Source organism: Garra rufa, chromosome 9 (genome assembly GCF_049309525.1).
Source record: "Garra rufa chromosome 9, GarRuf1.0, whole genome shotgun sequence".
Lineage (NCBI taxonomy): Eukaryota > Metazoa > Chordata > Actinopteri > Cypriniformes > Cyprinidae > Garra > Garra rufa.
The window spans coordinates 33,470,799-33,542,887 of NC_133369.1; the positions used below are offsets into that span (position 1 = coordinate 33,470,799).

Genomic DNA, 72,089 nt, shown 5'->3' on the forward strand with positions numbered 1-72,089 from the left:
AAATCAGTTAATTCTCAGCACATAGAGACCCTTTCACCTAGATATCATACTATAGAGACTGTGTCTGTTCCCCGAGCAAGAAAATACAAAAAACACCTGAATCAAATCAAGACTAACAATTTAATTGATGTTCAACAAATAAAACATATATATAATACAGAGAAACAATTGATAAAGCTTGGCTTATTGAATATCAGGTCCCTTTCTACGAAAGCACTTTTTGTAAATGATATGATCACTGATCATAAGCTAGATGTGCTCTGTTTGACAGAAACCTGGCTAAAACCAGACGATTACATTATTTTAAACGAGTCCACCCCCCAAGATTACTGTTATAAACATGAACCGCGTCTAAAAGGTAAAGGGGGAGGTTTCTCTACTATTTATAGCAATATTCTCAATGTCTCTCAGAGAAAGGGCTTCAAATATAACTCGTTTGAAGTAATGGTGCTTCATATAGCATTATCCAGAGAAACAAGTGCTAATGATAAATCCGCCGTGACGTTTGTACTAGCTACTGTTTACAGGCCACCAGGGCACCATACAGACTTTATTAAAGAATTTGCTGATTTTCTATCCAAGTTGGTGTTGGCTGCAGATAAAGTCTTAATAGTGGGTGATTTTAACATCCATGTTGATAATGAAAAAGATGCATTAGGAACAGCATTTATAGATATTTTGAACTCTATTGGGGTTAGACAACACGTGTCAGGTCCTACTCATTGCCGAAATCATACTCTAGATTTAATACTGTCACATGGAATTGATGTTAATGGTGTTGAAATTCTGCAGCAAAGCGATGATATCTCAGATCATTATCTAGTCTCTTATACTCCAGATAGCTAAAACTGTAAATTCAACTCCTTGCTACAAGTACGGTAGAACCATCACTTCTACTACAAAAGACTGCTTTGTAAGTAATCTTCCTGACTTATCTGAATTCCTCAGCATATCCAATAGCTCAGAAAAACTTGATGATGTAACAGAAACTATGGAATCTCTCTTTTATAGCACTTTAGATACAGTTGCTCCAGTGCGCTTAAAAAAGATTAAGAAAAACAAACATAACCCTAGGTATTTTTTCAATACTGTGGTTAAATTAACGAAAAATATAGCAGAAACAGGTGCAGACATTTCCCAACAGCACAGCAGTAATGACTTTATGAAGTACTTTACCTCCAAGATAGACACTATTAAAGATAAAATTGTAACCATACAGTCGCCCGCTACAGTATCACATCAGATAATGCGTTGTAGATCTCCTGAGGAACAATTCCACTCATTCTCTATTATAGGAGAGGAAGAATTGTATAAAATTGTTAAATCATCTAAAGCTACAACATGCATGTTAGACCCTATTCCATCTAAGCTACTAAAAGAGGTACTTCCAGAAGTCATAGATCCTCTTCTGAATATTATTAATTCGTCACTATCATTAGGATATGTCCCCAAAACCTTCAAACTGGCTGTTATTAAGCCACGAGGATCATTCCAGCGGCTCTCACTCAGCCCGTTATGGTCAAGGAGGCCGTCTCAGAGTTGTCAGCTGTTCCTGTAGTGACCCCAGATGCTGTTCCTGAGCGGCCTGCTCTTAATATATTGGCCATGGAGGCCATTCCAGAGGCTATCAGTCAGCCCGTTATGGCCACGGAGGCCATCTCCGAGCACCCCGCTCTCCCAGTCACAGCCATGGAGGTCTTACCCAAGCAGCCTGTTGATTTAGCTGCTGAAGCCTTTTCTGACACTCTGACCAGCTTGCTCCGTTCCGCAAAGGAGATTCTTGCCACCCTTGCAGTGGCCATCAAGCATGAAGTTCCCGAGTCCGCTCCAGAGAGTAGGGGCCCCGAATTCGCTCCAGAGAGCGCAGTTCTCGAGTCCACCCTGGAGGGCGCAGTACCTGAATCCGCTCCAGAGAGCGCAGTTCTCGAGTCCGCCCCGGAGGGCGCAGTGCCTGAATCCGCTCCAGAGAGCGCAGTTTCCGAGTCTGCTCCAGAGAGTAGGGTCCCCGAATCCGCTCCAGAGAGTAGGGTCCCCGAATCCGCTCCAGAGAGCGCAGTTCCCGAGTCCGCCCCGGAGGGCGCAGTTCCCGAATCCGCCCCGGAGGGCGCTGATCCCGAGTCCGCCCCGGAGGGCGCAGTGCCTGAATCTGTTCCAGAAAGAGCAGTTCCCGAGTCCGCTCCTGAGAGCGCAGTTCCCGAGTCCGCTCCAGAGAGCATGGTCCGCGAATCCGCTCCAGAGAGCGCAGTTCCCGAGTCCGCCCCGGAGGGTGCAGTTCCCGAGTCCGCCCCGGAGGGCGCAGTTCCCGAGTCGGCCCCTGAGAGGGCAGTTCCCGAGTCCGCCCCGGAGGGCGCAGTTCCCGAGTCCGCCCCTGAGAGGGCAGTTCCCGAGTCCGCCCCGGAGGGCGCAGTTCCCGAGTCTGCCCCGGAGAGGGTAGTCCCCGAGTCCGCTCCAAAAGGCTTGGTTCTCGAGTCCGCCCTGGAGGGCGCAGTCCCTGAGACCGCCCCTGAGAGGGCAGTCCCCGAATCCGCCCCTGAGGGCGCAGTTCCCGAGTCAGCCCCAGAAGGCGTAGTTATCCAGTCCGCTCCAGAGGACGCTGTTCCCAAGCCTACCCCAGAGAAAACTATTCCCTGGAAGTCAAGTCAAATCACGGCTATTCCCTCGAAGTCAAGACTAGTCACTGTTGTTCCTTTAATGTCAAGTCAAGTTACGTCAGTCCCATCGAAACCAAGTCACGTCTCGCCCGAGCTAAGTCACGTCAAGCCTGAGCCGAGTCACGTCTCGCCCGAGCATCCAGAGTCTACACCCAAGATGGCGGTCAAGCCTAAATCCCCGGCCAAGATGGCCGCCGTTCCTGAACTCCAGGCCAGGATTGCCACCAAGCCTGAGTTCTTGGATTCAGCCCCTAAGCCAGTTCCAGTAGTCCTGGAGGGAGTCTCCATTTCTGGCCCTATGCCAGTTGCTGTAGCCCCGGAGGGTGTCTCGGATCCAGCCCTTAAACCAGTGCTTGTTGCCCTGGAGGGCGTCCCCGCTCCAGCCCCTGAGTCCGCTCCTGTGTCAGCTCCAGCCCCTGAGTCCACTCCAGTGTCGGCTCCAGCCCCTGAGTCCACTCCAGTGTCGGCTCAAGCCCCTGAGCCCGCTCCTATGTCCGTTCCTACCCCTGTCACCCAGTCTAGTTGGAGGTCCAGACCAGTCAGGCCAGTTCCCACCCCTCCCTTCCCACCCTCTGTGTCTCCTATTATAGGTTCCCCTAGGCCAGGACCTCCCTGGTCAGCCATGAACATTTTGCCTGGTCCTGTCCCCACCCACCCCTTCCCTCCCTCTATGTTTTCTGGCCAGTTTGGGACTCCATTATCCGCTACCCTCCCACCCCCCCAGTTGGTGCCTCCTGTGATGTTGCCGGGTTTGGACACCTGGAGGCGTCCTTTGGAGAGGGGGTACTGTCAGGGATCTCCTCTGACAGTCTTGTCTGTCCTGTCTTTGTTTAGTGTTTCACTGTCTGTGTTGTGTTTGAGCACATGGCTTTGTCTTTGTTTGTATTTGCCATGTGCTCCCCTCGTCCTGCCTCCTTGTTACCTGTTGCCACGCCCCCTTGTTTAGCTGAGTGTTGTCACCTGTCTGTCTTGTTTATGTCCTCGTTTTCTTATTGTCTGCACCTGGTCCTCATGTATCCTGTCCCCTTTATAAGCATGCACCTTCCCTCTTGTCTTCGCCAGTTCATTGTGTGTGTATTCTACCTCTGTGTTCAACGATCTAGTTTACTGCTTGTCTGCTATTATATTTTCTGTTAAATACCCTGTCAAGTTGTTTGTTTTCTTTTGTCCTGTCCTGTCCTGTCCTGCTGACGGTGCTCCTGGTCCGCCCTCTCTGCTAGATGTGAGCTTTACCTGTGGGATCTCTACAGTGGAGTCACTTCCACTCAGCTTCCTGTCTGGCCCAGCTGCTAACTTCCAGCTTCTTGCCAGTTCTGCTCACTACTGGATTGTAGCCCGGACTCAGTTGTCATCCTCACCGTCAGCCTGTCTTCAAGTGTTTTCCCTGCCTATTGTTTGGACTGTGTTCACCCCCCTTCCTCACCATCTCTAGTCTTTGATGTCTGTTCAATAAATTACCATCACTGACATTCTGCATTTGAGTCCTCTCTTCGAAATCATGACAGCAATAAATGAAGAGGTATCATTTAAATCGCAAGTGCAGTATGGAGTACCTCAAGGCTCAGTACTAGGGCCATTACTTTTTTAAAACCTCTACAAGTAATAACCTAAAACACAGACTAATACTAGATGGCTGCTCTGTAAATTCGTCGTCATCAGTTAGGAACCTAGGCGTCCTATTCGATAGCAATCTCTCCTTTGAAAGCCACATTTCTAGCATTTACAAAACCGCATTTTTCCATCTTAAAATATATATCGAAATTACGACCTATGCTATCAATGTCAAATGCTGAAACATTAATTCATGCGTTCATGACCTCAAGGGTAGATTATTGTAATGCTTTATTGGGTGGTTGTTCTGCACGCTTAATAAATAAACTCCAGCTGGTCCAAAAAGCAGCAGCTAGAGTTCTTACTAGAACTAGAAAGTATGACCATATTAGCCCGGTTCTGTCAGCACTGCATTGGCTCCCTATAAAACATCGTATAGATTTTAAAATCTTGCTAATTACTTATAAAGCCCTCAATGGTAAAATTTAGCTCCTCAGTACTTGAGCGAGCTTCTATCGCATTATAGTCCCTCACGTCCGCTGCATTCTCAAAATTCTGGCAATTTGATAATACCTAGAATATCAAAATCAACTGCCGGCGGCAGATCATTTTCTTATCTAGCGCCTAAACTCTGGAACAATCTACCCAACACTGTTTGGGAGGCAGACACACTCTGTCAGTTTAAATCTAGATTAAAGACACATCTCTTTAACCTGGCTTACACATAAAACATTAACACATTCCTATAATTCAAATCTGTTAAAGGATTGTTAGGCTGCATTAATTAGGTCAACCGGAACCGAAAACACTTCCCATAACATCTGATGCACTCGTTGCATCATAAAAAGAATGGCATCTACGCTAATATTAGTCTGTTTCATTCTTATTCCGAGGTCACCGTAGCCACCAGACCCAGCCTGTATCCGGATCAGATGGTCACTGCAGTCCCCCGGATCCAGTCCGTACCAGCTTAGATCATGGATCAACACCTGGAGATGACTTCAATAACCGTGGATGTCAACCAGATGAGCTCCAGAGACCGATCATCAATGAAGACCTCGCCAACCTAGACCGCCATCGGTGCTACACCACAGGAACCTGATGAGTTCTCAACAATCGGACATTGGTACAAACTGCTGGTTTCGTCTGGCCAGAGGAGAACTGGTCCCCCGACTGAGCCTGGTTTTTCCCAAGGTTTTTTTCTCCATTTCTGTCACCTGTGAAGTTTTGGTTCCTTGCCGCTGTCGCCTCTGGCTTGCTTAGTTGGGGACATTTTCCAGCGATATCGTATACTATTTGAACTGAACTGACGATGATATCACTGAATTCATTGATGAACTGCCTTTAACTGAAAATTGATTATCTACAATAATGCGTTACTTACACACTATTGTTCTGTTTAAATACTGTGCAGTTGCTTTGACACAATCTGTTTTGTTACAAGCGCTATATAAATAAAGGTGACTTGACTTGACATACCATTCAATATACCAAGTGCTACTCCAATCATGCGCTCCCACACTCCACCCATGTGTGAAGAGTGGGGAGGATTAAAGATCCAAGTGCACTTCTGGTCTTGTAAGAACTTCTGCACACTGTCAATGATGGGATTTAGCTTAATGAGTGAGCTTTGTTTGGAAATGTTGCGTTTTGCTTGGATACACTTCAATTCCTCCGAATATACTTTCTGCTGCACACTTCTAATAATTTCTCTTTCTGCTCTTTCCAGAGAATCCACAGAAATACCGTTTTTGCAGATGTGCCGACCAGCACATTCTCCAACTTCTGTTGGGTGGGCGAAACAGGAAGCAATATGACTGAGACAAGCTACAGCCTTGACTGCAATCTTCCATCTGGAAAAACGTTCCCATCGGTTTGAGCTCAGGTTATCAGCTTATCAGTTGTTACAATATTTTATATAGAGATATTTTTAATCATTTTGAGCTGCTGTTGTTGCAGAAATAGAGGCTTTTAACTGCAAATTTCAGTTGTGTACTTTCTATTAAACTTTTATCCCAATTTTCGAATTTTAATGCTAGTCCCCAAATTTTACTCCCATACAGTAAAATTGGTTTAATGATTGCATGATATAATTTTATCCATGTTTTAATTGGCCAAATTGTGATTTTATGGCATAAAATGCCCTCCAGGTCCTCTCATTCAAAGCCTTCACAGCTAGACTAAAGGCCTCTGATGCTGAGATCTCAAAGCCCAGGTAAGTGTATGGTGCTTTCCTCTAGGACTCTAGGATCCTCCGTAAATGAACTGGTATCTCTTTTCCTGAGACCTGGCCTTCTTCTGGAAAACCATTACTCTTGTTTTGTGCAGGTTTACTGTCAATTTACTTCCTTTTTTTATATATAGGTGTGTTCAGACCAGGTCTCAGGGAAGTGATCAGATGCTAAGATCAAATTAAATAATTTTGCTAGAGCTTGAATTATGTAAGGGCTGCTCGAGTTTTATCATTTCATTACTGATGTTGTCTTGTCCACATGCCTTCTTTCATTTGAGATTTTTGTTGTTTTCTTTAAATCTTCTAGCTTTTTGGTTGAGATTTGGTTCAAGTTTTTGATAAAGTGTTTTAAAGTAAGACCCCTCAGACTGTGCCACACTGTGTTTGATTTGGGGCTTTATTATTATTATTTTTTTAAAGAACATCCAGAAATTGATTTGGTCTTTTGCTTCATTTTGTGCAAATGAGCTTTTTGTAATTTTCCAAACAGTTGGAGTAGGCAAGTTGTTGTGTCTGATTGGCCGGTTCTTTATGCTTTTTTAGAAAGTCGTTGAAGGTCTTTTCTAAGACATTTGCAAGTGTTTACAAACGACATGTTTTTTCTTATTTTTTGGATCCACATTTATGTTAATTACATTGTCACAGCTGGTTCTCAGAGTAATGACTGGCTGTCGACTGAGACACGTTGTCCCCAAATATGTGACCATTATCTGTTCATAATCAATCATAATCAATTTATCTTCTAGTCCTTGCATTTCGGTCATCACATATGATAATATTTTCTTTGGAAGTGTAGGATGTCTTCTTGTAGGTGGAAAAAGCACTTTTCTTGAGAGTATAATAAATATACTACGGCACAGAGGTAAAGATTACTCTGTGGAAGGATAGATTTTACTTTACATTATCTTTAGATTAGATTATCTTTGTGCCATATAAGTAGGCCACCTGAATCACTGTAACATGGGATTGGGTTTTCAGGTTCATGTTTTCATGTCTTTTATTTTGAAGTTTAGCCATGGTCCTTGTGTAGTCTTGCTTCCCTTGCTCTCATGTATTCCTGCCATTGGTTCCTTAGTTCAATGTGTCATGTTCTCATTGGTTGCTGTAGTCATTTGTCTTGTTTCTCATTGGTTGGTTCTTGTCATGTGTCCCTCATTGTTTGGTATAAGTAGCCCTAATGTTGCCATTGTTCCTTGTCGTGTACCTAAATGTGTAACATTCTGTGAGTTTGTGTATCTGTTCCATGCCAAGTCTGTTCATGCCATGCCAAGTCAAGTCTTTGTTTGTTTGCATTTGGATTCACTGTGGATTATAATAAAACTGCACTTGGGTTCAACACAACTTCCCATCAGTGGACTCCATTGTCACGGTTAGTGTGCGGATGGAGAGGTGATGGAATCCAGGGAAACTAAGTATAAACAAAAACACACTTTATTAAATAAAACAAACAGAAATCCAGGCATAAAGGGGAAACTGGTGTAACAATCATCGACGGACAAAAGGGAGTGAGCAAACACATCTTAAATACACTGAGACAAGGGCGTGGTAACAAATGAGATAACAAGATAACGAGGGGGAAGTACAAATAAGGGCATAGACTAAACCAACTGAACATGAACCAAAAGGGGGAGACAAGGACTAAACCAAAATGACTATGAAACATAAGGGGAGAAAACACTGGGAGAACAGAACAGAACAAGACAAGACATAATCCTGACATCCATTACAATCACAAACATTTTATTTGTTTTTTAGTGAGTGATTTCCCTGTATTCTCTTGGACAGTGCAAGGACTCATTACACTGACACCATGTCTCATGAAATATAGCAATGTCTGTGTCTTGTATATTACTAAGTAAGTCTTGGTCTGCAGTCTTGTTCCTGAAAGTTGAAGAATGCAAACCTTGTATATTCCAACAGCTAATTCTAAACAATTTCATAGATAATAAGACGATGTACAAGAGGCATCATTGTGGAAAAAAAATATTACTCATCTTTTATTTGCATTTGAACAAAATTGGCATGTCCAAAATTATTCATACCCTTCTCAATAATCAATAGAAAAGCCTTTATTGGCTATTACAGCAATCAACCGCTTCCAATAATTGCTGACTAGCTTTTTGCATATCTCCATTGGTATTTTTGCCCATTCATCTTTAGCGATGAGCTCCAACTCTTTCAGGTTGGAGGGTCTCCTTGCCATTACCCTGATGGTCCCTCCACAGATTCTGAATTGGATTTAAGTCAGGATTCTGGTTGGGCCACTGCAAAACATTAATGTTTTTGTCTGCTAAACATTTCTTCACCACTTTTGCTGTGTGTTTTGGGTCGTTGTCGTGCTGAAATGTCCGATGGTGCCAAGTTTCTCTGCAGGCTGCCTGATGTTGTTGTTGAGAATTTTGATGTATTGCTCCTTTTTCATGGTGCCATTTACTGTCATTAGGTTCCCTGGTCCACTGGCTGAAAAACACCCCCAAAACATTAGGTTCCCACCACCATGTTTGACAGTGGGGAGACCAGAAGTCTTCTTCTTTGTCCAGATGAGCATTTGCAAAGGACAAGCAGGGTTTTGTGTACCTTATCTGGAGAAGTCTGGAACTTCAAAACATTTAGATATGGTCTTAATGCCCTTTTCTGACTTGTGAGCAGCCACAATGTCCTCAGTGAGCTTCTTTGTCTTAGCCATGACTGTCCACAAACCAAGAGCAGAGAGCTTCTGTTTTTCACCTGTTGAGTTGATTAAAACAGCGGTTCCCTATGAATCAGGGTAATTAGGATGCTTTAAAATAGCTTGGACTATTTGGAATGGTATAGAACTTTGGATTTTCCCATAGACTGTGACAGTTTACAAAGGGTATGAATAATTTTGGACATGCCACTTTTTGTTCAAATGTAAATAAAAGCTGAGAAATATTTTTTTCCACAATGATGCCTCTTGTACATCATCTTATTATCTATGAATACTTTAGAAAGTATGAATACTTTCGGGCTTGACTGTATATGTTGAGGCTGCATGTCTTCATGGTAAGGTGAACATTTGGAATAAGTGCACAGGTTCTGAAAAGTTTAACATTGTTCCATGGATCGAGTGAAAAGGCCCATCGCTCCATGGCAGTAACGTGGAACGTAAGTTATTTTAGCTTCTGGGAATTATTCTGAGGCTCTGACGGACACATCTCTGAGCATAAGAGCCACGTTGCACTTCGTTGTTCATAAGTTATTTGTCCTTGTGTGTACTATGATGTTGCTTGTATTTGGGCAGCACATGCTTTCATTTTTGGAAATAACAGTTTGTCATTTACATATTTTCCATCGAGTCGATAGGAATAAGAGCTTCTGTTTCGGTGGGGTTTTTTGGAGCAGTGCTGTGGACTTTGGTCTTTGGATCGGATGAAGAGTGAGGCTCATCCATTGCAAGTGATTGGCGATTGTCAGTGGGGATCTCTAGACAGGTCAAGTGTTCAGTGTGAGATTCTTTGGAAGATAAAGCATGAAGAAGTTGTTCTTTCATATTTTTTCTTTCTGTCAAAGTTCTGATTTCAAGATGGACAGTTCTATCTGCGTTTCTCGTTTAACTTATGTTATTTGCCTTCTGAAAGTTTCAATTCTTCCAGCTCTTCTCTAGCTTGCTGAAGTTTCTTGTTTCTCTGCAGGTGTTCAGACATTTTTAATTCTTTTAGTTCACAATATTTATCTCCAGGAGTGAAGATCACTATTTCATTTTTGACATGAAATATTAAATTAAGGATGTTGCAGTTGTTGTCTCCTTTCGGATTTCCTTTATAGGAGAAGACTTTGTATTGTTACGTTCCCAATTCCCAGTCTAGGGTTGGGGCGGGAGTAACAAATAAAATAAAGCGTAATAAAAAAAAGAATGAAAACTTAAGCGTGGAGGAACCACTCCAGTCCTCTGCCCCAGAAATGCAATACAACACTTAACTTAACTTGAGCAGATTTATTTAGTAATTCACAAAAATTAACAGGGAAGCAACAGTCTTCAGGAGAGAGCCAGGCCAAAACAACAAACAAAACAGCAGCTAACTAACAGGAGGAGTACTAAATAACCTACCTTGATAAAAGAAAAGAAATAAACAACAGAGGCTTTCCTCAACTCCCTCACTAACCAAAAACAGGGATAAACGTTTAGTACAAAATAAAATGGCACCCTCTCCCTACAGCTTCCAATTTAAGTTTAGTATAAATGTTCAAACAAAATTACAATACCTTCTAATACCTTAACAAATCAATTTTAAATTAAAGTAAAGTTATACACACCGTGTGCAGTCTACTCAACACTGCTTGTCAACCAGATTTCAATTCAGACTTTAAAGTTAGAGTTCAACAATTAACTCTTCAAGAGAGTGCACTACAATTAACAGACAACGTCTGAAGTCAACACAAGTCTGGAGCAGGGGAGAAGTGAACCTCACTCCACATTGCTTCGGTGCTCTTTTGTGCAGTTTGCCTCTCTGCAGCACACCCTCTGATGAGCACCACCTGTGGCCAATCTGCAACTGCGAAGCAAGCAGAGGGAGTGAGAGAGAGAGAGAAGGGAAGACAGAGCACACACAGGGAAACACAACCACACCCAAAATGGGCAGAGAAAACACACCTTTCATTAATATTAAATATATACATCCTCAGGATGTAACACCCCCACCACAAAGAATACAAACCAAGGTTTGTAAGCAACTCTTACCATATACACTAGGCAAGCAAATATAAGAGACAAAGAGAGAATATCACTTATATACTCTTGAGAGAGCATCCGCCATAACATTTTCAGCGCCCTTCTTGTGCCGGATATCCAGGTTATACTCCTGGACAGCGAGGGCCCACCGCAACAAGCGTTGATTAGAACCTGACATGCGGGAAATGAATACCAAAGGGTTATGATCAGTGTACACAATGATAGGTTGAGGGCTATTTCCCAAATAAACTTCAAAATGTTGAAGTGCCAATAAGAGTGCCAGAGCTTCTTTTTCAATCACACTATAGTTTTGTTGGGTCTTGGAGAACTTTCTAGAGAAAAAGCAAACTGGATGTTCAACATGGGTCTCATCCTCCTGCAGCAGAACTGCCCCAGCTCCAGTAGCACTTGCATCCACTTGCAATCTGAAAGGGGTCTTGAAATTTGGAGCAGAAAGAACAGGGGCATGGCAGAGGAGGTCTTTAACAGCACTGAAGGCAAGTTCACAATCACTGGTCCACTCAAATCTTTTATTTGTGCTAAGCAGGTCTGTAAGGGAAGAGACTATGTAGGGATGTTGCTTTATAGGGGCAGCATCTCTAACATCAATGTCATGTACACATACTGTAGTCCTACTGGGCACATCACTTAACAGAAAAGGAGGGGCATGCAGCAAGATGGTTAGACTTTTGGACTGTTCATTGGACAGGTGAGAAAGAAAACTCTGAAGATCCTGTAATATAGCAGAGTTTTTCAACCGAGTGGAGGAAACTAGGACGTCTTTCCTCATCAAGCCATCCTCTTCCAAGGAATAACTTGATACTACCCCCACAGTGGCTACAGAGGAAGCTGGTGAGGAGACACTGTCACCTTGAGACATTCTAGAGGGATCCCTTTCAACATAGGCCTTAAGCCGGTTTACATGGCACACACGGCTCTTGCATTTTCGGTCAGGAGTAGCAACAAGAAAGTTGGTCTCACTTAACTTTCTTTCAACAAGATAGGGACCAGCAAATTTTGAATGCAAGATCGAACCGGGAGTTGGAAGAAGGACTAAGACAGAATCACCTGGGTTAAATTCTCTTTTCACAGAGTTTTTGTCAAAGTGATGCTTCATCTTTGACTGAGCAGCAGACAGTTGGAGTTTTGCAAGACTTTGAGCCGAATACAGCTTCTCACGGAGAGAGGTAACGTAGTCATCGACTGGCACAGGTTTGGAACTTTGATTCAACAACTGTTCACTTAACAGTTTTAGTGGGCCACGAACTGTATGGCCAAACACTAGCTCAGCGGGGCTAAAGCCGAGGGACTCCTGCACAGACTCTCGTACTGCAAACATCAAGAAAGGTAGACCCTCAACCCAGTCTTTTCCAGATTCCATACAGTATCGTCGCAGCATTGTTTTAAGGGTCTGGTGGAACCTCTCAAGAGCTCCTTGACTTTCCGGATGATATGCTGTGGACGTTTGGTGGTTTATGCCAAGACTTTCTAAAACCTGTTTAAAAACCTTAGAGGTGAAGTTTGACCCTTGGTCACTTTGAATCACCTTTGGCAGGCCAAAGGTTGTACAGAATTTAAGCAGTTCTTTTATCACAACCTTAGATTTCAGTGTGCGCAATGGGACAGCCTCTGGGAATCGAGTCGCAGCACACATAATGGTCAGAATGTACTGGTGGCCTGATTTAGCTTTGGGCAATGGCCCAACACAGTCAACAATTAAGTGCTCAAAGGGGTCACTTACAACAGGGATAGGGTAGAGAGGTGCAGGTGGGATTTTCTGATTTGGTTTTCCTGCCAACTGGCATGTATGGCAAGACCTGCAAAATCTAGATACTGCTGACTTAAGACCAGGCCAAAAGAAGTACTTGACAATGCGGTTGTAAGTTTTTGTAACACCAACATGGCCAGATAACACATTCTCATGGGCAAGTTTTAAGACCTGGTGTCGATAGCCAGAAGGCAAAACAATCTGCTGCACTTCTTGCCATCCCAACTCCTCTTGCTGGGGCTTCCACTTACGCATTAACAACCCTTTTTCCCAGAAGTAAACTACCCCTGAATCAGGAGCATGGGTAGCACATTCTGCAGCCATTACACACTTGGCTAGGGAGGGGTCTGCTTTTTGGGCAGCAGCTAGGTGTTCTCTACCTACTTTCAATGGGGTTTCAGAGATCAATTTCTCATAAGCTACATCAAGGTCAGGGTCAGGAGTTACAGACAGGACACACTCAATAGAGTCAGGTTCATTAACCAGAAAAGAGCTTGAGAGATCCACCACCTCCTCAAATTTCTTTGACTGGGCACGGGTAACTGCACAGGCGGGAAAGACAGAAGGGAAATTTTTAGCCAAATCAGGTTTGTGTGAAATACAGGGTTTATGGGATACAACTGGCCTAGGAAAGACTGTGCCACCTGCTAGGTCATTCCCTAGAATCAGATCAATCCCTTCAACAGGTAACTGTGGGCGCACTGCTAGACTGACTGGGCCGCTTACAATGTCAGACTTTAGGTACACAGTGTGGAGTGGCACATTCACACAGTGCATATCGATTCCCCGAATTAACACGTCATTTCCAGTAAATGAGGTAGCAGAAAAGGGCAATATGTTTGCTGATATGAAGGACTGGGCCGCACCAGTGTCACGCAAGATTGTTACTGATTTTGGAACGAAATCAGGAGATAGAGAGACTGTGCCTTCAAACAAGAAGGGTTGATAACTCTCTCCACTACAAGAACTCGCATTACACAGGGACTGTACAAAGGCCACATTTTTAGGCTTGGAAGCTGCTCTTTTCTGTTTCCAAGCTTTACAGTCTGAAATCATGTGGTTTGGGTCAAGGCAGAAAAAACAAACTCGCCTTTCACCACTGTTCGCAAACTTACGACCACTTTTAGACGGCGTTTCGCTTTTAGACGAGTGCACAACATGCGGGATAACGGAGCTTTCCACATTCATCAATGGGGGTTTGGCAGATGTGTGTGCTGAAAACACATTTTTGTGTGTCAGCACAAACTCATCAGCCAAAACTGCAGCACTAGCCGACGACGTCACTTTTTGTTCATTTAAGTGCACGACAATCTTCGACGGAATACAATTTTTAAAGTCTTCTAGCAAGATTAGTTCCTGCAAATCTTCCAGGGTAGTAATCTTGCTAGATAGACACCACTTTTCAAAAAGAACCCTCTTTTCTCTCACAAATTCAACATAAGTTTGGTTGACTGTTTTCGAATGAGTGCGGAATTTTTGTCTATAGGCCTCAGGGACAAGTTCATATGCTCGCAAGACTGCAGATTTTACAAGGTCATAATCAAGGGAGCTTTCTATAGGAAGGGAAGAACAGACTTCCTGAGCTTTCCCTGACAAGCTACACTGGAGTAACAAAGCCCACATATCTTTTGGCCACCTCAACTTACCAGCAACACGTTCAAATGCAACAAAGTATGAGTCGACTTCTGTCTCTCTAAACGGAGGCACAAGTTTTATATACTTACTGACATCAAAACTATCACTAGAAGGTGCATGAGAAAAATCATGTGTGACTGTACTACTGCCAGCAGATGTTAAGGGTGATGAGACTGATATGGGCCTAGTACGTGGTGATGGAACTGGCTTTTGAGCCAATCGCCTTGCTTCCAGGTCCAATTTGCGTAACTGGATATCTCGCTCAGCCTGTTTCTCTACAACTTTAAGCCTAATCATTTCTGCTTCACATTCTTGTTTTTTAATCAAAAGATCCATTTCCTTTAACTTTACAGCAATTCTAGGATCATAAGGTGCAAAAGAATCAGTAGTGAGATTCAGATCTTCAGCCGCAGTTTCCACTGCCACTTCAGACTGAACCTCAACACTATCCTCAGCCTCTTTAGGCAAAATGCCTGCATCTACCAATTTCTTAAACAGGTTACTCTTAAGCACCTGTTTTGTCACATCTTTTGGAATGTCAATATCAAAAAAGTCTGCTATCAAAATAAGATCTTTTTTCTTACAACGATTAAAGGCTTCAGTTGTGGGGCAAAGAGTAAACGCAGTAAAATCAAACTCCATTCTCTAAGCCTACAACACTTTCCTCTCCACCCACAGTCGAAAACAGTCAAACAATTTGAGAGAAAAAGGGTACTTACCAACAGCCAATTAAGAGGCGAACGGACGAGCCCCCACTTGTTACGTTCCCAATTCCCAGTCTAGGGTTGGGGCGGGAGTAACAAATAAAATAAAGCGTAATAAAAAAAAGAATGAAAACTTAAGCGTGGAGGAACCACTCCAGTCCTCTGCCCCAGAAATGCAATACAACACTTAACTTAACTTGAGCAGATTTATTTAGTAATTCACAAAAATTAACAGGGAAGCAACAGTCTTCAGGAGAGAGCCAGGCCAAAACAACAAACAAAACAGCAGCTAACTAACAGGAGGAGTACTAAATAACCTACCTTGATAAAAGAAAAGAAATAAACAACAGAGGCTTTCCTCAACTCCCTCACTAACCAAAAACAGGGATAAACGTTTAGTACAAAATAAAATGGCACCCTCTCCCTACAGCTTCCAATTTAAGTTTAGTATAAATGTTCAAACAAAATTACAATACCTTCTAATACCTTAACAAATCAATTTTAAATTAAAGTAAAGTTATACACACCGTGTGCAGTCTACTCAACACTGCTTGTCAACCAGATTTCAATTCAGACTTTAAAGTTAGAGTTCAACAATTAACTCTTCAAGAGAGTGCACTACAATTAACAGACAACGTCTGAAGTCAACACAAGTCTGGAGCAGGGGAGAAGTGAACCTCACTCCACATTGCTTCGGTGCTCTTTTGTGCAGTTTGCCTCTCTGCAGCACACCCTCTGATGAGCACCACCTGTGGCCAATCTGCAACTGCGAAGCAAGCAGAGGGAGTGAGAGAGAGAGAGAAGGGAAGACAGAGCACACACAGGGAAACACAACCACACCCAAAATGGGCAGAGAAAACACACCTTTCATTAATATTAAATATATACATCCTCAGGATGTAACAGTATTTATATCTGTATGGTCCTGTATGAGATATGTGTTAAGTTGTGCCTGCTGTTTAATTTGTATGAAGTCAACTGTAAATTTGTTTGAAGGCAGGCAACATCAGTCCTGAATGGTGACAGTGCTATTGTGGTAAATTCAGAGATAAAATTCTTGATTCCTCATTTTCTTCAGTATCTTCATATATATTTTTTTTTTTTTTTTTTTTTTTTTTTGTGGTGAAGGTGAGGTGTTGGCAGAAGCAGCATGCCATAAGGAGCTGTTTTTAAAAAAAAATACTATTTTGGAAGTCAGTGGTAACAAAGTGTAACGTGGGGTTTTGGATTTGGTTTTGTTTTGGTTCATGTTCATGTTTTCATGTCTTTTATTTTGTATTTGTTTCATGCTGTTGAGTCTTGCTTCCTTTGCCCTCATGTATTCCTGTCATTGGTTCCCTAGTTCCATGTGTCATGTTCTGATTGGTTGTCATTGGTTGCTATGGCCTTGTTCCTTGTTTTCCATTGGTTGGTTCTTGCCATGTGTCCCTCTTTGTTTAGTATAAGTAGGCCTTATGTTTCAGTTGTCCCCTGTCGTGTATTGATGTTGTATCTGCTGTTTGGTGAGTGTCTGTTTCAAAGTCAAGTCTGTTTCCAAGTCAAGTCAAGTCAAGTCAAGTCAAGTCAAGTCAAGTCTGTTTGGATTAGTTTGGATTATTGTTTGGAGTTCACATCACTGTAATAAAACTGCACTTGGGTTCACTACATCTCGCCGGTTCAGTGGATTAATCGTTACAGAATACACGACCAGCTACTATGAACCCAGCAGTTTCTCGCCTCCTCTGCCTACGTCAAGGAGACCGGGCTGTAGAGGAGTACGTTCAGGACTTTTGTGGACTTTGTGATTTAGTGGGTTTTAATGACGTGGCGCTCAAGGACATTTTTAGAGTGGGATTGAATGATCTCATTCGCTCATGGCTTCCTGGAGGTAAAATACACTGGACTCTTGAGAAATATATTGATCATGCTCTTTTACTGGCTGACTCACATTTTACTGTAGGGGTTGTGGATGAGGAACGCAACAACCCCCCAGTACCCACCAAACTGGAACATTTCAATACCCCCACTGTCATGTCTGGAATTATTCACATCATGTCAGAGTCACCACAGCCGGCTGCTCCAAAGCCTGCTCACATCATGCCTGCTCACGTCATGCCTGCTGCTTCAGGGCCTGCTCACGTCATGCCTGCCGCTTCAAAGCCTGCTCACGTCATGTCTGCCACTTCAGGGCCTGCTCACGCCATGCCTGCCGCTCCAGGGCCTGCTCACGCCATGCCTGCCGCTCCAGGGCCTGCTCACGCCAAGCCTGCCGCTCCAGGACCTGCTCACGCCAAGCCTGCCGCTCCAGGGTCTGCTCACGTCAAGCCTGCCGCTCCAGGGCCTGCTCACGCCAAGCCTACCATGCCAGAGTCTGCACCCAAGATGGCTGCCATCCCTAAGCCTGTTCACAAGATGGCCGCCGCTCCAGAGTCTGCTCGCAAGATGGCCGCCACGCCAGAGTCCCCGGCCAAGTTGGCCGCCACGCCAGAGTCCCCGGCCAAGATGGCCGCCACGCCAGAGTCCCCAGCCAAGATGGCCGCCACGCCAGAGTCCCCGGCCAAGATGGCCGCCACGCCAGAGCCAAGCCAATCCACGGTCCCTATACCAGAGCCACGCCATGCCTTGTCTGATCTGCCAGAGCCATGCCATGCCTCGTCTGATCTGCCAGAACCACGCCATGCCTCGTCTGATCTGCCAGAGCCACGCCATGCCTCACCTTATCCTTCAGAGCCTCGTCATGTCATGATTGCAAGTGTGATGGACCCACCAATGATGTCAGTGAGAGCTGCTGGCATCCCAGTGGTCCCTACACCCACTAGCCCGGTGGGCCTCCCTCTATACACTGCGCTGGCTGTGATGGCCATCGCCATTTTGAGTGTGTGGGCTGCACATTGTTCTCCAGAGGCCTTGTCTGTCCAAGAGTCATCTCCAGAGGCCTCGTCTGTCCACGAGTCTACTCCAGAGGCCTCGTCTGTCCATGAGTCTGCTGTGCCAGTGCCTCCAGAAGTGGTAGCTCCAGCTGCAGAACCTCTCAAGGAGGCGGCGTTCACGGCAGAACCTCCCAAGAGGGTGACACCCTTTTATGAACTTCCTGCTCTGCCTGCTCCACCAAGGCTTCCTGCTCTGCCTGCACCGCCAAGCCTTCCTGCTCTGCCTGCACCGCCAAGGCTTCCTGCTCTGCCTGCACCGCCAAGGCTTCCTGCTCTGCCTGCACCGCCATGGCTTCCTGCTCTACCGGCTCCACCCTGGCTTCCACTGCTCCATAACCCAGGTCCTTCAGAACTGTCTGCCATTGCTTCACGGTCCAGGCCCACCTCTACTTCATGATCCAGGTCTGCCATTACTCCATGCCCCAGGCCCTCCACTGTTTCACAGTCTGCCACAGTTTCATGGCCCAGGTCCTCCACTGTTCCACAGTCTGCCACTGCTTCACAGCCCAGGACCTCCATTGAGCCACAGTCTGCCACTGCTCCACGGCCCAGGTCCTCCAGTGTTTCACCGTCTGCCACTGCTCCACGGCCCAGGTCCTCCAGTGTTTCACGATCTGTCACTGCTTCACAGCCTAGGCCCACCAATGCTCCATGGTCCAGGCCCACCTGTGCTCCATTGTTTAGACCTGCCCTTGCCCCAGGGTCCAGGTCCACCACCTTCCCATGATTCATGCCATTGCCCTGTCTTCCATGCTCCATGCAATGATCCCAGTCCTGTTCCCCTCCATGGACCTGGCCCTCCATCCCTCCCCCATATTCTGTCTCTGCTCCACCACCCTCCTGGACTTTTTGGGTTATTGTTTTGTTTTGGGTGGTGTGTTAGGGCGTCTGGAGCCGCCCTTGGGGGGGGGGGGGGTATGTAACGTGGGGTTTTGGATTTGGTTTTGTTTTGGTTCATGTTCATGTTTTCATGTCTTTTATTTTGTATTTGTTTCATGCTGTTGAGTCTTGCTTCCCTTGCCCTCATGTATTCCTGTCATTGGTTCCCTAGTTCCATGTGTCATGTTCTGATCATTCTGTCATTGGTTGCTATGGTCTTGTTCCTTGTTTTCCATTGGTTGGTTCTTGTCATGTGTCCCTCTTTGTTTAGTATAAGTAGGCCTTATGTTTCAGTTGTCCCCTGTCGTGTATTGAAGTTGTATCTGCTGTTTGGTGAGTGTCTGTTTCCAAGTCAAGTCTGTTTCCAAGTCAAGTCAAGTCTGTTTGGATTAGTTTGGATTATTGTTTGGAGTTCTTGTCACTGTAATAAAGCTGCACTTGGGTTCACTACATCTCGCTGCTTCAGTGGATTATTCATTACTCAATGGTTCCTTTTGGTTACCAACATACTTCAAAATAACTTTCTTGCTCCACAAATGACATAAAGCCAAACAGATAGAAACACTACAAACATGGGGATGAGTAAACAAAGACAGAATTTCAGTTTTGGGTGAACTATATATTTAAGTATCTTATTTGGTAATTATTGGCACTATGGCTTTTCTTCTTTCTACACAAATAGCAGATTTGTTAGTTCCCTCTTCAGTTTTGCTGATATAAACAAGATAGTGTAAGCAAATCACATTTCTCTCTGAGTTGTGAAACTAGCTTTGTTCCCCTTTTCCTTCCTTTTAATTTCATAAACCTATGTCTTAATGTTAATTTGTAAAATTAGATATTAGACAGATGTTTTTTATAGTATTTTTATTGTAATCAAAGACAATTACAATTCAAATCATTAGAACATCTGTGGTTGTAAGAACTTGTCTTCTCTTTACAGAGTTTATACACTTTGTGGAACCGTTGGTGAAACTGTTGCAAGATCCTTTCTTAATTTATACAGAGGAAGTATTGTCCAGTATATTGGCTTTACTGCAGATGTTTTCCCACTAAGTTCTACATTTCTTTGCCTTTGTTTTTGGATAAAAGTCATTTATCATGAACAGGACCCCTGCTCTCTGTCCATGGACAACAATGGTAACCAATGGTCCTCTTCACCTGCATCATCATACTTTATCCAGGTAATATACTTGTAACATTACAATTAAGTACGTACAGATTATGAGTAAATGTCAGAGGTGGAGTTCTGTTTTCTTTACAGTTTCTTTTTTGGTTCAATATATAGTACGAATGGAACATTGGATGATGAGCCAGATACTGATGTGCCATATGACTATTACGACTACTATACTGGAAGTGTTGATTCATCTGCATTTTCCTGTGTTTATGGAGATCATGGAGCTACCATTCTTCCTGTGTTGTACTCCCTGTTTTTTGTGGTGGGCTTTCTGGGTAACATACTGGTGATCTGGGTCTTGATGGGTGTGAAGTTGAGAAGCACGACTGACATCTGTCTTCTGAACCTGACTTTAGCTGACCTGCTCTTGGTCTCTTCTCTCCCTTTTCTGGCACACTATGCCAGAGACCAGTGGATCTTTGGAGATGTTATGTGCAATATGGTCCTCAGTGTCTACCACATTGGATTCTACAGTGGGATATTCTTCATTGTATTGATGAGTATTGATCGATACTTAGCTGTAGTTCATGCTGTGTTTGCCCTGAGAGTCAAAACAAGGACATATGGGATCTTAGCCAGTGTGGTCATGTGACGGGTCAACAGAGGAATCTTGAGACATCAAGTAACAGAGCCCCTCCCCTGCGACTGTCTCCTGGCACGAGGAGGCAACCGACGCCGAGGTCTACCTCTTCCTCGGGGACCTGGTCGATCTGGGTGGGTAGAATGGAAATCCGTGATGAGTGAGGGATCCAGGATGTCCACAGCGGGCACCCAGGACCGCTCCTCGGGTCCGTAGTCCTCCCAGTCGACCAGGTACTGTAGGCGACCGTTCCGGCGTCGGGAGTCCAGGATAGTACTGACTCTGTACGCCTCCTCGCCGTCGATGATCAGGGGAGCAGGGTTCTGGGATGCGGTCTCGTCTAGGACCTCCGTCCCCTCTGGCCGACCAGCGGGCTTTAACAGAGAAACATGGAAAGTGGGTGAGATTCGATATTCTGAGGGCAAATCAAGTCTGAATGACACAGGAGTGATTTGACGGGTAATTTGAAAAGGACCCACGTACCTGGGACTTAATTTCTTGCAAGGTAACCGGAAGCGTAGGTTCCGGGTTGAGAGCCAGACCCACTGTCCCGGTTCGTAGGGAGGATTGGGACGTCGTTGACGATCTGCCTGGACTGGGTACGACGAACCGTTCTTTGCAGGTGGACATGGGCCCGATTCCAGGTATCCTCACTCCGCTGGAACCATGAGTTGACTGCGGGTAGATCTGAGGGTTCTCCAGACCAGGGGAACAGAGGTGGTTGAAATCCTAGTGTGCACTGGAAAGGAGTCATGTTGGTAGAAGGTTTGTTGAGGGAGTTTTGGGCGTACTCTGCCCAGAGAAGGAAACGACTCCAATCCTCTTGATGATGTTGACAATAGGAACGTAAGAATCGAGTCAATTCCTGATTAAGGCGTTCAACTTGTCCGTTGGCCTCCGGGTGATATCCAGATGTGAGACTGACGTTCACGTTCAGGAGGCGGAAGAAACTGGACCATAGGCGGGAAGTGAATTGTGGTCCTCGGTCAGAGACAATATCCTCCGGTAACCCATAAAACCTGAAGACAGAATTACACAGAGCCTCGGCCGTCTCCATGGCAGTTGGTAGTTTGGGTAAAGGAATGAAGCGACAGCCCTTGGAGAAGCGGTCCACTACTGATAGGATGGTGGTATATCCCTGGGACGGAGGGAGGTCCGTTACAAAGTCAACAGCAATGTGAGACCATGGTCGCTCGGGAACAGGTAAAGGTTGGAGTAGGCCTGCAGGAAGCTGGTGAGAGGCTTTAGATGTATTGCAGATAACACAGTTCTTGACAAAAGCAATGGTATCAGCCCATAAAGTAGACCACCAGAACCTGTTACTAAGGAGTTGGATGGTAGCCTCAATTCCAGGATGACCGGAGCTGGGAGCATTGTGGACCTCAGAGAGCATGCGGGAACGAAGAGGTGTGTGGAACATACGTGAGGTTATCTGGACAGTCGTCGGGAGGTGGATCTTGAGCTTGAGCCTCAGTGATCTCCGTCATACAATCCCAGATGACGGGCGCCATGATAACTGAGGTGGGAAGGATCGACTCAGGAGGTTGGAGAACGGAATCAGGCTCATAGATGCGAGAGAGAGCATCGGCTTTCGTGTTCTGGGAACGTGGGCGATATTTGATTTCAAATTGGAATCTCGTGAAGAAGAGAGACCATCTTGCTTGTCGATGGTTGAGTACTTTAGCCACACGGAGATATTCCAAGTTCTTATGGTCAGTAAGAATGATGAAGGGATGTCTGGCTCCCTCTAACCAATGCCTCCACTCCTCTAAGGCGAGCTTTATGGCAAGCAACTCTCGATTCCCCACGTCATAGTTTCTCTCCGCCGGACTCAGTTTGTGGGAGAAGAAGGCGCACGGGAAGGTTTTGGGAGGTTGACCCTGACGTTGTGAGAGTACTGCACCGACCCCGGTGCTAGAGGCGTCCACTTCAACGAGGAACGGTAACTGAGGGTCCGGATGACGAAGAACAGGTGCCGTGGTGAAGCGCTGATGGAGGTCCTGAAAGGCGTGTACTGCGTCAGAAGGCCAGGTAAGACGTTTCTCTCCTTTCTTGATCATGGAGGTTAGTGGAGCAGCTATACTGCTGAAGTTACGAATGAAACGTCTATAAAAGTTCGAAAATCCCAAGAATCTCTGAAGTTCCTTGAGGGTCTTGGGACGGGGCCATTCTTGCACGGCAGTCACTTTGTCCTGATCCATTGCCACCCCCTCAGAGCTGATAACATACCCTAGAAAGCCGATCTTCTCCTGGTGGAACTGACACTTCTCTTCCTTGGCGTACAACTTGTGCTGGATGAGACGCTGGAGAACAGACCTGACATGTTGGATGTGCTCAGTGAGAGTGTTGGAGAAAATCAGAATATCATCAATGTATACTATCCCCCATCGGTTTAGCATGTCCCGGAAAACCTCATTGACGAAGGCCTGAAAATATGATGGACAGTTGGATAGGCCGAAGGGCATGACCCGGTATTCGTAGTGTCCTGATGTAGTAGAAAAGGCAGTCTTCCACTCGTCCCCTTTTCGAATGCGGATTAGGTTGTATGCTGAGCGTAGATCCAACTTGGTGTAGAATCTGGCTGATCTGAGCTGTTCAAGGGCTGGAAGAACGAGTGGTAGAGGGTATCGGCACTTTACGTCATTGAGTGCGCGATAGTCTATACAAGGTCGCAGACCTCCCTCCTTTTTCTTTACGAAGAAGAATCCCGCCGAGGCTGGGGATGTGGAGGGCTGGATAAATCCCTTAGCGAGCTCCTCCTGGATGTATTGCTCCATTGCTTCGGATTCGGGCTGTGAGAGTGGGAAGATCCGACCTCGTGGAATCACTGCTCCTGGTACAAGCTCGATGGCACAATCTCCAGGTCGATGGGGAGGTAAAACCGTGGCTTTAATGGCGCTGAAGGCCTCGAGCAGGTCTTGGTACTCCACAGGAATAGTGTTGCTTGGTGGCGCCGTGGTGGGACGAGGTGGAGACTGAATAGTGGAGAAGAGGCAGTGCTGATGACAGGATGGTGACCATTGTGTGATGATAACCTTTGTCCAGGAGATGGTTGGTTCATGGCGCTCCAGCCATGGGAAGCCCAAGATGAGAGGTGACTGAGGTGATGTGATGACGAAGAAGCGGATAGTTTCCTGATGACCAGGTTCTAGGTGGAGAGTTAGATCATCAGTCGTGTGGTTGACATGTCCGGAGCCTAGTGGTCTCCCGTCGAGGGCGGCCACTGCCACAGGGGAAGCACAAGACAAGAGAGGTAACTGATTAGTTCTCACAAAGTCCTCATCCATGAAGTTACCCGCTGCCCCAGAGTCAATGAACGCAGTAGTCCTTATAGCTTTCTCACCAGATATTAGTACTACAGGTATCACACAACGGTTTACACAAAGTCTGTTTGAACTCACCGAGGTAGGTGGACGTGGTGGTCGTGTGGGACAGGTGGCTCGAATGTGTCCCGTCAAACCACAGTAAAGACAGAGGTGATTACGCATCCTCCGTTCTCTCTCCTCGATGGTAATTCTAGTGCTGTCAAGCTGCATGGGTTCCGGAGCTGTGGAAGTTGAGGATTGGGCAGGCTGGAGAAAAGCCATGGGGGTGAAATTCCGACTCGGCTTGCGAGCCCGCATTACGCTGTCCACCCGGATGGAAAGATCGATGTACTGTGAGAATGTCAAACCCTCATCACGGCAAGCCAGTTCAACTTGAAGATTGGAATTTAATCCCTTACGGTAATGAAGCTTGAGGGGACCATCATTCCATCCGCTCTGAGCTGCCAGTGTACGGAAGTCCAGAGCATAGTCTGCTGCAGAGCGTCGGCCCTGACGTAATGCTAGAATCTGTTCCCCTGCCTCTCCGCTCTCTGGAGTAGGTTGGAAAACCTCCTTAAAGCTTTGGAGGAACGTAGTAAACGTGGGGTAGGTAGCCTGACCCAGATCCCAGACCGCTGTGGCCCACTCCAGCGCCCTTCCCGTGAGAAGTGAGCAAACAAATGCAATCTTGCTCTCATCTGTGATATACAAGTTCGGCTGTTGGTTAACAAAGAGAGTGCATTGTAGTAGAAATCCCTTACACTTTGCAGCTGTTCCATCGAACTTCTCAGGGAATTCGAGTCGGGGGCTGACGATGGCTGCTTGATTTCCAGCAGTAGGTGCAGGCGGTGCGATCGGCGCTGGAACTGGAGGGGGAACGGGTGTTGCAGCAGCCCGCAGGGACTGAATCGCCTGGACCAGTTGTGTAGTCAAAGTACTCAGGTGATCCAGCTGCTGCTGGTGGTGAAACAACATCGAAGCTTGTGTAGACATCTCCGATGCGATCTGGGAAACTGTCGCTGGATCCGTGGGTGGCGAAGTTTTCTGTGACGGGTCAACAGAGGAATCTTGAGACATCGGATCCATTTGCAACAAGTTTAATAAATCAGACAACTTATACAGGCGTTGGTCAACACTGGCAAACTGTTGTGGTGTAGGCAAATCCAATCGGGTAGTCAGAGTCCATGCAAAGGGGTCGAGGCTGGCGGCTGAACAAAGCAATAGTCCGTATGGAAAGCGTGGGTCAAAAGAGGGCCGGCAGCAGAGGTTCAAACACACCATAAACAGTCCAGTTGGCAACGGGTAAGCAGTCCGATATGAAACGCTCAGGATTGGGGACATAACCATCAAAACTTCGCGAGGAGTGAGCCAGCGTGGCACGCTGATAAAGGGGACAGAAAGGAAGTGACACGAGTTACCCGGAACCGGAAGTGCACAGTCCCAGGCACGGACTTGTGGGTAATGGAGTCAATATTCAGGTGAGGGTTCCCGCTGGCGGGGAACGGAGGGAGCCACAGAGACCGCGCTCGTAACAGGTCACATGGATTGTTGCTGTTTCTGCATCCTTTCCTGAGCTGATACACCTAAAAACTACAGATTACAATAAACAAAAACATTGCACATCTTATCCAACAAATGATCAAAATTCTAACCTTTCTTTAATGACCTTTGGTATCTTGAAAATGAATGTCATGGGTTTAATTCTCCCACTTATTGTGACTTGATTTTGTTACTCAATGATTTTAAAGAGACTTCTGACATTCTTCTAGGAGGCAGTCCATGCACCTTGTCATCACAGTGGTGGTGGTCTTTTTCTGCTGTTGGGTTCCATATAATGTCACAGCTTTTGTGAAAGCCTTAGAGCTGAATGAACTTATAACTCAATCTTGTGACAGCAGTAAGGCAATCAATCTAAGTCTGCAAAGCACAGAAGCTTTGGCTTATTTACACAGTTGCCTCAACCCTATTTTCTATATGTTTGTGAGAGAGAAACTTAGAAGGCAACTTTTCAAATTCCTAGATAAGACACCTTGCAGTAGACTGCAATTTGTGAAGAACTACCTTACACAGGCCACAGCTTCAGTTTACTCACATAGCACCAATGATGAGAGAACTTGTACAACAGTGTAAATTGGGAAAAGAGTCAAATGAAAATGGTAAATATTAAATAAATAGTTACTAATTTGTTTTTTATCAGTTATCACTTGTAACCACTATGGACTGCTTATAGGCCTATTCACACCAAACTTAACATGGGAAAAAAGCTAATTTGTCAAAACAGTGACATCTTGCGCATTTGTATTATATGTTCAGTCTGTAGTAGGGCTGGACAACTTCAGTCCTGGAGGGCCACTGTCTTGCAGAGTTTAGCTCCAACCTTAATCAAACACACCTGTAGCTTTCTACTGATCTTAAAGACATTGATAAACCTGTTCAGGTGTGTTTGATTAGGGTTGGAGCTAAACTCTTGCAGGACAATGGCACTCCAAGGCCCGTATCCCTAAAGAATTTTTGTGCAAAAAGTGGCTCCTAGCGGCCAAATTCTAAGAAAATTCTCAGAGTCATGACGTTTTCTTAGAATTTCCCCTAAAAGTGACATGAAAATCCCAGTTAATATAAAAGCTATTCCTCAAGATTCCTAGCGCTTAAAAGGGCTCCTAAGGCGAGATCTGCTAAGAGCAGGGAAGAGGACTTTTAGTGGCTTAAGCAGCTGCACAAAATGGCCAACAGAGGAGGCAGGAGAGATGTCCTGCAAACACTGGATGACAGGGAATTATTGAGACGCTACAGATTGGATCGTGCAGGAATCATGGGTAACACTTTACAATACGTGTGCACAAATAAGCATTAATTCATGCTTAATTAATGCACAGATAATCACGAGTTAATGTATAATTAATGAAGAACTAAACTATTTATTAATTATTACTACATCAGCAACTAATGAACATTCTATATGATTCATATATTAAGTAATCAATAAATTGTTATTAGTTAATTGTGCCATAATGTATTAATTCCATAATAACTTATTTTATTAACTAATAGTGTAAATTCATGTGTTAGTTACTACAGTGGTCAAAGCTGTATACTCCAGCTTCCAAGCTCCAAGCTTGTCTGCTGTAATTAATCATTAGCTAATGATTTCTAAAGATATCATTATGTTATGACTTTACTTATTGAGGCACAGAACTATGAACTAATTGTTAAGTAATATAGTTATAGCTAATTATTAATTAAAGCAGACAACTGCAAGTTGAAATACATGGCTTGAACACATTTTGGTAATTAATACATTAATTTACACAATTAGTTAATAAAAGGGGTTATTAGGGAATTAATACATTATGACACATTTAACTAATAACAATTTATTGATTACTTAATCTATGAATCATACAGAATGTTCATTAGTTGCTAATGTAGTAATCATTAATAAATAGTTTAGTTCTTCAAAAATTATACATCAACTTGTGATTATCTGTGCATTAATTAAACATGAATTAATGCACGTGTGTACACATATTGTAAAGTGTTACCGAATCATGTTTGTGGTGGATCTCCTTAGAGATGCAATTACTTCACCAACTGGGCCAGCAACAAACCTTGCTCCTCAGTCCAGTTCTGTCACAAGGACGGACTGAGACGAGCGGATCCATTCGCAGCATTTTATTAGGTACAGACAAAACACAAAGGGGCAGGCAGAAATCGTGGTCAAACACAGGCAGAAGGTCGGGGCTGGCAGCGAGAATCATACACAAGAGAGAGTCCAGGAATCGAAAACACGGGGAATCAAACACGGGAAGAAACGCTCAGAAATGCAGCCGGGGCAATACAAGACTTCGCCAAGAGCTAGGTGTGAGAGTGGCTTATATGCAGTGTGTGTAAATGAACTGCAGGTGTGTGAGTGTGTGAATGAGCTGCAGGTGTGAGCAGTGATGAGTGCAGTGGCTTGTGGGGGATGAAGTCCATAATGAGTGGTGTAAGAGTTACTGATAACGAAGGCTCAATCGTGACAGGTTCGGCTTGCGATTCCTTTTTTTCTCCATTTTCTGTGTTTGTAGGATATTTGTTAACAAGCCTTCATAAATAGACCAGCCAGCAATCACAGACATTGATAAAAGCTGAGCCGTGTTACCCTCGTTAAGACCACACTGAGTTGTAACGTTGCAATTTCTACTTCATTAAGGACAGCCCCTTGAGATAGGCCATCTTGTTTTCAATGGGGTCCATATGGGAGTGAAAGTACAAAATATGCCAGCTAGGATATTAATATGAGCAAATAAGACACGAATCATTATTTGAACAGGGTGTAATGAGCTTAAGTTTTCACATATTTTAGATTCTAATGTTAGGTTATAACCCCTACAGCTTACTATTCATTTTCCAGATATTTTCTTGAATGTGAAATATTATTTACAATTACAGTCTGCATAAGATTAGAGTGTATAATTATGTTTATTGATTTGAGGGTACATCCTTTGCTCATTATCACCAAAAGTTCATTTTCATCAAACTTGTAGGATCAACCAATCACGGCTTTTGAAATGATGACTCATACCTAGCAACGGGGTCAACCACACCTCCTCACTAAGATAGGATTTTCCATCCATTCCTTGCTCAAAGTTCACTGAAAATGTTCTGGGGCCATATGTATAAAGCTTCTCAGAGTCAAATTTTAGTCTTAAGTGTTTCAAAATTCTAAGAGTGACGTAATTTTACTCTTATTTCTGGACTTAAGATAAAGAGTGATTAATAAAAGTTCTTAAGTGTTAAGACTAGGTCTCAGCTCCTAAATTATTTAAGAGAGTTGGAGAGGTCTCCTAACCTAGTTAGGAGTAACACAATGGCAGCAAAAAGGAGGAAACACACACTTTACAATACACATATGACATATTGGAGTTATATGATGATATGGAGTTGATAAAATGATACAATCGTGACCATCAAGCGTTCTTTAATGTATTTATTTTTGTATTTTGTATTTTTGTATTTTGTTTTTGTAACTCCAATATGTCATATGTGTATTGTAAAGTGTGTGTTTCCTCCTTTTTGCTGCCATTGTGTTACTCCTAACTAGGTTAGGAGACCTCTCCAACTCTCTTAAATAACTTAGGAGCTGAGACCTAGTCTTAACACTTAAGAACTTTTATGAATCACTCTTTATCTTAAGTCCAGAAATAAGAGTAAAATTACGTCACTCTTAGAATTTTGAAACACTTAAGACTAAAATTTGACTCTGAGAAGCTTTATACATACGGCCCCAGGACTGTATTCTTAAAGATTCTAAGAATCCTCTCAGAAAGCTTTTAATTTAGCTTAAAAATTCCTACGTAGGAGTCTTAGTTTAAGAGTGATTCAGGATCAATCTAAGAGCAACTCTGAGTAAAGAAAAGACAAAAACTTTTATCTTAGTGTGGAGGCGGGGTTGACCCCGTTGCTAGCTATGACACAGCCTTTTGAAGACTGTGATTGGTTGGTTGTCCAAGAAGGAAATAAAAGAGCACTTTTAAGTGTAGGGTCTAGTTTAAGCCTTCACTTTGAAATTATAGGCATGATTTTTCCTGTTTTACCGCACTACCGCACACACATGTATTTAATCGACAGTTAATAGGAGCTCATCACGCATATTTGTGAGGGCTAAGTTAGGTGTTTTCCCTCGGTGTGGAAAAATGAGGCACCGTACAACATACAGGTGTCATAGTGCTAAGTGGACAAACTGCTCAGTTCGCAGAGCAGTGCCACAGTTAAACCAGCTTGTTAAATAAATGTTCATTATGAGTTTATATCAACAATGCACCTTTCCCTGTCTAATTGAAAATAACATGTTGATTTTATCTCATTAACATGTTATCTGTAGTTGATGTAATATCACATAAGCTTCATTGATATCTACTCAAATATTATCTTGTTTCAAATTAGCAAAGCCAGACAGGGCTAGGTGCATGTTGCTATTGCTTGTTGACAACGATAGTGTAATGACAGTATAACTAAAAAACAGCGCCATTGCACTGAGCGAAATCCAGAAATCGCGTTGTGAGAACTCCCGGAAGTGGTAAGTGTACCCCTCAGGCTCGATGGAACGTTCGAGGTGAATAAGGCGAATAGTGAGCCTGCTCATGTGAGTCACAGCAGCACAACAGCAATTATTTGATGGAACTACAATACAAACATTTAATTAAGACACTATTTAATATTTCAGTGTATTTAAACAAATGCTTTGCATTGTGGAAAATGATCACAAATTATTATTAGGGCCCGAGCCCAAAAGGGCAAAGGCCCTATTGTTTTTAGGGCCCGAGCCCAAAAGGGCGAAGGCCCTATTGTTCTTCTAAGGGTTATTATTAGGGCCCGAGCCCAAAAGGGCGAAGGCCCTATTGTTCTTCTAAGGATTCTTATTTTTAGGGCCCGAGCCCAAAAGGGCGAAGGCCCTATTGTTCTTCTAAGGATTCTTTTTTTTTTTTTTTTTTCAACCGTTGGGGCACTTTTGGGGGCCTTAACATACTCAAAAACTCTTGACAATTTGCACACACATTGGAATCTGCCGTCGTCCGGACGCACAGAGGCTGGGACCCGGGCGTGGTTCAGGGCCTCTACAGCGCCCCCTGGAACACAGTTTGAAAACTTGATGTACTGCGCACACATACTTGCACGTATTGATATGAAACTCGGTACACATATAGAACTCATCGAGCTGAACAACTTTTGTACTCTATGTCATAGGCTCCACGCAACAGGAAGTGAGATATTTAGGGCTGTTTAAAAAGCGCATGCTCTGGAATTTAACGTACTCCTCCCAGGGTTTCCATAGGATTGTCACCAAACTCGGTCAGCATGATCTCAAGACATTGGGGATGCTAAATTGCGAAGGGATTTTTGATATCTCGAACGGTTTGGCCGTGGCAAGGCGACAAAGTTATGGCGAGAAATGAGAAACAGGAAGTGTCTAATAACTGTTGCACACATTGACTGATTCTGATGAAACTTCACCAGTTTGTTCGTTGTATGATGCCGATTCCATAAATGTGACTATTATGAGTCAAAGTTATAGCGCCACCAACTGGCAGCAGGAAGCGTGTCATTTTCAAAATGCTTTGAAATCAGCCTCTTAATTTTACTTGATTTTCTTTAAACTTCATCAAAATCATGTCAAAACACGGCCGATAAGAATATGTAAAGGGGTCGATGATAAATCAAATGCTGTTGCCATGGCAACGTGTCAAACTTTAAAATTAGATTCCTGTCTTTTCGAGGCAGATAACATGCTAAGAATTTCATGAAACTCAACACACACATCAATATTAATGATAGTTAGACACTGGCAAAAGGTCATAAATGGGCGTGGAGCAGGCACTCTATAGCGCCATCTTTTGACAAAAGTTGGGGGGTTAGGTTTTCCTACAGTCACCAAACTCTGTACATATATTGTTCTCATCAATCTGGACAACTTTCTTAATTAAACTCATTAGCTAAGACCAACAGGAAGCCGGCTATTTTGATTTGAATGTGGATTTTTTGAAAAATCAGGCTGTAAACAAATTCACACTCCTTCTAAGAACAACAAGCTTTTCACACCAAACTTTTTTAACATGAAGAGAAGATTCTGAAGATGTTAAATTGCGGGATATCTTGAACGGTGTTGACGTGGTGATTTTTTAAAGATATAGTAAAAAAGATGAGCGTAGTTTTTTTATATCTTTAAAGTGCAGCATCCAAACTCTTTAAAACTTTTTTCACACAGAGATCTTATCATTCTGAGCAAGTGCTGTTAATATAAATTTTATACAAGCTTCTATGAATTAAAGAAAATTAAAAAAATAAATCAGGAACCTGCTGTCACTCAGCAGGCTGAATGTCTCTATGTGTGTGTGTGTGTGTGTTCAGTCACCACAGAATGACAGTCAGAGTGAGAGAGTGCAGGGTGGAGGGGTGAAAGGGAGAGAGAGTGAAACTGTTTTGCAATAGACCATCTTTGAGGAAGAAATACACATATGTAGAGTAATCGACATAAATATGTCTGATCTTTGAGAGTCGGATATTTTGAGAAAATATAAAGGGTCACTAAGTCTTTCATTGTTTGTATTTTGCAGTTGTTGCAGTTTTTTTACTGAACTGTACCATGAACTTGTCCTATTCAGTCACATAGCAAAAGATTAAGAAAAATACAACTTTTTTTGCATGAGCAATTTATCTTCATTGATAGACATTTATTTTCATTGTTAATTTAAATTTTATATTTAATAAATAAAACTATTTCAAGACAAACTTTGACAACAAAACAAACTTTGCTGTTATCTGTTCAAAACATCTGAAAATTGTACCATTTTAAGATGAGTTTTATATATATATCGCCCCATTACAATACTAAACTTGATTTTTAAAGATTTTTACACTTTGTGTATTGCTGTACACCCACATGAACTGTGTTCATGTTCATGTTAATTCACAGTACATAAACTAATGTTAAAATATACTATTTTACCATTAAACAATATATGAATACTTTTTTTTAGCTTAATATTAATTAACATTAATAAATACTATTTAATTATTGTTCATGTTAACTAATATAGTTAATGTTAACAAATGAAACTGGTTGGCAATTTTATATATTGTGTGTATGTGTCTGTGTGTTGATTTTAAAGTTTAACCCTTTCAATTCAGTAAACTTTAAATCCAAACTGGCTGAGGGTTACTGTGAATGCATGTGCCAACTAGGCACCGTTTCCCTAATTGATTCTTTCTTAGTTATGTAGCGCTTAAAAGTGATGTCTTATAACAGGAGTCACCTGCAAAGCAATATCCACACACAAATTGTACAGATAGGTAACGATGACATTTAAGCAAAAGTGGTGGATGTAATGCAAGCAATAATAACATTTTGTTATCATCATGAATTACATGTTCTTATCATCATCATCAGAATATAGGGAAAATGTTCCCTATATTGTGAACGGCTTTGGGATATCTTGAACGGTGTTGATGTGGTGATTTATGAAAGTAACAATAAAAAAAGATGAAGAGTTATTTTCATATATCTTTAAATTGCATTATTCTAACTCATCAAAACTTTTTACATATAAAGAACAAGAAATTCTTAGGAAATACGTGTAGTTTCAAAATGTTATCATGCTCAGAGGCCCCAAAAACATTAAAAGTGTCATATAAATTTGTCAGATTAAAGCTCTAATACCAGGGATGAACACTAGAGGTCCTCATAAAATAAGGAATCGTTTGACCTCTAATGCTATTTAGCTCATTCTCAGTGTATAAGAATGACAATAATCCATAGAATCAGTTGATATGTACTGTACTGTCAGTGTACTTTTACATAATTATTTTGTATAGGTGCTTAAAGAGCATTAAAATCTTTTTTTTATCTTTTAAGGAAAAATTATATGATTTAAATACATATATACACTCTCACTGATAGAACAAAAAATCTTATAAGTATGACACTATACTGCTCAGTTCACTTAATTAGAATGAGAAACAAACACAAAAAGGCCAAAAAAATCAACTAAGTTAATATGTATTTATTTTTAATATATTTGTTTATAATTATTTCACAGATGCTTATAGATTATTAAAATAATATTTAAAAATGCTTGTAGACCATAAAACATGGTAACTATTTAAAATAGGGTCTCTTTTGTTAACAATGGTTAATGAACTAACAAACACGAACAAACAACAAACAATATATTTGTACTCGATTTTCTTCAAACTTCATCAGAATAATGTAAAAGCCCTGATGCATCAAATGCTGTTGCCATGGCAAATAAATAAAAATAAAAAATACATTCAAATATTTGTTTCCTGTGATATTTAAGGCAGATAGCGTGCTTAGAATTTCATTTTCCATTTTCAGTTTTCAATTATTTATTATATATTTAAAGTGCAGCATCCTAACTCTTTGAAACTTTTTTCATACAAATAACTATTCATTCTGATCAAACACAGTTCATTTCATAATTATACAAAACTCCACGAATGAAAGAAAATAAAAAAACATATCTGATCTCACTCTGCTCTGCACCCTATGTGTGTGTTTGTGTGGTAAGTGGCTGAGTGGGGATGGGTGGTAAGAGAAAGAGTCAGAGAGGAGGAGAGACAGTAAGGGTTAGTCCAAAGGGTTACTGTGAATGCATGTGCCAACTGTGCACCGTTTTCCTGATGCTATCGGGATGGCGACTGCACAGACGGCGAGGGCCCGGTCATCGCTGCTTGCAGCTTTAATTCTAAGGATTATTATTATTAGGGCCCGAGCCCAAAAGGGCGAAGGCCCTATTGTTCTTCTAAGGATTCTTATTTTTTTTTTTTTTTTTTTTTTGTTAACCTTCCGGGCACTTAAGGGGGTCTTAACATACTCAAAAACTCTTGAAAATTTGCACACACGTCGGAATCTGCGGCCATCAGGACGTCACAGAGGCTGGTACCGGGGCGTGGCAAGGGGACTCTACAGCGCCCCCTGGAATTTTGAGGGCCATATAGCACACATACTTGAACGTACACATATGAAACTCGGTACACATATAGAACTCATTGAGCTGAACAACTTTTGTACTCTATGTCATTTTCTCAACGCAACAGGAAGTGAGATATTTAGGGCTGTGTAAAAAGCGCATGCTCTGGAATTTAACGTACTCCTCCCAGGATTTCCATACGATTGTCACCAAACTCGGTCAGCATGATCTCAAGACATTGGGGACGCTAAATTGCGAGGGAATTTTTGATATCTCGAACGGTTTGGCCGTGGCAAGGCGACAAAGTTATGGCGAGAAATGAGAAACAGGAAGTGTCTCATAACTGTTGCACACATTGCCGGATTCTGATGAAACTTCACCAGATTGTTCGTTGTATGATGCCGATTCCATAAATGTGACTATTATAAGTCAAAGTTATAGCGCCACCAACTGGCAGCAGTAAGCGTGTCATTTTCAAAATGCTTTGAAATCAGCCTCTTAATTTTACTTGATTTTCTTTAAACTTCATCAAAATCATGTCAAAACACGGCCGATAAGAATATGTAAAGGGGTCGATGATAAATCAAATGCTGTTGCCATGGCAACGTGTCAAACTTTAAAATTAGATTCCTGTCTTTTCGAGGCAGATAACATGCTAAGAATTTCATGAAACTCAACACACACATCAATATTAATGATAGTTAGACACTGGCAAAAGGTCATAAATGGGCGTGGAGCAGGCACTCTATAGCGCCATCTTTTGACAAAAGTTGGGGGGTTAGTTTTTCCTACAGTCACCAAACTCTGTACATATATTGTTCTCATCAATCTGGACAACTTTCTAAATTAAACTCATTAGCTAAGACCAACAGGAAGCCGGATATTTCCATTTGAATGTGTTTTTTTGGAAAAATCAGGCTGTAAACAAATTCACACTTCTTCTAAGAACAACCAGCTTTTCACACCAAACTTTTTTAACATGAAGAGAAGATTCTGAAGATGTTAAATTGCGAGCGGATATTGGATATCTTGAACGGTGTTGACGTGGTGATTTTTTAAAGATGTAGTAAAAAACATAACCGTCATTTTTTTTATATCTTTAAAGTGCAGCATCCAAACTCTTTAAAACTTTTTTCACACAGAGATCTTATCATTCTGAGCAAGTGGTGTAAATATCAATTTTATACAAGCTTCTATGAATTAAAGAAAATTAAAAAAAGAAATTAGAAACCTGCTGTCACTCTGCCTGTGCCTGTCTGTGTTCAGTCACCATTGAGTCACTGAAGAGTGACTGAAGGGGGAGGGGTGTAAGGGAGAGAGACCAGTGGAACATGGTGTTTTGCTTAAGACCATCTTTGAGGAAGATGCACATTGCTGTAGCGTAATCGACATAAATATGTCTGATATTTTGAGAAAATATAAAGGGTCATTAAATCTTTCATTGTTTGTATTTTGCAGTTGTTGTTTTTTATTTATTTTTACTGAACTGTACCATGAACTTGTCCTATTCAGTCACATAGCAAAAGATTAAGAAAAATACAACTTTTAAGCATGAGTGATTTATCTTCATTGTAGACAATATTTTCATAGTGTTATTTATTGAATATAAAATTATAATAATTAAAAATTTCAAGACAAACTTTGACAACAAAACAAACTTTGCTGTTATCTGTTCAAAACATCCGAAAACCATCATTTGAAGATCAGTTATATATATATCGCCCCATTAAAACACTCAACTTGATTTTTAAAGATATTTTGAAAGAATTAAGCGTTTATAGAGCACTTTATTGTGTATTGCTGTACACCCACATGAACTGTGTTCATGTTTATGTTAATTCATAGTACATAAACTAAAAGATACTAATTTACCTTTAAACAATATATGAATACTTTTTTTTTAGCTTAATATTAATTAACATTAATAAATGCTATTTAATTATTGTTCATGTTAACTAATATAGTTAATGTTAACAAATGAAACTGGATGGCAACATTTTATATATTGTGTGTATGTGTCTCTGTGTTGATTTTCAAGTGTAACCCTTTCAATTCAGTAAACTTAAAATCCAAACAAGCAGAGGGTTACTGTGAATGCATTTGCCAACTGTGCACCGTTTTCCTAATTGATTCTTAGTTATGTAGCGCTTAAGAGTGATGTCTTATAACAGGAGTCACCAGCAAAGCAATATCCACATACAAATTGTACAGATAGGTAACGATTTAAGCAGAAGTGGTGAATGTAATGCAAGCAATAATAACATTTTGTTATCATCATGAATTACATGTTCTTATCATCATCATCAGAATATAGGGAAAATGTTCACATTTGGTTCACAGTTGGCATTATCTGAAGTCCTTGCAGGGGATTAGGTTTATAGCAAACTCCTCCTAGACATTTAATGAAATCAACATTATATTTGGTCAGTCTGATCTAGAGGCCTTAGAGATGTTAAATTGTGAAGATCTTGAGTTTCAGTGGCGGCCTGACAAAGTTTGATGTTTCGCCATGGACATAGGTGTAATAACTCAGCCATAAAATGTCTGATCTGCCTCAAACTTCAGAGGTTTGGTAAGAGTCCTGGCCTGAAGACACCTAAAGGCCAATATTCAGATATTATCATAGCGCCACCTGTTGACACCAGGATATATCATATCTTTCACTAACTCAAACATACCAAGGTCAATCTGCACCAAACTTCATATGTTTGATAATAGTGCTGGCCTGAACACATCTACATGCCATTTATAGGCATAGCGCCACCAGCTGCCAATGGGAAGTTTGGCACATTTAAATGACTTATGACATATTTCTCATATATTTACTGTATTAAAAGCATACTGCCCACCGTTTGCTGTTTTCCTAAAGCCACCGGTCGACGGTGAGCCCGGGTGCGAGGGCCCGTTCATCGCTGCTCGCAGCTTTAATTAGGGCCCGAGCACCGATGGTGTGAGGACCCTATTGAATCTGCTCCGTTTATTATTATTAGGGCCCGAGCACCGATGGTGTGAGGACCCTATTGGATCTGCTCCGTTTATTATTATTATTATTATTATTATTAGGGCCCGAGCACTACAGTGCGAGGACCCTATTGGAATTGCTCCGTTTATTATTATTCTTCTTCTTCTCCAAAATGAAAAGTCTTTTTGAGGGCCTAAACATGCCCGAAAACTCACGAAACTTTGCACACGCATCAGACCTGGCGAAAATTTACATCTGATATGGTTTTCAAAAGTGGGTGTGGCAAAATGGCTCGATAGCGCCACCTATAAAATTACAACGGAGTGCGCCTCGAGCTACGTTTCACGTACATGTACGAAACTCGGTACACATATGTAACACACCAATACCTACAAAAAAGTCTCCTGGTGCAACATCCGAAACCCAACAGGAAGTCCGTTATATTGAATTTCCTGTACGATTTTTGTGCAGTTTTTGCCATTTTCAGGCCTCGTACTTTAACGAACTCCTCCTACAGTTTTTATCCGATCATCTTCAAATTTGCTGAGTGTCATCATAAGGCCTTCGCGATGTTAAATTGCGAAGCTTTAGAGTTTTCGTCGATGGGCGTGTCCGTGGCGGCCTGACAAACTTTGATGTTTCGCCATGAAAAAGGAAGTTGCTATAACTCAGGCATACGATGTCCGATCTGCCTCAAACTTCACATGTTTGATGACAGTCCGGTCCTTAACACATGTCAGTGCCCAAATTCAGTTATAGTCATAGCGCCACCTGCTGACAACAGGAAATGACATGTTTAACACTGTTACGGACTCTTAGCAACATATTGAAAAGCGTTAACAAGTCGTAAATAGGCTAGCAACATGCTACAAACATGGTAAAACATGCTAGCAACACTTAGCTAAGAGCTAAAGCATGCTATTAATAAAAATACAAAAGGAAATTGCTGTAACTCATGTATATACTGTTGAATCTGACCCAAACTTAATATTCAACATGCTACAAAAATAATAAAGCATGCTAGCAACACTTAGCTAATATGCTAAAGCATGCTAATAATACAATAAAACAGGAAGTTACTCTAACTCAGGCATACCATGTCCAATCAGCCCCAAACTTAACATGTTTGATAAGCATCCTGGCCTAAACACACGCCCATGCCTGTATTCAGTTATAGTCATAGCGCCACCAGCTGGTAACAGGAAGCCATATGTTTAATACTGTTGTGGATGACTAGCAACATTTAAAAAAAAATCAACAACTGTTAAAAAGGGTAGAAACATGCTAGAAACATGCTATAACATGTTAGCAACATTTAGCTAAGTGCTAAAGCATGCTCTTAATGCAATGAAACAGGAAGTTACTGTAACTCAGGCATGCAATGTCCAATCAGCCCCAAACTTCACATGTTTGATAACAGTCGTGACCTGAAGATGTCTACATGCCAATATTCAGTTATAGTTATAGCGCCACCTACTGTCAACAGGAAGTGACATGTTTAACACTGTGACACACTATTAGCAACACACTAAAAAAGCCATTGAGTGCTAAACTAGTTTAAAACGTACTCAAACATGCTAGCAACACTTACTTAGTGCTAAAGCATGTTGTTAAAGACATAAAACAGGAAGTTACTGTAACTCACGCATGCAATGTCCAATCAGCCCCAAACTTCACATGTTTGATAAGACTCTTGGCCTGAAGATATATACATGCCCATATTCAGTTATAGTCACAGCGCCACCTGCTGACAACAGGAAGTGATGTTTAATGGTGTTACGGACTCCTAGCAACATATTAAAAAGCTTTAGCGAGTTTTAAATAGGCTAGCATCATGCTAGAATCATGTTAAAACATGCTAGCAACACTTAGCTAAGAGCTAAAGCATGATATTAATACAAAGAAAAATAAGTGTAACTCATGCATACTATGTCCAATCTGACCCAAGCTTAATATGTTTGATAAGAGTGCTGGTCTGAACACAAGCCAATGCCCATATTCAGTTATAGTCATAGTGCCACCTGCTGGCAACAGGAAGTCACATGTTTAATACTGTTGTGGATGTCAAGCAACATTTTAAAAATATCAACAACTGTTAAATAGGGTAGCAACGTGCTAGAAACATGTTAGCAACATTTAGCTAAGTGCTAAAGCATACTCTTAATGCAATGAAACAGGAAGTTACTGTAACTCAGGCATGCAATCAGCCCCAAACTTAATATGTTTGATAAGAGTCCTGGCCTGAATACATTTACATGCCAGTATTTAGTTATAGTCATAGCGCCACCAGCTGGCAACAGCAAATTACTTGTTTTACACTAACATAAGCATGCAATGTAAAATTTGCACCAAACTTGGCATGTTTGCCAATAGTCCTGGCCTGAAGACATCTAAAAGCCAATATTTCGTAATAGCGCCACCTGTTGGCAGCAGGATATGTCATGACTTACACTCAAGCATGCCATGTTCAAGCTTCACCAAACTTCATATGTTTCATGAAAGCACTGGCCTGAACACATCTGCATGCCAATATTCAGTTATAGGCATAGCGCCACCAGCTGGCAGCAGGAAGATTGGCACATATCAATGACTTTGACATATTCCTCCTACATTTACTGTGTTAATAGCATAGTGCCCACCATTCGCCACCGATCGGCGGTGAGCCCGAGTGCGAGGGCCCTACCATCGCTGCTTGCAGCTTTAATTAGGGCCCGAGCACTACAGTGCGAGGACCCTATTGGAATTGCTCCGTTTATTCTTCTTCTTCTTCTTCTTCTTCTTCTTCTTCTTCTTCTTCTCCAAAATGAAAAGTCTTTTTGAGGGCCTAAACATGCCCGAAAACTCACGAAACTTTGCACACGCATCAGACCTGGCGAAAATTTACATCTGATATGGTTTTCAAAAGTGGGTGTGGCAAAATGGCTCGATAGCGCCACCTATAAAATTTCAACAGAGTGCCCCTCGAGCTACGTTTCATGTACATGTACGAAACTCGGTACACATATGTAACACACCAATACCTACAAAAAAGTCTCTTGGTGCAACATCCGAAACCCAACAGGAAGTCCGTTATATTGAATTTCCTGTACGATTTTTGTGCAGTTTTTGCCATTTTCAGGCCTCATACTTTAACGAACTCCTCCTACAGTTTTTATCCGATCATCTTCAAATTTGCTGAGTGTCATCATAAGGCCTTTGCGATGTTAAATTGCGAAGCTTTAGAGTTTTCGTCGAAGGGCGTGTCCGTGGCGGCCGGACAAACTTTGATGTTTCGCCATGAAAAAGGAAGTTGCTATAACTCAGGCATACAATGTCCGATCTGCCTCAAACTTCACATGTTTGATGACAGTCCGGTCCTGAACACACGTCAGTGCCCATATTCAGTTATAGTCATAGCGCCACCTGCTGACAACAGGAAATGACATGTTTAACACTGTTACGGACTCCTAGAAACATATTGAAAAGCGTTAACAAGTCTTAAATAGGCTAGCAACATGCTACAAACATGCTAAAACATGCTAGCAACACTTAGCTAAGAGCTAAAGCATGCTATTAATACAAATACAAAAGGAAATTGCTGTAACTCATGTATATAATGTTGAATCTGACCCAAACTTAATATTCAACATGCTACAAAAATAATAAAGCATGCTAGCAACACTTAGCTAATATGCTAAAGCATGCTAATAATACAATGAAACAGGAAGTTACTCTAACTCAGGCATACAATGTCCAATCAGCCCCAAACTTAACATTTTTGATAAGAATCCTGGCCTAAACACACGCCCATCCCTGTATTCAGTTATAGTCATAGCGCCACCAGCTGGTAACAGGAAGCCACATGTTTAATACTGTTGTGGATGCCTAGCAACATTTTAAAAAAATTCAACAACTGTTAAACAGGGTAGCAACATGCTAGAAACATGCTATAACATGTTAGCAACATTTAGCTAAGTGCTAAAGCATACTCTTAATGCAATGAAACAGGAAGTTACTGTAACTCAGGCATGCAATGTCCAATCAGCCCCAAACTTCACACGTTTGATAACAGTCCTGGCCTGAAGATATCTACATGCCAATATTCAGTTATAGTTATAGCGCCACCTACTGTCAACAGGAAGTGACATGTTTAACACTGTGACACACTATTAGCAACACACTAAAAAAGCCATTGAGTGCTAAACTAGTTTAAAGCGTACTCAAACATGCTAGCAACACTTACTTAGTGCTAAAGCATGTTGTTAAAGACATAAAACAGGAAGTTACTGTAACTCAGACATGCAATGTCCAATCAGCCCCAAACTTCACGTTTGATAAGAGTCCTGGCCTGAAGATATATACATGCCCATATTCAGTTATAGTCACAGCGCCACCTGTTGACAACAGGAAGTGACGTTTAATGGTGTTACGGACTCCTAGCAACATAATAAAAAGCGTCAGCAAGTTTTAAATAGGCTAGCATCATGCTAGAATCATGTTAAAACATGCTAGCAACACTTAGCTGAGAGCTAAAGCATGATATTAATACAAAGAAAAATAAGTGTAACTCATGCATACAATGTCCAATCTGACCCAAGCTTAATATGTTTGATAAGAGTCCTGGTCTGAACACAAGCCCATGCCCATATTCAGTTATAGTGATAGTGCCACCTGCTGGCAACAGGAAGTCACATGTTTAATACTGTTGTGGATGCCAAGCAACATTTTAAAAATATCAACAAGTGTTAAATAGGGTAGCAACATGCTAGAAACATGTTAGCAACATTTAGCTAAGTGCTAAACATATTCTTAATGCAATGAAACAGGAAGTTACTGTAACTCAGGCATGCAATGTCCAATCAGCCCCAAACTTAATATGTTTGATAAGAGTCTTGGCCTGAATACATTTACATGCCAATATTCAGTTATAGTCATAGCGCCACCAGCTGGCAACAGCAAATTACTTGTTTTACACTAACTTAAGCATGCAATGTACAATTTGCACCAAACTTGACATGTTTGCCAATAGTCCTGGCCTGAAGACATCTAAAAGCCAATATTTTGTAATAGCGCCACCTGTTGGCAGCAGGATATGTCATGACTTACACTCAAGCATGCCATGTTCAAGCTTCTCCAAACTTCATATGTTTGATAAAAGCACTGGCCTGAACACATCTGCATGCCAATATTCAGTTATAGGCATAGCGCCACCAGCTGGCAGAAGGAAGATTGGCACATATCAATGACTTTGACATATTCCTCCTACATTTTCTGTGTTAATAGCATAGTGCCCACCATTCGCCACCGATCGGCGGTGAGCCCGAGTGCGAGGGCCCTACCATCGCTGCTTGCAGCTTTAATTATTATTATTATTATTATTCTCCAAAATGAATCGCATTTTAGAGGACCTAAACATTCCCGAAAACTCACAAAACTTTGCACACACATCAAACCTGGCGAAAATTTACGTCTGATTAGGGTTTCAGAAGTGGGTGTGGCAAAATGGCTCGACAGCGCCACCTTTAGATGTTCAGCGGTGTGCGCTTTCAGCTGTGATTCACGTACATGCACGGAAATCGGTACACACATGTAACACACCAAAATCTACAAAAAAGCCTCTTGGAGCAAAATCCGGAACCCCACAGGAAGTCGGTTAATATTAATATTCTCAACAAAATTTGTGTCATTTTTGCCATTTTCAGGCGTCGTACTTGAACGAACTCCTCCTAGAGATTTATTCGGATCAACGCCAAATTTGCAGAGTCTATTCTAAAGCCCTTTGTGACGTTAAATTGTGAAGATCTAGAGTTTTCATCAGAGGGCGTGTCCGTGGCGGCCTCGCAAATTTCCATGTTTCGCCATGAAAAAGGAAGTTGCTATAACTCAGGCATACAATGTCCGATCTGTCCCAAACTTCTCATGTGTGATAACACTCCTGACCTGATGACATCTACATGCCCATATTCAGTTTTACTCATAGCGCCACCTGCTGGCAACAGGAAGTGTCATGCTGTATTCTGCAACAAACTCCTCCAAGAGATTTAATCAGATCAACACCAAAATTGGTCAGTCTAATAAAAAGGCTTTAGTGATGTTAAATTGTGAAGATCTTGAGTTTTCGTTGAAGGGCGTGTCCGTGGCGGCCTGACAAATTTCGAGGTCTCGCCATGGATATAAAACTTGTTATAACTCAGCCATAAAATGTCCGATTTGCCTCAAACTTCCCATGTTTGATAAGAGTCCTGGCCTGAACCAATCTGAAGGCAAATATTCTATTAAAATCACAGCGCCACCTGTTGGCATCAGGAAATGACTTGTACCAAACTCCTCCTAGAGATTTAATGATATCAACATTATATTTGGACAGTCTGATCTAGAGGCCTTAGAGATGTTAAATTGTGAAGATCTTGAGTTTTCGTCAAAGGGCGTGTCCTTGGTGGCCTGACAAAGTTTGATGTTTCGCCATGGACATAGAAGTTGTTATAACTCAGCCATAAAATGTCCGATCTGCCTCAAACTTCACATGTTTGGTAAAAGTCCTGGCCTGAAAACATCTAAAGGCAAATATTCAGATATTATCATAGCGCCACCTATTGGCAGTAGGATATATCATATCTTGCACTAACTCAAACATACCAAGGTCAATCTGCACCAAACTTCATATGTTTGATGAAAGTGCTGGCCTGAACACATCTACATGCCAATAATCAGTTATAGGCATAGCGCCACCAGCTGGCAGCAGGAAGTTTGACACATTTAAGTGACTTTGATCTATTTTTCCTACATTTAATGTATTAAAAGCATACTGCCCACCGTTTGCTGTTTTCCTAAAGCCACGGGTCGGTGGTGAGCCCGGGTGCGAGGGCCCGTTCATCGCTGCTTGCAGCTTTAATTATTATTCTTCTTCTTCTCCAAAGTGAATCGCATTTTAGAGGACCTAAACATTCCCGAAAACTCACAAAACTTTGCACACACATCAAACCTGGCGAAAATTTACGTCTGATTTGGGTTTCAGAAGTGGGTGTGGCAAAATGGCTCGACAGCGCCACCTTTAGACATTCAGCGGTGTGCGCTTTCAGCTGTGATTCACGTACGTACACGGAAATCGGTACACACATGTAACACACCAAAACCTACAAAAAAGCCTCTTGGAGCAAAATCCGGAACCCAACAGGAAGTCGGTTAATATTAATATTCTCAACAAAATTTGTGTCATTTTTGCCATTTTCAGGCGTCGTACTTGAACGAACTCCTCCTACAGATTTATTCGGATCAACGCCAAATTTGCAGAGTCTAGTCTAAAGCCCTTTGTGACGTTAAATTGTGAAGATCTAGAGTTTTCATCGGAGGGCGTGTCCGTGGCGGCCTCGCAAATTTCGATGTTTCGCCATGAAAAAGGAAGTTGCTATAACTCAGGCATACAATGTCCGATCTGTCCCAATCTTCACATGTGTGATAACACTCCTGACCTGATGACATCTACATGCCCATATTCAGTTTTACTCATAGCGCCACCTGCTGGCAACAGGAAGTGTCATTCTGTACTCTGCAACAAACTCCTCCAAGAGATTTAATCAGATCAACACCAAAATCGGTCAGTCTAATAAAAAGGCTTTAGCGATGTTAAATTGCGAAGATCTTGAGTTTTCATTGAAGGGCGTGTCCGTGGCGTCCTGACAAATTTTGAGGTCTCGCCATGGATCTAAAACTTGTTATAACTCAGCCATAAAATGTCCGATTTGCCTCAAACTTCACATGTTTGATAAGAGTCCTGGCCTGAACCAATATGAAGGCCAATATTCTATTATAATCACAGCGCCACCTGTTGGCAACAGGAAATTACTTGTATCAAACTCCTCCTAGAGATTTAATGATATCAACATTATATTTTGTCAGTCTGATCTAGAGGCCTTAGAGATGTTAAATTGTGAAGATGAATGAATGAATGAATGATGCATTTATATAGCGCTTTTATTGTGTATTGCCATACACCCAAAGCGCTTTACAATCATATGGGGGATCTCTCCCCAACCATCACCATTGATGGTTCAATGATCTTGAGTTTTCGTCAAAGGGCGTGTCCGTGGTGGCCTGACAAAGTTTGATGTTTTGCCATGGACATAGAAGTTGTTATAACTCAGCCATAAAATGTCCAATCTGCCTCAAACTTCACATGTTTGGTAAGAGTCCTGGCCTGAAGACATCTACAGGCCAATATTCAGATATTATCATAGCGCCACCTATTGACAGCAGGATATATCATATCTTGCATTAACTTAAACATACCAAGGTCAATCTGCACCAAACTTCATATGTTTGATGAAAGTGCTGGCCTGAACACATCTACATGCCAATAATCAGTTATAGGCATAGCGCCACCAGCTGGCAGCAGGAAGTTTGACACATTTAAGTGACTTTGATCTATTTTTCCTACATTTACTGTATTAAAAGCATACTGCCCACCGTTTGCTGTTTTCCTAAAGCCACCGGTCGGCGGTGAGCCCGGGTGCGAGGGCCCGTTCATCGCTGCTTGCAGCTTTAATTAGGGCCCGAGCCCAGAATGGGCGAAGGCCCTATTGTTTTTCTAAGGATTATTATTAGGGCCCGAGCCCAGAATGGGCGAAGGCCCTCTTGTTTTCCTAAGGATTCTTTTTTTTTTTTTTTTTTTTTTTTGTTAACCTTCCGGGCACTTAAGGGAGTCTTAACATGCTCAAAAACTCTTGAAAATTTGCACACATGTCAGAATCTGCGGCCATCAGGACGTCACAGAGGCTGGTACCGGGGCGTGGCAAGGGGACTCTACAGCGCCCCCTGGAATTTTTAGGGCCATATAGCACACATACTTGAACGTACACATATGAAACTCGGTACACATATAGAACTCATTGAGCTGAACAACTTTTGTACTCTATGTCATTTTCTTAACGCAACAGGAAGTGAGATATTTAGGGCTGTTTAAAAAGCGCATGCTCTGGAATTTAACGTACTCCTCCCAGGATTTCCATACGATTGTCACCAAACTCGGTCAGCATGATCTCAAGACATTGGGGACGCTAAATTGCGAGGGGATTTTTGATATCTCGAACGGTTTGGCCGTGGCAATGCGACAAAGTTATGGCGAGAAATGAGAAACAGGAAGTGTCTAATAACTGTTGCACACATTGCCGGATTCTGATGAAACTTCACCAGATTGTTCGTTGTATGATGCCGATTCCATAAATGTGACTATTATAAGTCAAAGTTATAGCGCCACCAACTGGCAGCAGGAAGCGTGTCATTTTCAAAATGCTTTGAAATCAGCCTCTTAATTTTACTTGATTTTCTTTAAACTTCATCAAAATAATGTCAAAACACGGCCGATAAGAATATGTAAAGGGGTCGATGATAAATCAAATACTGTTGCCATGGCAACGTGTCAAACTTTAAAATTAGATTCCTGTCTTTTCGAGGCAGTTAACATGCTTAGAATTTCATGAAACTCAACACACACATCAATATTAATGATAGTTAGACACTGGCAAAAGGTCATAAATGGGCGTAGAGCAGGCACTCTATAGCGCCATCTTTTGACAAAAGTTGGGGGGTTAGTTTTTCCTACAGTCACCAAACTCTTTACATATATTGTTCTCATCAATCTGGACAACTTTCTAAATTAAACTCATTAGCTAAGACCAACAGGAAGCCGGATATTTCCATTTGAATGTGTTTTTTTGGACAAATCAGGCTGTAAACAAATTCACACTTCTTCTAAGAACAACCAGCTATTCACACCAAACTTTTTTAACATGAAGAGAAGATTCTGAAGATGTTAAATTGCGAGCGGATATTGGATATCTTGAACGGTGTTGACGTGGTGATTTTTTAAAGATGTAGTAAAAAACATAACCGTCATTTTTTTTATATCTTTAAAGTGCAGCATCCAAACTCTTTACAACTTTTTTCACACAGAGATCTAATCATTCTGAGCAAGTGCTGTTAATATAAATTTTCTACAAGCTTCAATGAATTAAAGAAAATTAAAAAAAGAAATTAGAAACCTGCTGTCACTCTGCCTGTGCCTGTCTGTGTTCAGTCACCATTGAGTCACTGAAGAGTGACTGAAGGGGGGAGGGGTGTAAGGGAGAGAGACCAGTGGAACATGCTGTTTTGCTTAAGACCATCTTTGAGGAAGATGCACATTGCTGTAGCGTAATCGACATAAATATGTCTGATATTTTGAGAAAATATAAAGGGTCATTAAATCTTTCATTGTTTGTATTTTGCAGTTGTTGTTTTTTATTTATTTTTACTGAACTGTACCATGAACTTGTCCTATTCAGTCACATAGCAAAAGATTAAGAAAAATACAACTTTTAAGCATGAGTGATTTATCTTCATTGTAGACAATATTTTCATAGTGTTATTTATTGAATATAAAATTATAATAATTAAAAATTTCAAGACAAACTTTGACAACAAAACAAACTTTGCTGTTATCTGTTCAAAACATCCGAAAACCATCATTTTAAGATCAGTTATATATATATCGCCCCATTAAAACACTCAACTTGATTTTTAAAGATATTTTGAAAGAATTAAGCGTATATAGAGCACTTTATTGTGTATTGCTGTACACCCACATGAACTGTGTTCATGTTCATGTTAATTCACAGTACATAAACTAAAAGATACTAATTTACCTTTAAACAATATATGAATACTTTTTTTTTAGCTTAATATTAATTAACATTAATAAATGCTATTTAATTATTGTTCATGTTAACTAATATAGTTAATGTTAACAAATGAAACTGGATGGCAACATTTTATATATTGTGTGTATGTGTCTCTGTGTTGATTTTAAAGTGTAACCCTTTCAATTCAGTAAACTTAAAATCCAAACTAGCAGAGGGTTACTGTGAATGCATTTGCCAACTGTGCACCGTTTTCCTTATTGATTCTTAGTTATGTAGCGCTTAAGAGTGATGTCTTATAACAGGAGTCACCAGCAAAGCAATATCCACAGACAAATTGTACAGATAGGTAACGATTTAAGCAGAAGTGGTGAATGTAATGCAAGCAATAATAACATTTTGTTATCATCATGAATTACATGTTCTTATCATCATCAGAATATAGGGAAAATGTTCACATTTGGTTCACAGTTGGCATTATCTGAAGTCCTTGCAGGGGATTAGGTTTATAGCAAACTCCTCCTAGACATTTAATGAAATCAACATTATATTTGGTCAGTCTGATCTAGAGGCCTTAGAGATGTTAAATTGTGAAGATCTTGAGTTTCAGTAAAGGGCGTGTCCGTGGCGGCCTGACAAAGTTTGTTGTTTTGCCATGGACATAGGTGTAATAACTCAGCCATAAAATGTCTGATCTGCCTCAAACTTCAGAGGTTTGGTAAGAGTCCTGGCCTGAAGACACCTAAAGGCCAATATTCAGATATTATCATAGCGCCACCTGTTGACACCAGGATATATCATATCTTTCACTAACTCAAACATACCAAGGTCAATCTGCACCAAACTTCATATGTTTGATAATAGTGCTGGCCTGAACACATCTACATGCCAATAATCATTTATAGGCATAGCGCCACCAGCTGCCAATGGGAAGTTTGGCACATTTAAATGACTTATGACATATTTCTCATATATTTACTGTATTAAAAGCATACTGCCCACCGTTTGCTGTTTTCCTAAAGCCACCGGTCGGCGGTGAGCCCGGGTGCGAGGGCCCGTTCATCGCTGCTTGCAGCTTTAATTATTAGGGCCCGAGCCCAAAAGGGCGAAGGCCCTATTGTTTTTCTAAGGATTATTATTATTATTAGGGCCCGAGCCCAAAAGGGCGAAGGCCCTATTGTTCTTCTAAGGATTCTTATTTGTTTTTTTTTTTTTATTATTTTGTTTTTTTTTCAACCGTTGGGGCACTTTTGGGGGCCTTAACATACTCAAAAACTCTTGAAAATTTGCACACACGTCGGAATCTGCCGTCGTCCGGACGCCACAGAGGCTGGGACCCGGGCGTGGTTCAGGGCCTCTACAGCGCCCCCTGGAACACAGTTTGAAAACTTGATGTACTGCGCACACATACTTGCATATATTGATATGAAACTCGGTACACATATAGAACTCATCGAGCTGAACAACTTTTGTACTCTATGTCATGGGCTCCACGCAACAGGAAGTGAGATATTTAGGGCTGTTTAAAAAGCGCATGCTCTGGAATTTAACGTACTCCTCCCAGGAATTCCATGGGATTGTCACCAAACTCGGTCAGCATGATCTCAAGACATTGGGGACGCTAAATTGCGAGGAGATTTTTGATATCTCGAACGGTTTGGCCGTGGCAAGGCGACAAAGTTATGGCGAGAAATGAGAAACAGGAAGTGTCTAATAACTGTTGCAAACATTGCCTGATTCTGATGAAACTTCACAAGTTTGTTCCTTGTATGATGCCGATTCCATAAATGTGACTATTATGAGTCAAAGTTATAGCGCCACCAACTGGCAGCAGGAAACGTGTCATTTTCAAAATGCTTTGAAATCAGCCTCTTAATTTTACTCGATTTTCTTTAAACTTCATCAAAATCATGTCAAAACACGGCCGATAAGAATATGTAAAGGGGTCGATGATAAATCAAATGCTGTTGCCATGGCAACGTGTCAAACTTTAAAATTACATTCCTGTCTTTTCGAGGCAGATAACATGCTTAGAATTTCATGAAACTCAACACACACATCAATATTAATGATAGTTAGACACTGGCAAAAGGTCATAAATGGGCGTGGAGCAGGCACTCTATAGCGCCATCTTTTGACAAAAGTTGGGGGGTTAGTTTTTCCTACAGTCACCAAACTCTGTACTTATATTGTTCTCATCAATCTGGACAACTTTCTAAATCAAACTCATTAGCTAAGACCAACAGAAAGCCGGCTATTTTGATTTGAAGGTGGATTTTTTGAAAAATCAGGTTGTAAACAAATTCATACTACTCCTAAGAACAACCAGCTGTTCACACCAAACTTTTTTATCATGAAGAGAAGATTCTGAAGATGTTAAATTGCGAGCGGTTTTGGGATATCTCGAACGGTGTTGACGTGGTGATTTTTTAAAGATGTAGTAAAAAACATAACCCTAATTTTTTATAACTTTAAAGTGCAGCATCCAAACTCTTTAAAACTTTTTTCACACAGAGATCTAATCATTCTGAGCAAGTGCTGGAAATATAAATTTTATACAAGCTTCAATGAATTAAAGAAAATTAAAAAAATAACTCAGAAACCTGCTGTCACTCTGGTGAATGTCTCTACAGTATGTGTGTGCGTTCAGTCAGGCACAGAGAAGCTCATTATTGCAGGGGGGAGGGGTGAGAGGCAGAGAGGGTGACAGAGTAGAGATCCATCCTACAGACCATCTTTGAACAAAAAATGCACATATGTATTTTAATTACATAAATATGTCTGATCTTTGAGAGTCTGATATTTTGAGAAAATATAAAGGGTCACTTAGTCTTTCATTGTTCGTATTTTGCAGTTGTTGTTTTTTATTTATTTGTATTTATCACCCCGTTAAAATACTCAACTTGATTTTTAAAGATATTTTGAAAGAATGAAGAGTTTATAGAGCACTTTATTGTGTATTGCTGTACACCCAATGTTAATTCACAGTACATAAACTTTATATGAATACTTTTTTTAGCTTAATATTAATTAACATTAATAAATGCTATTTATTTATTGGTCATGTTAACTAATATAGTTAATTTTAACAAATGAAACTGGATGGCAACATTTTATATTTTGTGTGTATGTGTCTGTGTGTTGATTTTAAAGTGTAACCCTTTCAATTCTGTAAACTTAAAATCCAAACTAGCAGAGGGTTACTGTGAATGCATGTGCCAACTGGGCACCGTCTTCCTTATTGATTCTTAGTTATGTAGCACTTAAGAGTGATGTCTTATAACAGGAGTCACCAGCAAAGCAATATCCACACAAAAATTGTACAGATAGGTAACAATGACATTTAAGCAGAAGTGGTGGATGTAAAGGAAGCAATAATAACATTTTGCTATCATCATGAATCATGTTCTTATCATCATTTGTAGCATACTGGTTCACAGTTGGCATTTATCTGAAGTCCTTGCATTGATTGCATTTAGTTAAATCAACATTATATTTGGTCAGTCTGATCTTGAAGCCTTAGAGATGTTAAATTGTGAAGATCTTGAGTTTTCATTAATGGGCATGTGGTGGCCTGACAAAGTTTGATGTTTCTGCATAGACATAGAAGTGGTTATAACTTAGCCTGAAAATGTCTGATCTGCCACAAAATTCACAGGTTTGGTAAGTGTCCTGGCCTGAAGACACCTAAAGACCAATATTCAGATATTATCATAGCGCCACCTGTTGGCAGCAGGATATCTCATATATTTCACTAACTCAAACATACCAAGGTCAATCTGCACCAAACTTCATATGTTTGATAATAGTGCTGGCCTGAACACATCTACATGCCAATAATCAGTTATAGGCATAGCGCCACCAGCTGGCAGCGGCAAGTTTGGCACATTTAAGTGACTTTGACATATTTCTCCTACATTTACTGTATTAAAAGCATACTGCCCACCGTTTGCTGTTTTCCTGAAGCCACCGGTCGGCGTTGAGCCCGGGTGCGAGGGCCCGTTCATCGCTGCTCGCAGCTTTAATTATTATTATTATTATTATTTTTTTTTCAATGTTTTGGGGGATTTCGGGGGCCTTAACATACACGAAAACTCTTGAAACTTTGCACACACATTGGAACCTGCGGCCATCAGGGCCGGACAGACTTTGACATGGGGGGGTCACCTGGGGGGGGCATGGCACAGCGTTAAAAATTGCGACTTTTGAAGGGCTCTGGAGCGCACAACGGTTGACCTACAGTCACCAAAATTCATACACATATAGACCTCATCGGGCCGAACAAATTTCACACTCATAGTCCGTGCTTCGCCAAACAGGAAGTCGGCTATTCAGGGATGTCTAAAAAGTGCATGCAATGGAATTTGAAATACTCCTACTAGGCCTTTCCACCGATGGCCACCAAACTCGGTCAGCATGATCTCAAGACATTGGGGACGCAAAATTGCCAGGGGATTTTTGATATCTCGAACGGTTTGACCGTGACGGGGCGACAAATTTATGGCGAGAAATGAGAAACAGGAAGTGCCTAATAACTTTGACATACTTTGTCTGATTTTGACCAAACTTCAGCAGTTTGTTCATCGTCTGATGCCGATCACAGAGATGGGACTATTATGAGTCAAAGTTATAGCGCCACCAACTGGCAGCAGAAAGCGTGACGTTTTTGAAACGCTTTAAACTCAGCCTCTTAATTTTACTCAATTTGCTTCAAACTTCATCCCAATAATATCAAAACACGACCGATAAGAATCTGTGAAGGGCGTTATCCATAACTTTTATCATGTTGCCATGGCAACGTGTCAAACTTTAACTTTAGTTTTTTGTGTTTTTGAGCCACTTAAAATGCTTAGAATTTCATGAAACTCAACACACACATCTGTATTAATGACAGTTAAACACTGATAAAAGCCCAGAAATGGGCGTGGAGCAGGCGCTCCATAGCGCCACCTTTTGACAAAAGTTGGGGGGTTACTTTGTCCTACAGTCACCAAACTCGGTACATATATTGGACTCATCAAGCCGGACAACTTTCTAATTTACACCCATTAGCTACGACCAACAGGAAGTCAGCTATTTTTATTTAAATATGGATTTTTGGAAAAATCAAGCTGTGGAATTTGAAATACTCCTCCTAGACCTTTCCACCGATGGCCACCAAACTCGGTCAGCATGATCTCAAGATATTGGGAAAGCAAAATTGCCAGGGGATTTTTGGTATCTCGAACGGTTTGACCTTGGCAGGGCGACAAATTATGGCGAGAAATGAGAAACAGGAAATGTCTAATAATTTTGACACACTTTATCTGATTTTGACCAAACTTAAGCAGTTTGTTCGTCGTATGATACCGATCACAGAGATGTGACTATTATGAGTCAAAGTTATAGCGCCACCAACTGGCAGCAGGAAGTGTGTTGCTTGCAAAACGCTTTTAAATCAACCTCTTAATTTTACTCAATTTGCTTCAAACTTCATCAGAATAATATCAAAACACGGCCGATGAGAATCTGTGAAGGGGTCCTTGATACATCAAATGCTGTTGCCATGGCAACATGTCAAACTTTAACATTTGTTTCCTGTGTTTTTAAATATAGCTGTGAATAAATTCATATCACTCATAGCAGAATCAGACAGTTCACACCAAACTTTGTCAACATGATGCCAAGATACTGAAGATGTTAAATTGTGAACGGCTTTGGGACATCTTGAACGGTGTTGATGTGGTGATTTATGAAAGTAACAATAAAAAAGATGAAGAGTTATTTTCATATATCTTTAAATTGCATTATTCTAACTCATCAAAACTTTTTACATATAAAGAACAAGAAATTCTTAGGAAATACGTGTAGTTTCAAAATGTTATCATGCTCAGAGGCCCCAAAAACATTAAAAGTGTCACATAAATTTGTCAGATTAAAGCTCTAATACCAGGGATGAACACTAGAGGTCCTCATAAGATAAGGAATCGTTTGACCTCTAATGCTATTTAGCTCATTCTCAGTGTATAAGAGTGAAAATAATCCATAGAATCAGTTGATATAGACTGTACTGTCAGTGTACTTTTACATAATTATTTTGTATAGGTGCTTAAAGAGCATTAAAATCTTTTTTTAATCTTTTAAGGAAAAATTATATGATTTATATACATATATACAATCTCACTGATAGAATAAAAAATCTTATAAGCATGACACTATACTGCTCAGTTCACTTAATTAGAATGAGAAACAAATACATCAACTAAGTTAATATTTATTTATTTTTAATATATTTGTTTATAATTATTTCACAGATGCTTATAGATCATTAAAATAATATTTAAAAATGGATGTAGATCATAAAACACTATTTAAAATAGGGTCTCTTTTGTTAACATTGGTTAATGAACTAACACACGAACGAACAACGAACAATATATTTGTACTCGATTTTCTTCAAACTTCATCAGAATGATGTAAAAACACGGCCGATGAGAGTCTGTAAAGGCATCCCTGATGCATCAAATGCTGTTGCCATGGCAAATAAATAAAAATACAAAATACATTCAAATATTTGTTTCCTGTGTTTTTGAGGCAGATAGCGTGCCTAGAATTTTATTTTCCATTTTCAATTTTCAATGATTTATTATATATTTAAAGTGCAGCATCCTAACTCTTTGAAACTTTTTTCATACAAATAACTATTCATTATGATTAAACACAGTTCATTTCATAATTATACAAAACTCCACGAATGAAAGAAAATTAAAAAACAAATCTGATCTCACTCTGCTCTGCACTCTATGTGTGTGTTTGTGTGGTAAGTGGCTGAATGTAAGGAGGTGGGATGGGTGGTAAGAGAAAGAGTCAGACAGGAGGAGAGACAGTTAGGGTTAGTCCAAAGGGTTATTGTGAATGCATGTGCCAACTGGGCACCGTTTTCCTGATGCTATCGTGATGGCAACTGCCAGACGGCGAGGGCCCGGTCAACGCTGCTTGCAGCTTTAATTAGGGCCCGAGCCCAGAATGGGCGAAGGCCCTATTGTTTTTCTAAGGATTATTATTATTATTATTATTATTATTTCATCAATGTTTTGGGGGATTTCGGGGCCCTTAACATACACGAAAACTCTTGAAACTTTGCACACGCATTGGAACCTGCGGCCATCAGGCCCGCACAAACTTTGACATGGGGGGGTCACCTGGGGGGGGGCGTGGCACAGCGTTAAAAATTGCAACTTTTGAGGGACTCTGGAGCACACACCGGTTGACCTATATTTATCAAAATTCATACACATATAGACCTCATCGGGCTGAACAACTCTAATGCTCAAAGTCCGTGCTTCGCCCAACAGGAAGTCAGCTATTCAGGGATGTCTAAAAAGCGCATGCAATGGAATTTGAAATACTCCTCTAAGGCCTTTCCACCGATGGCCTCCAAACTCGGTCAGCATGATCTCAAGACATTGGGGAAGCAAAATTGCCAGGGGAATTTTGATATTTCAAACGGTTTGGCCGTGGCGGGGTGACAAAATTATGGCGAGAAATGAGAAACAGGAAGTGTCTAATAACTTTAACACACTTTGTCTGATTTTGACCAAACTTCAGCAGTTTGTTTATCGTCTGATGCCAGTCACAGAGATGTGACTATTATGAGTCAAAGTTATAGCGCCACCAACTGGCAGCAGAAAGCACAACGTTTTCTAAATGCTTTTAAATCAGCCTCTTAATTTTACTCAATTTGCTTCAAACTTCATCCCAATAATGTCGAAACATGGCCGATGAGAATCTGTGAAGGGCATTATCGATAAATTTTATCATGTTGACATGGCAATGTGTCAAACTTTAACTTTAGTTTTTTGTGTTTTCGAGCCACTTAAAATACTTGGAATTTCATGAAACTCAACACACACATCTGTATTAATGATATTTAGACACTGATAAAAGCCCATAAATGGGCGTGGAGGAGGCACTCTATAGCGCCACCTTTTGACAAAAGTTTGGGGTTTAGTTTTGCCTACAGTCACCAAACTTGGTACGTATATTGCTCTCATCAATCCGGACGACTTTCTAATTAACACTCATTAGCTATAATAAACAGGAAGTTGGCTATTTTTATTTGAATGTGGATTTTTGGAAAAATCAGGCTGAAAATAAAATCATACTAAACAAAGCAGAAACAAGAAGTTCACACCAAACTTTGTCAACATGATAAGAATATACTCAAAATGCTAAATTGTAAACGGATTTGGGATATCTTGAACGGTGTTGATGTGGTGATTTTTTAAAGTCACAGTAAAAAAGTAGCATTAATTTTCACATATCTTTAAAGTGCCTAATACTAACTATTCAAAACTTTGTATATATGAAGAACAAATCATTCTTAGAAAATACGCTTGGTATCAAAATTTGATCATGCTCAGAGGCCCCAAAAACATTAAAAGTATCCAGAAGTGAAAGAGAGAAATGAAAACTGTAATACAAGGGATGAACACCAGAGGTCCTCGTATGATAAGGAATATTTTTACCTCTAAAGCTATTCTGCTCATTCATAATGTACAACAAAGAAACGAATGCATAGATTCATTTGCAGTTGTTATGTACTGTACTTTTAGAATACTTTTAAATAATTTTTAAATAAACACTAAAAAGCATTATTTTATTTTTTTATGAAAAATTATGAAATGTTTTGTTTGTCTCACTGATTTGGTAACACTTTCTATGAAGCCTCTATTATAAGGGTATTTCTAAGGCATTATAATGAACGCATAATGCATTATAAAAAACATATGATATTATATATTATATCATCCAATGAATATTCATAACAACAAATAACATACATTATAATACTTAAATATTAGAGGTTATAACTTTTAAGATTATGATTTATAACACACAATAGACACCATATTAAATCTACTTCATTTGTAATGGACTATATCATATTAGATTTATTTTTTACATTATATTCTATTCTATTGACTATAAGCAACTAACTCTCACCAACTAACACTCCTTACAGTGTAGACTTAGGTTAATGTTAGGCTAAGTAGAAGGTTCATGTTCTTGCAAAGTTACTTATAATCAGTTTTTCTTTTGGGGAACTGTCAAAATACAGTGTTAGCACATATTTAGCACACTACTAATAATAATTACTGCTAGCTGACATGCAGTTGCAGAGTTACTTATAAAAAGCTGTCTAACGGGTACCATCAAAATAATTAAACTTATCATATTATACATTCATCTGATCTGATACCTGATCTTATGGCTATTTGAGAATTATTATTATTATTACTTATAAGTGATCTTTGTATGCTTTAAGTAAAGTGACATCAGTAAGATGGCAAAATATGAGACTTATACATTATAACTATGAGGAGGTAATCATACTCATAAAAGCTATAATAAAAAAGTAAAAATTCTAATACATTAAAACTGTTCTTATGAATGCTCATGAGATTATACAACATATTATAAGGTTTTTTATAATGTATTATGCATTCCTTATAATGCCTTAAAATGTATTATAAATACATGAACCCACAAATATTTTTAACAAATATAAATAAATGTACTAATGTACCTTTTAATAATATATGAATACTTTCTTTTGCTTAATATTAATTAACATTAATAAATGCCATTTAATTATTGTTCATGTTAACTAATATAGTTAATCTTAACAAATTAAACTGGATGGCAACATTTTAAATATTGTGTGTATGTGTCTGTGTGTTGATTTTAATTAACCCTTTCAATTCGATAAACTTTAAATCGACCCTGGCAGAAGGGTTACTGTGAATGCATGTGCCAACTGGGCACCGTTTTTCTGATGCTATCGGTATGGTGACTGCGCAGATGGCGAGGGCCCGGTCATCGCTGCTTGCAGCTTTAATTATTATTATTATTATTATTATTATTATTATTTCATCAATGTTTTGGGGGATTTCGGGGTCCTTAACATACACGAAAACTCTTGAAACTTTGCACACGCATTGGAACCTGCGGCCATCAGGGCCGGACAAACTTTGACATGGGGGGGTCACCTGGGGGGGGGGTGGCACAGCGTTAAAAATTTCAACTTTTGAGGGACTCTGGAGCACACACCGGTTGACCTATATTTATCAAAATTCATACACATATAGACCTCATCGAGCCGAACAACTCTAATGCTCAAAGTCCGTGCTTCGCCCAACAGGAAGTCAGCTATTCAGGGATGTCTAAAAAGCGCATGCAATGGAATTTGAAATACTCCTTCAAGGCCTTTCCACCGATGGCCTCCAAACTCGGTCAGCATGATCTCAAGACATTGGGGAAACAAAATTGCCAGGGGAATTTTGATATTTCAAACGGTTTGGCCGTGGCGGGGCGACAAAATTATGGCGAGAAATGAGAAACAGGAAGTGTCTAATAACTTTAACACACTTTGTCTGATTTTGACCAAACTTCAGCAGTTTGTTCAACGTATGATGCCAGTCACAGAGATGTGACTATTATGAGTCAAAGTTATAGCGCCACCAACTGGCAGCAGAAAGCGCAACGTTTTCTAAATGCTTTTAAATCAGCCTCTTAATTTTACTCAATTTGCTTTAAACTTCATCCCAATAATGTCGAAACACGGCTGATGAGAATCTGTGAAGGGCATTATCGATAACTTTTATCATGTTGCCATGGCAATGTGTCAAACTTTAACTTTAGTTTTTTGTGTTTTCGAGCCACTTAAAATACTTGGAATTTCATGAAACTCAACACACACATCTGTATTAATGATATTTAGACACTGATAAAAGCCTATAAATGGGCGTGGAGGAGGCACTCTATAGCGCCACCTTTTGACAAAAGTTGGGGGTTTAGTTTTGCCTACAGTCACCAAACTTGGTACGTATATTGCTCTCATCAATCCGGACAACTTTCTAATTAACACTCATTAGCTATAATAAACAGGAAGTTGGCTATTTTTATTTGAATGTGGATTTTTGGAAAATTCAGGCTGTAAATAAAATCATACTAAACAAAGCAGAAACAAGAAGTTCACACCAAACTTTGTCAACATGATAAGAATATACTCAAAATGCTAAATTGTGAGCGGATTTGGGATATCTTGAATGGTGTTGATGTGGTGATTTTTTAAAGTCACAGTAAAAAAAGTAGCATTAATTTTCATATATCTTTAAAGTGCCTAATACCAACTCTTCAAAACTTTGTATATATGAAGAACAAATCATTCTTAGAAAATACGCTTGGTATCAAAATTTTATCATGCTCAGAGGCCCCAAAAACATTAAAAGTATCCAGAAGTGAAAGAGAGAAATGAAAACTGTAATACAAGGCATGAACACCAGAGGTCCTCGTATGATAAGGAATATTTTTACCTCTAAAGCTATTCTGCTCATTCATAATGTACAACAAAGAAACGAATGCATAGATTCATTTGCAGTTGTTATGTACTGTACTTTCAGAATACTTTTAAATAATTTTAAAATAAACACTAAAAAGCATTATTTTATTTTTTTTATGAAAAATTATGAAATGTTTTGATTGTCTCTCACTGATTTGGTAACACTTTCTATGAAGCCCCTGTTATAAGGGTATTTCTAAGGCATTATAATGAACGCATAATGCATTATAAAAAAAACGTATAATATAATATATTATATCATCCAATGAATATTCATAACAACAAATATCATACATTATAATACTTAAATATTAGAGGTTATAACTTTTAAGATTATGATTTATAACACACAATAGACACCATATTAAATCTACTTCATTTGTAATGGACTATATCATATTAGATTTATTTTTTACATTATATTCTATTCTATTGACTATAAGCAACTAAATCTCACCAACTAACACTCCTTACAGTGTAGACTTAGATTAATGTTAGGCTAAGTAGAAGGTTCATGTTCTTGCAAAGTTACTTATAATCAGTTTGTCTTTTGGGGAACTGTCAAAATACAGTGTTAGCACATATTTAGCACACTACTAATAATAATTACTGCTAGCTGACATGCAGTTGCAGAGTTACTTATAAAAAGCTGTCTAACGGGTACCATCAAAATAATTAAACTGATCATATTATACATTCATCTGATCTGATACCTGATCTTATGGCTATTTGAGAATTATTATTATTATTACTTATAAGTGATCTTTGTATGCTTTAAGTAAAGTGACATCAGTAAGATGGCAAAATATGAGACTTATACATTATAACTATGAGGAGGTAATCATACTCATAAAAGCTATAATAAAAAAAGTAAAAATTCTAATACATTAAAACTGTTCTTATGAATGCTCATGAGATTATACAACATATTATAAGGTTTTTTATAATGTATTATGCATTCCTTATAATGCCTTAAGAATACCCTTATAATGTATTATAAATACATGAACCCACAAATATTTTTAACAAATATAAATAAATGTACTAATGTACCTTTTAATAATATATGAATACTTTCTTTAGCTTAATATTAATTAACATTAATAAATGCCATTTAATTATTGTTCATGTTAACTAATATAGTTAATGTTAACAAATTAAACTGGATGGCAACATTTTAAATATTGTGTGTATGTGTATGTGTCTGTGTGTTGATTTTAATTAACCCTTTCAATTCGGTAAACTTTAAATCGACCCTGGAAGAAGGGTTACTGTGAATGCATGTGCCAACTGGGCACCGTTTTCCTGATGCTATCGGTATGGTGACTGCGCAGATGGCGAGGGCCCGGTCATCGCTGCTTGCAGCTTTAATTAGGGCCCGAGCCCAAAAGGGCGAAGGCCCTATTGTTCTTCTAAGGATTCTTATTTGTTTTTTTTTGTTTTTTTTTTTTTTATTTTTATTTTTTTTCAACCGTTGGGGCACTTTTGGGGGCCTTAACATACTCAAAAACTCTTGAAAATTTGCACACACGTCGGAATCTGCCGTCGTCCGGACGCCACAGAGGCTGGGACCCGGGCGTGGTTCAGGGCCTCTACAGCGCCCCCTGGAACACAGTTTGAAAACTTGATGTACTGCGCACACATACTTGCGCGTATTGATATGAAACTCGGTACACATATAGAACTCATCGAGCTGAACAACTTTTGTACTCTATGTCATGGGCTCCACGCAACAGGAAGTGAGATATTTAGGGCTGTTTAAAAAGCGCATGCTCTGGAATTTAACGTACTCCTCCCAGGAATTCCATGGGATTGTCACCAAACTCGGTCAGCATGATCTCAAGACATTGGGGACGCTAAATTGCGAGGAGATTTTTGATATCTCGAACGGTTTGGCCGTGGCAAGGCGACAAAGTTATGGCGAGAAATGAGAAACAGGAAGTGTCTAATAACTGTTGCACACATTGCCTGATTCTGATGAAACTTCACCAGTTTGTTCGTTGTATGATGCCGATTCCATAAATGTGACTATTATGAGTCAAAGTTATAGCGCCACCAACTGGCAGCAGGAAACGTGTCATTTTCAAAATGCTTTGAAATCAGCCTCTTAATTTTACTCGATTTTCTTTAAACTTCATCAAAATCATGTCAAAACACGGCCGATAAGAATATGTAAAGGGGTCGATGATAAATCAAATGCTGTTGCCATGGCAACGTGTCAAACTTTAAAATTACATTCCTGTCTTTTCGAGGCAGATAACATGCTTAGAATTTCATGAAACTCAACACACACATCAATATTAATGATAGTTAGACACTGGCAAAAGGTCATAAATGGGCGTGGAGCAGGCACTCTATAGCGCCATCTTTTGACAAAAGTTGGGGGGTTAGTTTTTCCTACAGTCACCAAACTCTGTACTTATATTGTTCTCATCAATCTGGACAACTTTCTAAATCAAACTCATTAGCTAAGACCAACAGAAAGCCGGCTATTTTGATTTAAAGGTGGATTTTTTGAAAAATCAGGTAGTAAACAAATTCACACTACTCCTAAGAACAACCAGCTGTTCACACCAAACTTTTTTAACATGAAGAGAAGATTCTGAAGATGTTAAATTGCGAGCGGATTTTGGATATCTCGAACGGTGTTGACATGGTGATTTTTTAAAGATGTAGTAAAAAACATAACCCTAATTTTTTATATCTTTAAAGTGCAGCATCCAAACTCTTTAAAACTTTTTTCACACAGAGATCTAATCATTCTGAGCAAGTGCTGGAAATATAAATTTTATACAAGCTTCAATGAATTAAAGAAAATTAAAAAGATAACTCAGAAACCTGCTGTCACTCTGGTGAATGTCTCTACAGTATGTGTGTGCGTTCAGTCAGGCACAGAGAAGCTCATTATTGCAGGGGGGAGGGTTGAGAGGCAGAGAGGGTGACAGAGTAGAGAGCCATTCTACAGACCATCTTTGAACATAATGCACATACTGTATGTAGTGTAATTACATAAATATGTCTGATCTTTGAGAGTCTGATATTTTGAGAAAATATAAAGGGTCACTAAGTCTTTCATTGTTCGTATTTTGCAGTTGTTGTTTTTTATTTATTTTGTACTTAACTGTACCATGAACTTGTCCTATTCAGTCACATAGCAAAAGATTTAAAAAAATACAACTTTTTAGCATGATCAATTTATCTTCATTGATAGACAATATTTACATAGTGTTATTTATTGAATATAAAATAATAATAATAAAAAATTAAGACAAACTTTGACAACAAAACAAACGTTACTGTTATCTCTTCAAAACATCTGAAAACCATAATTTTAAGAACAGTTATAAATATATATATCACCCCGTTAAAATACTCAACTTGATTTTTAAAGATATTTTGAAAGAATGGAGCGTTTATAGAGCACTTTATTGTGTATTGCTGTACACCCACATGAACTGTGTTCATGTTCATGTTAATTCACAGTACATAAACTTTATATGAATACTTTTTCTTAGCTTAATATTAATTAACATTAATAAATGCTATTTATTTATTGGTCATGTTAACTGATATAGTTAATTTTAACAAATGAAACTGGATGGCAACATTTTATATTTTGTGTGTATGTGTCTGTGTGTTGATTTTAAAGTGTAACCCTTTTAATTCTGTAAACTTAAAATCCAAACTAGCAGATGGTTACTGTGAATGCATGTGCCAACTGGGCACCGTCTTCCTTATTGATTCTTAGTTATGACAACAATTGATTTTATACAAAAATATATTATACAAAAATTGTAAAGATAGGTAACAATGACATTTAAGCAGAAGTGGTGGATATAGAGGAAGCAATAATAACATTTTGCTATCATCATGAATTACATGTTCTTATTTGTAGCATACTGGTTCACAGTTGGCATCTATCTGAAGTCCTTGCATTGATTGCATTTAATTAAATCAACATTATATTTGGTCAGTCTGATCTTGAGGCCTTAGAGATGTTAAATTGTGAAGATCTTGAGTTTTCATTAAAGGGCATGTGCGGGGTGGCCTGACAAAGTTTGATGTTTCTGCATAGACATAGAAGTGGTTATAACTTAGCCTGAAAATGTCTGATCTGCCACAAAATTCACAGGTTTGGTAAGAGTCCTGGCCTGAAGACACCTAAAGACCAATATTCAGATATTATCATAGCACCACCTGTTGGCAGCAGGATATCTCATATATTTCACTAACTCAAACATACCAAGGTCAGTCTGCACCAAACTTCATATGTTTGATAATAGTGCTGGCCTGAACACATCTACATGCCAATAATCAGTTATAGGCATAGCGCCACCATCTGGCAGTGGCAAGTTTGGCACATTTAAATGACTTATGACATATTTTTTCTACATTTACTGTATTAAAAGCATACTGCCCACCGTTTGCTGATTTCCTGAAGCCACCGGTCGGCGGTGAGCCCAGGTGCGAGGGCCCGTTCATCGCTGCTCGCAGCTTTAATTAGGGCCCGAGCACCGATGGTGTGAGGACCCTATTGGATCTGCTCCGTTTCTTATTAGGGCCCGAGCACCGATGGTGTGAGGACCCTATTGAATCTGCTCCGTTTATTATTATTAGGGCCCGAGCCCAAAAGGGCGAAGGCCCTATTGTTCTTCTAAGGATTCTTATTTAGGGCCCGAGCACCGATGGTGTGAGGACCCTATTGGATCTGCTTCGTTTATTATTATTATTAGGGCCCGAGCACCGATGGTGTGAGGACCCTATTGGATCTGCTTCGTTTATTATTATTAGGGCCCGAGCACCGATGGTGTGAGGACCCTATTGAATCTGCTCCGTTTATTATTATTATTATTATTATTATTCTTCTTATCCGGAATGAATCGCATTTTTGAGGGCCTAAACATACCCGAAAACTAACGAAACTTTGCACACACATCAGACCTGGCGAAAATGGACGTCTGATATGGGTTGCAGAAGTGGGTGTGGCAAAATGGCTCAATAGCGCCACCTTTACACGTTCCGCGGTGTGCGCATTCAGCTGTGATTATCGTACATGCACAAAAATCGGTACACATATGTAACACACCAATACCTACAAAAAAGCCTCTTGAGATAAAATCCGAAACCCAACAGGAAGTCAGTTATTATTAATTTTCTCAGCAAAATTTGTGTCATTTTTGCAATTTTCAGGTGTCATACTTGAACGAACTCCTCCTAGAGATTTATTCCGATCAACACCAAATTTGGTGAGTCTAATCTAAAGCCCTTTGTGATGTTAAATTGTGAAGATCTAGAGTTTTCATCGGAGGGCGTGTCCGTGGCGGCCTCGCAAATTTCGATGTTTCGCCATGAAAAAGGAAGTTGCTATAACTCAGGCATACAATGTCCTATCTGTCCCAAACTTCACATGTGTGATAACACTCCTGACCTGAAGACATCTACATGCCCATATTCAGTTATAGTCATAGCGCCACCTGCAGGCAACAGGAAGTGTCATGCTGTACTCTGCAACCAACTCCTCCTAGAGATTTATACAGATCAACTCCAAAATCGGTCAGTCTAATATAAAGGCCTTAGCGATGTTAAATTGCGAAGATCTTGAGTTTTCGTTGAAGGGCGTGTCCGTGGCGGCCTGACAAATTTCGAGGTCTCGCCATGGATATAAAACTTGTTATAACTCAGCCATAAAATGTCCGATTTGCCTCAAACTTCACATATTCGATAAGAGTCCTGGCCTGAACACATCTCAAGGCCAACATTCTATTATAATCACAGCGCCACCTGTTGGCAACAGGAAATGACTTGTATCAAACTCCTCTTAGAGATTTAATGATATTAACATTATATTTGGTCATTCTGATCTAGAGGCCTTAAAGATGTTAAATTGCGAAGATCTTGAGTTTTCGTTAAAGGGCGTGTCTGTGGCGGCCTGACAAAGTTTGATGTTTCGCCATGGACATAGAAGTTGTTATAACTCAGCCATAAAATGTCCGATCTGCCTCAAACTTCACAGGTTTGGTAAGAGTCCTGGCCTGAAGACACCTAAAGGCCAATATTCAGATATTATCATAACGCCACCTGTTGGCAGCAGGATATATCATATCTTTCACTAACTCAAACATACCAAGGTCAATCTGCACCAAACTTCATATGTTTGATGAAAGTGGTGGCCTGAACACATCTACATGCCAATAATCAGTTATAGGCATAGCGCCACCAGCTGGCAGCAGGAAATTTGGCACATTTAAGTGACTTTGACATATTTCTCCTATTTTTACTGTATTAAAAGCATACTACCCACCATTTGCTGTTTTCCTAAAGCCACCGGTCGGCGGTGAGCCCGGGTGCGAGGGCCCGTTCATCGCTGCTTGCAGCTTTAATTATTATTATTATTCTTCTTATCCGGAATGAATCGCATTTTTGAGGGCCTAAACATACCCGAAAACTAACGAAACTTTGCACACACATCAGACCTGGCGAAAATGGACGTCTGATATGGGTTGCAGAAGTGGGTGTGGCAAAATGGCTCAATAGCGCCACCTTTACACGTTCCGCGGTGTGCGCATTCAGCTGTGATCATCGTACATGCACAAAAATCGGTACACACATGTAACACACCAATACCTACAAAAAAGCCTCTTGAGATAAAATCCGAAACCCAACAGGAAGTCGGTTATTATTAATTTTCTCAGCAAAATTTGTGTCATTTTTGCAATTTTCAGGTGTCATACTTGAACGAACTCCTCCTAGAAATTTATTCCGATCAACACCAAATTTGGTGAGTCTAATCTAAAGCCCTTTGTGACGTTAAATTGTGAAGATCTAGAGTTTTCATCGGAGGGCGTGTCCGTGGCGGCCTCGCAAATTTCGATGTTTCGCCATGAAAAAGGAAGTTGCTATAACTCAGGCATAAAATGTCCGATCTGTCCCAAACTTCACATGTGTGATAACACTCCTGACCTGAAGACATCTACATGCCCATATTCAGTTATGGTCATAGCGCCACCTGCTGGCAACAGGAAGTGTCATGCTGTACTCTACAACAAACTCCTCCTAGAGATTTATACAGATCAACACCAAAATCGGTCAGTCTAATAAAAAGGCTTTAGTGATGTTAAATTGCGAAGATCTTGAGTTTTCGTTAAAGGGCGTGTCCGTGGCGGCCTGACACATTTCGAGGTCTCGCCATGGATATAAAACTTGTTATAACTCAGCCATAAAATGTCCGATTTGCCTCAAACTTCACATGTTCGATTAAAGTCCTAGCCTGAACACATCTGAAGGCCAATATTCTATTATAATCACAGCGCCACCTGTTGACAACAGGAAATGACTTGTATCAAACTCCTCCTAGAGATTTAATGATATCAACATTATGTTTGGTCAGTCTGATCTAGAGGTCTTAGAGATGTTAAATTGCGAAGATCTTGAGTTTTCGTTAAAGGGCGTGTCCGTGGCGGCGTGACAAAGTTTGATGTTTCGCCATGGACATAGAAGTTGTTATAACTAAGCCATAAAATGTCCGATCTGCCTCAAACTTCACAGGTTTGGTAAGAGTCCTGGCCTGAAGACACCTAAAGGCCAATATTCAGATATTATCATAGCGCCACCTGTTGGCAGCAGGATATATCATATCTTTCACTAACTCAAACATACCAAGGTCAATCTGCACCAAACTTCATATGTTTAATGAAAGTGGTGGCCTGAACACATCTACATGCCAATAATCAGTTATAGGCATAGCGCCACCAGCTGGCAGCAGGAAATTTGGCACATTTAAGTGACTTTGACATATTTCTCCTATTTTTACTGTATTAAAAGCATACTACCCACCATTTGCTGTGTTCCTAAAGCCACCGGTCGGTGGTGAGCCCGTGTGCGAGGGCCCGTTCATCGCTGCTTGCAGCTTTAATTTTTTTTGTTTTTGTTTTTTATTTTTATTTTTTTTCAACCGTTGGGGCACTTTTGGGGGCCTTAACATACTCAAAAACTCTTGAAAATTTGCACACACGTTGGAATCTGCCGTCGTCCGGACGCCACAGAGGCTGGGACCCGGGCGTGATTCAGGGCATCTACAGCGCCCCCTGGAACACAGTTTGAAAACTTGATGTACTGCGCACACATACTTGCACGTACTCATATGAAACTCGGTACACATATAGAACTCATCGAGCTGAACAACTTTTGTACTCTATGTCATGGGCTCCACGCAACAGGAAGTGAGATATTTAGGGTTGTTTAAAAAGCGCATGCTCTGGAATTTAACGTACTCCTCCCAGGAATTCCATGGGATTGTCACCAAACTCGGTCAGCATGATCTCAAGACATTGGGGACGCTAAATTGCGAGGAGATTTTTGATATCTCGAACGGTTTGGCCGTGGCAAGGCGACAAAGTTATGGCGAGAAATGAGAAACAGGAAGTGTCTAATAACTGTTGCACACATTGCCTGATTCTGATGAAACTTCACCAGTTTGTTCCTTGTATGATGCCGATTCCATAAATGTGACTATTATGAGTCAAAGTTATAGCGCCACCAACTGGCAGCAGGAAACGTGTCATTTTCAAAATGCTTTGAAATCAGCCTCTTAATTTTACTCGATTTTCTTTAAACTTCATCAAAATCATGTCAAAACACGGCCGATAAGAATATGTAAAGGGGTCGATGATAAATCGAATGCTGTTGCCATGGCAACGTGACAAACTTTAAAATTACATTCCTGTCTTTTCGAGGCAGATAACATGCTTAGAATTTCATGAAACTCAACACACACATCAATATTAATGATAGTTAGACACTGGCAAAAGGTCATAAATGGGCGTGGAGCAGGCACTCTATAGCGCCATCTTTTGACAAAAGTTGGGGGGTTAGTTTTTCCTACAGTCACCAAACTCTGTACATATATTGTTCTCATCAATCTGGACAACTTTCTAAATCAAACTCATTAGCTAAGACCAACAGAAAGCCGGCTATTTTGATTTGAAGGTGGATTTTTTGAAAAATCAGGTAGTAAACAAATTCACACTACTCCTAAGAACAACCAGCTGTTCACACCAAACTTTTTTAACATGAAGAGAAGATTCTGAAGATGTTAAATTGCGAGCGGATTTTGGATATCTCGAACGGTGTTGACGTGGTGATTTTTTAAAGATATAGTAAAAAACATAACCCTAATTTTTTATATCTTTAAAGTGCAGCATCCAAACTCTTTAAAACTTTTTTCACACAGAGATCTAATCATTCTGAGCAAGTGCTGGAAATATTAATTTTATACAAGCTTCAATGAATTAAAGAAAATTAAAAAAATAACTCAGAAACCTGCTGTCACTCTGGTGAATGTCTCTACAGTATGTGTGTGCGTTCAGTCAGGCACAGAGAAGCTCATTATTGCAGGGGGGAGGGGTGAGAGGCAGAGAGGGTGACAGAGTAGAGAGCCATCCTACAGACCATCTTTGAACAAAAAATGCACATATGTATTTTAATTACATAAATATGTCTGATCTTTGAGAGTCTGATATTTTGAGAAAATATAAAGGGTCACTTAGTCTTTCATTGTTCGTATTTTGCAGTTGTTGTTTTTTATTTATTTTTTACTTAACTGTACCATGAACTTGTCCTATTCAGTCACATAGCAAAAGATTAAAAAAAATACAACTTTTTAGCATGATCAATTTATCTTCATTGATAGACAATATTTACATAGTGTTATTTATTGAATATAAAATAATAATAATAAAAAATTATGACAAACTTTGACAACAAAACAAACGTTACTGTTAATTTCTTCAAAACATCTGAAAACCATAATTTTAAGATCAGTTATAAATATATATCACCCCGTTAAAATACTCAACTTGATTTTTAAAGATATTTTGAAAGAATGAAGAGTTTATAGAGCACTTTATTGTGTATTGCTGTACACCCACATGAACTGTGTTCATGTTCATGTTAATTCACAGTACATAAACTTTATATGAATACTTTTTTTAGCTTAATATTAATTAACATTAATAAATGCTATTTATTTATTGGTCATGTTAACTAATATAGTTAATTTTAACAAATGAAACTGGATGGCAACATTTTATATTTTGTGTGTATGTGTCTGTGTGTTGATTTTAAAGTGTAACCCTTTCAATTCTGTAAACTTAAAATCCAAACTAGCAGAGGGTTACTGTGAATGCATGTGCCAACTGGGCACCGTCTTCCTTATTGATTCTTAGTTATGTAGCACTTAAGAGTGATGTCTTATAACAGGAGTCACCAGCAAAGCAATATCCACACAAAAATTGTACAGATAGGTAACAATGACATTTAAGCAGAAGTGGTGGATGTAAAGGAAGCAATAATAACATTTTGCTATCATCATGAATCATGTTCTTATCATCATTTGTAGCATACTGGTTCACAGTTGGCATTTATCTGAAGTCCTTGCATTGATTGCATTTAGTTAAATCAACATTATATTTGGTCAGTCTGATCTTGAAGCCTTAGAGATGTTAAATTGTGAAGATCTTGAGTTTTCATTAAAGGGCATGTCCGTGGTGGCCTGACAAAGTTTGATGTTTCTGCATAGACATAGAAGTGGTTATAACTTAGCCTGAAAATGTCTGATCTGCCACAAAATTCACAGGTTTGGTAAGAGTCCTGGCCTGAAGACACCTAAAGACCAATATTCAGATATTATCATAGCGCCACCTGTTGGCAGCAGGATATCTCATATATTTCACTAACTCAAACATACCAAGGTCAATCTGCACCAAACTTCATATGTTTGATAATAGTGCTGGCCTGAACACATCTACATGCCAATAATCAGTTATAGGCATAGCGCCACCAGCTGGCAGCGGCAAGTTTGGCACATTTAAGTGACTTTGACATATTTCTCCTACATTTACTGTATTAAAAGCATATTGCCCACCGTTTGCTGATTTCCTGAAGCCACCAGTCGGCGGTGAGCCCGGGTGCGAGGGCCCGTTCATCGCTGCTCGCAGCTTTAATTAATGCTTTGAAATCCATGTCTCCTCATTTACAGTTTGAGCAGCTCCAAGAACTCAAAGAAAGCCCACAAACTTAAAAGTTTCTTGTTTTACAGCATGGTTTGACGGTCAGTTGGAAAGTCAATAAACTGCCTTTAAGTTGTGGCCAAGAGAGAGAAAAAAGTGTTACTGATTTTGTAAGCATATTGCATATTTGCTTGGAGTCAATTGTTTTACTTTTATTTTTTTGATAATAATGCAGTAAAATGTGTCATATTTTTTGGCATTGCTGTCCTACAAAGAAATTATGAACACATGCAAAAACAAGAGAGGACCAACACAAAATTAATAACTGATTATGTTGTATTCAATGTCAATGTTGACAGTTTAGTGATTTTGTCACTAGATTTGTTGACGTCCTTCCCCCTTTTGAGACTTTGAGACTAAACCTTATTTAGATTACAACACTCTCCCACTGATATATTTATATTATATAGATCAGTGAACTCACCATTATGTCCTCATCCTCATCAGCTACATTGTGTGACTGTTTTAACTACTTTCAATTGAAAGCAGTTAGCAACACTGATCAGTGTTTTTCTCATATTTTGATGGTTTAAGTGAAATGTGAGGTCATTAAAACCCTCCACACATCACTTTTGGCCACTGATGTGTTTGGTGAGGTTAGTGTCACAATATTTAAGACCCTGCTTACTGTGTCATCACCAGTGCTTTGCTGCATTTTTACAATCTTTCAAATTTTCCAGTGAAAATAAATAAACAAACAAACATATTATTGCAGCTAAAGCATTGATTTGTAGAGTGGATTAAGTTATTATGCTTATTACTTGGTCAATTACAAAAATAAATACATTAAAGAATGCCTGATGGTCACAATTGTATCATTTTATCAACTCCATATCATCATATAACTCCAATATGTCATATGTGTATTGTAAAGTGTGTGTTTCCTCCTTTTTGCTGCCATTGTGTTACTCCTAACTAGGTTAGGAGACCTCTCCAACTCTCTTAAATATTTTAGGAGCTGAGACCTAGTAACACTTAGGAACTTTTATGAATCACTCTTTATCTTAAGTCCAGAAATAAGAGTAAAATTACGTCACTCTTAGAATTTTTAAACACTTAAGACTAAAATTTGACTCTGAGAAGCTTTATACATACGGGCCATGATCTTTAGAGTCTCAGTTTCTCTCAGACCAAACAGAACATGAAGATTATGACTGCAGACTATGATTTTCTAGTTTTCATGAGTGTATTTCACTGATGCTGGAATTGAAGTAAACACTGGATGAGTGAAACCTCTGATTCGCACACTGCGTTCACATTTACATTTGGCAGATACATTTATGGAATATGACTTACAATGCATTCAAGGTGCACGTTCACAGTTTTTCAGTTCATGCATTCCCTGGGGTTTAAACCAATGACCTTGAGTTATAAGTGGCTTCGAAAACCCTGAATAGGGCACATTAAAACAGGGAGTAGTTCACATCTTGAACAAAAATTTACAGATAATGTACTCACCCCCTTGTCATCCAAGATAC

General features: G+C 40.3%; 1 pseudogene; it reads left to right on the forward strand.

Moving 5' to 3' along the window:
- Window positions 1–20,154: 20,154 nt before the first annotated feature.
- Window positions 20,155–26,212, forward strand: LOC141343233 (C-C chemokine receptor type 5-like; annotated as a pseudogene).
- Window positions 26,213–72,089: the final 45,877 nt, after the last annotated feature.